Consider the following 72,089-nt stretch of genomic DNA (forward strand, 5'->3'; position numbering starts at 1 on the left):
GCAGTACTCATAGCTTATCGATCGGTCCAAATTTTGGGGTGGGGGTTTTGGCCCCCTAGGCTCGATAGGACTCAACAAACCTAACTGCCTCAACTTGTGGAACAAGGCGGTATAGGTTTATCCCAACTCAGTAAAGGCTCTCTGTCTCTGTAGCCTGTCATTTCTAGAAGCTTGATTTCCTCAAAAGCCTGACCTGGAGGGTTCCTATAGGCCCTCGGTGGAGGATAGGCATTTTGGGGTGGATGGTGTGTGTTCGGTGGAGGTGCATATGCATTTTGGGGAGCCGGCGCGCGCCATTGCGGGCGTACCGGAGGCTAAGTGTATGTTTGGGCTTGGTGCACGGAGAAGTGTGGTACTTGAGGTGGATAGTAGTGTTGTGGAGGGCTGTATGGATAATTTGGACTGTGGAGTCTGGGTTGATTGTAGTATGGTTTGCTGGACCTGGCCCAACTGCCTGCCTCAACCATGGCAACTTCTTCTTTCTTTTTCCTTCCCAGCGCACCTCCCGTGCCGCTCTGAATAGCCTGGGTCGTTGCCTTGAGCGCTGAGTAATTCAGAATTTTATTTGACCTCAGTCCTTCCTCTATCATAACCCCTATCTTTACTACTTCATTGAAGGATTTTCCAACCGTCCTCACCAAGTGACCAAAGTAAGTTGGATCCAGCGTTTGCAGGAAGTAGTCCACCATTTCCCCCTCTCTCATGGGAGGATCAACCCTGGCTGCCTGTTCTCTCCAGCGGAAACCAAACTCACAAAAGTTTTCCCCAGACTTCTTTCCGGTCCTCAGTACTGTGAAACGATCAGGGTCTATCTCGAGATTGTATTGAAAGTGACCCGCGAAAGCCTGCGCTAGATCATCCCAAGTGTACCATCTGCTGGGATCTTGCCTGGTATACCATTCCAATGCCGATCCACTTAAGCTTTGACCAAAGTAAGCTATCAGTAGCTCATCTTTGTCGCCTTCTCCTCTCATTTTGCTACAAAAACCACGCAAATGTGCCATAGGATCATCATGCCCTTCGTATAAGTCAAACTTGGACATTTTGAACCCTGCCGGGAGTTGGACGTCCGGGAAAGGGCATAGATCCTTGTAGGCCACGCTGACCTGGTTGGCCAATCCATGCATGCTCCTGAAGGATTGCTCCAGGCTTTTGAAATTCCTCATTACCTCATCCTATTCTGGAACCTTAACCGGCTTTTCAATCTCCGCCAGGACCTCCAAGTGTGGATTATAGGTATCGAGTTCTGGTGCATTGAATGTGGGTTCAGGGGGATAGTACTATGCATCGTGAGCCTGAAACAACGGCTCACTAGTTGATCTTTGCAGCGTGGCTGGTGTGGGTCCCATAAAAGTGGGAACATTTGGTGGTGGGAAAGGTTGATGGGGTGGTGGAGCTTGGGAATCATATGGGCTTCTCCCCTGATAATAGGGGTGATTTGGGAGGCTTGTTGAAGGGCCGGAGTGAGGGTATTCCGGCATATGCCCTAGTGGTTAAGGGCTCTTTTGTACTTTGCCAAGGCTAACTGCATCGCATTCATCTCCAATCCCATCCTCTCTATTTTCTCCATTGCCTCTTTTAGCAACTAGCTTACTGGCCTTTCTTCCTCGACACTATTTTCTGAAGTAGTCATGATTATTGGTACAGGTCCCTTGGATCTGGTTTGATAAGGATGTGTTGCCAGAATGCTTTAACAACTAACTGTCTGGTATATATGGAAAACAACAAACTTGTTAGCGTTAGAGTTTAACAGATTTGGTAATCGCACGTTGTGGATGCAATGCTCCTAAGCAGTTAACCATTTCTAACATGTTTTTGCTTCAACCGCATGCGTCATCCCGGCTTGCTTTATTTGTGCCTTTAAAGTGTTTTGGGAACCCCCCGCTTTTCTCTCTATTATTCTTTTCTTCTTTCTTTTCCTATCTTTTTTTCTCTTTTTTCTTTCTTTTCCTCTCTTTTTTTCTCTTTTTTTCTTTCTTTATTGGTGGTCGAATCTTATGTGGATTGCCTACGTATCACGTCCCCGCGTGAATCAGATCGGGCGTAGTTATGCCACAAAGTAACGACACAAAATTCTTTTGGAATCATTCAATTCATCACCAAAATGTGCTATTACAAACTACTTATTTTAAACAAAGAACAGCAATAGTACAGATTCCAAAATTCTTAACCTGACTCGATGAAAAGAAAAAAAAACAACATATCGGAAGATAACGGACCCATAAAGTCAACAAACAAGACTCGAACTAGGGATACATTAAGGATTTCAACTTAGGTGCTCGTGAGGCATCGTTCGGCCTTTCCGCGAGCTTTGGTGTGAGACCCCTTTGTAAGCTTTTCAACTCATTCATGATCCGGTGAACGTAGCCCATGACAGAGGCGAGTAGGGTATCACGAGGCATTTGCTCACATGCCAAGCATCTCATGTAAATGTAGTGCCCAATCTCGTCAATCCTACCTCAGATGTTGTCCCTTCCCCTAAATAATTGCTCTATTCGCCGGTTTTTCAGTCCCAGTGCTTGAGCATTGTCGGCGAGTCGATCCTGGAATCTCTCCATTTGTTTTTCCATTCTTCATAACAACGCCTTCTGTCAGCTTGGGCATCTCGGGCTTGTTTAAAGATCCGCTCCTGAAGAGTGGAGTTCGTTTATCTTAATAATCCGATGCTTATTTCAGAATCCCTTATGACTTGTTGCAGATGCTTCCTCCGGGCCATTGTACCTTTTGCCCATCTGACCCGCATTCTCGCTATGCAAGCTTCAGATCTCTCCAAGTCCTCTCAGCTTTTGCTGACCTGACTCCTCAGCTCTGCTATCAACCTCTCATTAGACCGATTTTTCTGTTAGTTACCGACATTCTTTCTGTCTTGGCGGATTCGGGCTCTCAGGGCCTTGTTTTCTTGAGTCAACTTGCTTTTCTCCCCTGTATCAGCATCAATTTGCAAGCTGCTTTGGTATTTAAGCCCCTCAATTTGCTGTTTTAGTTTGCCAATCTCGACCCAATATTCTTTCTCTTTGGCTAGCCAACCCCATTGTGCTTGCGATGATTCTACAAAGTCTTGGACGTGAGCTCTCTTAGTTGGTCTCTGGTGCTCAAGCTCTCTTCTGTACCATGTGAGGTATTTTGGCGACACTTCGCCTTTGGCCCGGTCTTGTACACAAGTATCTGCTTTCAGGGTTTGACATTCATTCCAGATTCTTCGAATGACTGCTTCAGGGAACTGCCCACCAGGCCCGATTTCGACCACCTGGCTACTGAGATATTCTTCCTTTGGGACTATTTGGAATCACCCCAACTGCCTCAATACTCTGTATGGCGCATAGGGCTGGATACTTTGGAGACGCATCAATAACAAATGAGATTTGGCGGCTGACCTGTGTATGATCTCATCTATGGGTAGCCACCCAAATGCCCATTCTATTTGGTTTGCTGAGACGGAACGCAGCAGAGTGACCCATTCAGCGACCTCTTCTGGCAGGCTGGACCCGTCGACCCTTGTGGAAAACTCTTCTATACAAGTCTTTTGTGATGACCCATATTTCATAAACTGAGGGCGATGACATAGGTGTTCTATCATCCACATTTGCAGTAGTATATTGCAACCCTCAAAGAAACCTCCTCCGATTTTGCAAACAGAGAGAGCACGGAAGATGTCTGCTATTATCATCGGTGCTAGAGTGCTGTTATCTTATTTGAGTAAAGTGCTGACGACCCCAGTGACTTGTATGTTAATTTTCCCATCCTTTCTAGGGAATACCAGAAAACCTAGAAAGGCTACCAAAAAAGCAATACACCTATGTCTCTCCCATTTCAGCCGGCTTTCCCCGCTGCAGATCTTACTCTCGGGATTGTTGAACCCTCCAAGATGACCGTACCTGTCGTACAGGAATGTCAAACTACAAAAACCTTCTGATAACTCTGGGTTGTGTACAGTTCTGCAGATCTTCATGGTGTCTAAGAACCTGTGTATGGTCACGGTCCTTGGTGCAATAAGATACTATTCTCTCATAGGGATTTTAGGACATCCGATGTACCCTGCCAGTTCCTCTAGCGTCGATGTGAGCTCAAAGTCTGAGAAATGAAATACATTGTGTGTTGGGTCCCAAAATGAAATTAAAGCCCTTATAATGTCCCCTCGCGGATCGATGTCTAGTAATCCAACCAAGTTTCCTAAGTATATCTTGACTGTATCTCGCCCTGATTATTCCAAGTCGTTCCACCACATGCGTAAGCCCAAAGGGACTCTATTTATAATGGCCCTAGATGAACTCTTACTCGTGCTCATTTTGCATATTTATTAAGGTGATTTAGACAAAAGCAAAATTTTTATTTTGACTCAAAAACTATTTTTCCCATTTTCCTTAATTTTGAGAAAAGAAAGACTGATTTTCCAAATACGGCCTTTCAGCTCTTCAGGGATGAAGATTTTAAGGTTGTGGGGATTTAACCGGCCAAAAGGTAAGAAAAATGGCCAAAGGTGGCTGTTTGTGCAAAGACAGCCTTCCGGCGTCCCTTTTGAGAACATTCGGCTATTTTCGCTAAAAATGGCATCACCTGACTCTTTTATGAAAGTAGCAATATTTTGTCATTTTTCATGATCGTTTTCTTTTTTTGCAAAAATAGGAAGTTGGACCCGATAAGGGTTGCCTACGTATCTCACATCCGGTGAGAATCAAACCGACGTAGTTCGGGTAAGAAAAATTAATTAAATCACGAATCCAATTTTCTTTCTTCAAAAATCAAAATTTTGGCAGAGTTCTCACATTATTTGGACATTGGTTTTTTCTTAAATGAGCAGCTCTCAATTTTTTTCAAAATTCCCCTTTTCACCCACCGGTCAACATGCAAGTTCGAAGCAAATTAAATGCGCCAACAAATAAGATGCAGCATGATGGTCTTTTTGTTCAAGGTTGCTTTTCCTAGACGGGCCCAACCCCTGTGTTGAGCCCCCTAAGTCAAATGCAACGTGATGCAAATAAACGTTTCCTACTAAGGATCCGGCATGAAGTCATGTTTTACTAAGTTTCAAAACTGGGTTTTGTTCTAGACCTGGCTTACCCGAGCGGACAACTCGAGTCGAGGAGGGGGCTATGTACCAGGGACCCGCGGGATCGTCTGGCTTTGTAACTTATCCGAGCCTCTTTCTACTTGGGTATGACACTAACAGAATAGGGTGTCTCAAACCAGTGAGCAGCATCCCCGAAGGTAAGAAGAGAAGGGTTCGACACAGTTTATATATACAGTCAACTAATATCAAAGCGGTAACACATATCATCGGCATACGAAGCACATATATCATGATAATATCAGATAATAAACAAAGCCAAAAATAACAATTATTCTAAGCTCGAATTTCTAACCCTGAACCGGTGGTTCTGGATTTGTCCCCAGTAGAGTCGCCAGAGCTGTCACACCTCCTCTTTCCGCCCCGCGAGGGGTGAAGGAGTTTTTCCAATTAAAGGACAATCGAAACGGGATTTGTTTGTTTATTTCAGAGTCGCCACTTGGGATATTTAGGGTGTCCCAAGTCACCAATTTAATCCCGAATCAAGGAAAAGAATGACTCTGTTTAACAGTCCGCGAACCAGAAATCCGGATAAGGAATTCTGTTAACCCGGGAGAAGGTATTAGGCATTCCTGAGTTCCGTGGTTCTAGTACGGTCGCTCAACTGTCATATTCGGCTTGTTTATCTGATTTTATACAATTATGAGCTCATGTGAAAGTTTTAACTTTTAACCGCTTATGTTATTATGATATTTTTTTTATCAAGAATTGCAACATCATGGAGATACATCTCCAACCATGTCACATCAATGCACCCGTGGTTGTTGGCATATTTCGAATCTGTTGAGATTTGGATTTGGGTCACATAAATATGCACCCGAGTTTTAAGAAAATTAAATTATTAAAGGCGCCCCTAAAGCGACTAGCATATCATTTTCTTTGGGTAGGGCCGTAAAATTTTACTAAACGGTCCATCCCGAAGTCTAAGCAATTTCAAAGCAAATATTTACGGAGGGCCCCGCAATTTTATATTCTTATTCGGCGAGGCTCATCTCATTCTTATTTTTTAAAAGGAATTCGCAATGTCATGGACAAGCATCTCGGACCACGTCACAATCAATCTACCCGTGATTAGAGACACATTTCGACTCCGTTGAGATTTGGATTTGGGTCACATAAATGTGCACCCGAGTTTAAGAAAAAAAGATTTATTAAAATGCACGCCTAAAGCGATTAGCATATTATTATTTTTGGTAAAGCCGTGGAGTTAGCTAAATGGCCTATCCCGAGTTCTAAGTAATCAACACATACGTTTTTGTGAGGGCCCCACAATCTGTGTGTTTTATTTGGCGAGGCTCGTCTCATTTTTATTTAAAAGGTCGTCCTATAGTGGCTATGTTTTCTATTGAGTTTGTCTCTAATAATGAAAGAAGAAGAACGGGCCAACTTGCTTACAAGTTAGTTATAGTCAGGTTCCGAATATGATTTTCAAAATCCGAAACATGAACGCGTATATGGGCAGTCGTTTAGATATTGCGGGCCCAGGCCCAGCACACACTGTATGGACTGGACCTGGGCCATTCCTTTTCCGATAAGGGCCTTTTAGTTCATTCGACTCAGGCCCAACATTTATAAGGCTGAAATGGAAACTGGTGTTATTTTATTCTAATGGTATTGTTGCAAGCTCTAGCGGGGCAGCCTACTAAATGGAGTGAGATTAACTAGCAATGGACAGTTTAACACTTAACATGCGTTAGAAGATATGCTAATCACAAACACAGCTAAAATTCCAGATATTGCTTACTACACTATCACTTCTTTTCTATCTACCAGCATACATACATAAGGTGATACTAAGTTTCCATACGTGATGTCTAGTTATACCTGATGACTACCCTCATTATCCTAATAGAAGATATGAACTATTATACATATAACTTTAATGTTCAATATACAGACTGAAATAGATTCGAAAAAAAAACATCAGCTCCTCATTTTTTGCATTCATGTTTCAAATTTTAGCCTACATTGACCAGTGTATCAGTTGTGTACCTGGTATAGGAAAGCAAAAGAAGAAGAGGAATGATCAGTGCAGCAGTAGCATACACAGCAACAGCAACAACAAGAAAATAGCAATCCGCAGCAACACAACCCACCATTCAGATTTTTTAAAACCAACAGAAAACCCAGTTTGCAGCCCAACAGTACCCCAAAACAAATACAGGCAAGGCAGAGAAGGAAAGAGATGCAAAAGCAGTAGCCTCTGATTGTTATGTTCAAAATCCAGCACACTTTTATCTCTCTATTACTCTGAAAACAGACTGTCCTCTAAAGGTTGAAAGACCAGCCTTGTTTTTGCTTTTCTTTTCTCTATCCAAACTTAAAACTGTCCAGCCCCTTCTTAACTCTAAATCAGCCTATTTATAAGCCAGAAATGGCAAGCCCCCAGACTGCCTTTCCCCTCTGCCCATACCCCCTTAAACTAATCAAAATGCCCATGATATTCCTGACAGACTCCCCATACCGCATGCTTTTCTCTTTTTTAATCAAAGTTATGGGTGTTTAACTTATTTTAATCAACCTCCCCCATGCCATTTAATCTTGTTCCCCACTATCCTCAAATAATATGTTAGTTTTGATAGTATTTTAATACCCTACTGTCAGACCGACTTAAACTAACCATTTCTGATCCTTTCAAAGCCCAAACTACCCCTTTAGCCCCTGTGTATTACTGTCTTACCCTAAGCTGCAACACACTGAAATTTGAACTTATGGAAGTTCAGACTCAAACATTGCCCCAGACTGAGTTCTAGTTATTTTCCTAATTGCACTGCAGCTACAAACCATTCACAAATAAATTCAAGCACTCAACTAAATTACAGTGGTTCGATGTGAGGCTTATCAGAACATTCAAACCTATAAAACTCATCAACGACGTTTATCCAATCGACTATACTAGTTATAACATAGAACAATCAGTCGATAAACAAACAAAATGAACAGGGCATCAACTGACTTCAGCAACTTTGCACGAAACAGGGAATCTATATGAATTATCCATTCGACGATATTAATCAAATCGAATATGTATCCTACTACACGCATTTAACAATGGACAGAAGAATAGTCGACCAAATAAAAAGGTCTTACGAAGATGGAGAAAAATTGAAAGAAAATATCAGAAACATCAACAAACTACTAATCATGTTAACAAACACAAACATCATTCAAACAAAAACAGAAAAGAAAAGGAAAACTTACTTTGGAAGCTCAACAACAAACGACCCAAGTCTAACTGGATTTGACCATTTGAGGTCGAACGGACTTTAATCGAGGTGTTCTCAACCGAGAACACTTCGATTAAGGTCTATTAGACCCCAACCCTCCGTTTAAACTGGTCGGGTTCCCAAAGTTCTTGTGTTCTAGGGTTTATACGGTCTGATTTGGGGCTTGAGGATTTGTGGGTAGATTTGGACCAAACCAAACTTGGTTTGGTCACGAGTGAGGGCAGGGTAGTGGCCCGTGTGAATCTGGGGTGGGTTGGTGTAGATCGGGGTTTTGCTCGAACCTTCAAACGAAGATTCGAGACGATGGGGAATGATTCGAGGCAAAAGGCTAACGGATTCGAGTTCAGGGTGGTTGGATGTATCAAGGGTGTTATTTTGGTGGTCACCGGCATCGTAGTTGCCAGGTTTACGGTGAGAGTGCATGGTGGCGGCTAGGGTTTGGAACGGGGGGTTTGGGTTCGTCTCTGGGACGATGGTGCACAGTAGGCGAGGGGGGTTTGGTTTGGGGCGTGGGTAAAGGGGTGAGGCCTTATATACGAAGGGGAAAAATGGATCCTGGCCGTTGGATCAGGTGAAATTGGTGGCTATGATCCCTTCACTTAAAGGGAACAGTGCCGTTTTGATTGAGTGGGGATTGGGTCGGGCTCAGACGAGGATGGGTCGGGTCAAGTCAATGGATAGGGAGATGAAATCATGTCCATTGGATTGATTTAATCCAACGGCTCCGATTAAAAGGAACCAAAACGACGCCGTTTGAGGCGTCTCGAAGCTTGACCAAATGGACCGGATATGGGGGTTGTTTTGGGCCTAGATTTGGGTCCACCTAGGGTGGCCCAATTCCGATTTCCTTATTTTTGCTTTCTTTTCTTTTACTTTTTCTTAATTAAAATTCTAAATTAAGTTATAAACTAAATTAACTTATCAAAAATACTAACTAATTCCTAGCCACATTTATCATACATAATTAAACACCAATTAAAACAAAATTGCACAATTTGACATTGAATGCTAAAAATGCAAACGATGCATATTTTTGTAATTTTCATTCTTGTAAAACAAACTTAATTATTCCTAATTGTAGAATTAAATCCTAAATGCAAATATGACATATTTTTTGTATTTTTTATTAATTTAACCAACAAACATGCATGGACAGATACGAATAATTATCCTAAAAATGCCACAAAAATTCTCAAAATTGCACACAAGGAAAAATCATTTTATTTTGAATTTTTGGGAGTGAATCTTTCATAGGGCAAAAATCACGTGCTTACAGTAATCAACAATCCTAAGGCCGGAAATAAAGTTCTTCAACCATAACGCCTATGATGTAGCTTCATACCATGCTATATTAGAGGTGGAGTGTGATGACCCAAAAGGGTCATCTTTCGTTTTAGAATCCGCTTTCGTGTTCTGAGGCCTTGAAAACCTGATTTTATCTCTTCTCAATTTGTGTGCGCAGTCCAGGCGTGTATTCGGAAAGCCTTTATATGAAAAATATTTTTTTAGGAAATGATGATTTTTAACTTAAAAAGATGATTTTAGTTGACTTCGGTCAACATTTTGGGTAAACGCACCCGGACCCATATTCCGACCATCTTGGAGGGTCCGTAGTAAAATATGGAACCTGGGCGTATGCCCAAAATCGAATTTCAAGGTCCCTAACCCGAGAAATAAATTTTTGAAGAAAATTGTTAACTGAGAATATAATATTTTTAGAAATTGAATAATGCTTGATCTCGTTGGTATTGGGCCCTTATTTTGGTTCCGGAGCCCGGTTCAAGTCTAATATGATATTTTAAGTCATGTCTATGAAATTTGGTGAGAAATGGGACCGATTTGACGTGATTCAGACGTCCAATTGTGAAAATAGAAATTTCAAGTTTTCTTAAGTATTTCATGAGTTTTGGTGTTAAATTTATTGTTTAAGATGTTATTTTGGTGATTTGATCGCACGAGCAAGTCCGTGTGATGTTTTTAGACTTGTGTGCATGTTTGGTTTGGAGCCCCGAGGGCTCGGGTGAGTTTTGGATAGGCCACAAAATGTTTTGGATTTAAGGAATTTTTCTGGTAAGTTACAGGTCTGTAGACTTCGCATTTGTGAAATCTGGCTCACAAATGCGAGCATCGCATTTGCAAAGACCCTTCGCATTTGCGATCACTAGGCTGGGAGGGGACCTTCGCATTTACGAAGTTCTTTGTCGCAATTGCAACTTGAACAGTGGCCGCATTTGCAAACAATTTTTCGCATTTGCGAAGACAGCAGGCCAGGCCAAGCTTCGCATTTGTGAAGTATTGGCCGCATTTGCGAGTTTGCGTTTGGAAACCTGTGATTGCAAATGCGAAACCTGCAACTGATCAAAAGAGCTTTGGACATGATTTTCAATTCATTTCTCAAAGTTTCAAACCCTAAGCTTCAAGAGGCGATTTTCTAAAGAGTAGTTCTTCCCCAAATTATAGATAAACGATTTTTAACTCATTTCTTTCAATCTATTTCTTCTTTTCACAAGATTTTATCATAAAATCTAGGGATTTTCATGGGGATGTTGGGTGTTTTTGGGTAGAATTTAGGAATTTTGACCTCAAATTAAGGTCGGATTTCAAAACCAATTGCATATCCGGGCTCGGGGGTGAATGAGTAATCGAGTTTTGGTCCGAACTTCGAGTTTTGATCAAGCGGGCCCGGGGTCGATTTTTGACTTTTTGGGGAAAATGTTGGAAAATCTATAATCATGCATCAGAATTGGTTTCTTTGGCGTTAATTGATGTTAATAAGTTAATTATGCATAGAGACGAGCGGATTGGAAGTGGAAACTAAGTAAAAAGCGGTATTTGAGGCTTGAGTTTAGCCGTGGAATCGAGGTAAGTGTTGTGCCTAACCTTGGCTTGAGGGATTAGTTATTGTTGCCTTTTTTGCTACTTGTTTAGTTGTTAAGAACGACATATAGGTGTGGTGACGAGTATCTATACGTTGTTGTCGGGTCATAGCATGCGAGCGAGTCTTATACTTATGACCGTTGTGTTTCGTTATACGTATTGTTCCTGCTTAAACTAGTTATTACTCATGTTAAACAAGTCTTATTATGTTTTTCCTGGTTTTGGATATTGGTTGAGTATTGGCCCAAGTTGAGATTTCTGTTGTGAAATTGATTGTGATGCCCATACCGAGTTGTTATTGTTTCTATTATTTTTTATGGTGAGGAAGAGTGATAAAGCACGAAGGGTGATACCGTGCATATTTATATTATTCATATGGTGAGGAAGAGTGATAAAACATGAAGGGTGATGTCGTGCACATTTATTTTATTCATATGGTGAGGAAGAGTGATAAAGCATGAAGGGTGATGCCGTGCACATTTTTATTATTCATATGGTGAGGAAGAGTGATAAAGCACGAACGGAGATACCATGCACGTTTCTATTATTGATTGCATGATGAGGTTTGAGAGTAAAAGCACGAAGGGCGATGCCGTGCATTTTCTGTTTGTTGTATTTATTTGTTGTTATCGGTTCAAGTGTACTAACTATTTAGATTCCTTTACTGCTGTGATTCTGTATGTTGAAAACCCCATAGCATGTCGCCCCTTCCCGTTCATTTCTGCTTAGCTTTTATTAGTTGTTATTCTGTTAGTATATTGTTTAACTGCACAAGTTTATGTTGTTTGTCGTGTCCTAGCCTTGTCACTATTTTGTCGAGGTTAGGCTCGGCACTTACCAGTACATGGGGTCGATTGTACTGATACTGCACTCTACAATTTCTGGGCAGATCCCGGTACTGGACCATACTGATCAGAGTTTGGGGTTGCTGCCTTCATTCTACAGGAGAGCCAAGGTAGATCCGCCGGCGTTCGCAGACCCTGGAGTCCCCTTCCCTCTATCTTAGTTCCTGTTTTCTTTCATTCAAAAAAAAAACAAATGTATTTTTGTTTAAACCAGTATTTGTAGAAAATCTTAGACGTTCGTAGATTGTGACACGATCATTGGGGTAGTCATGTTTTAGAGTTTTGAACTGTTATAAAATTTTTGCACTTCATATCTGTTTAGCTTTAATTATTATTTATTACTGTTTTGGGTAAAGATTAATGTGTTAAAATTGTATCTGTTCGCTTGCCTAGCATTCAAAAATTAGGCGCCATCATGACCCCAGCAGTGGGAAATCCGAGTCGTGATAAGTTGATATTAGAGGACTAGGTTGCCTAGGTCTCACAATTCACGAACAAGCTAGGTAGAGTTTGAGGGATTGGTATGGAGACGTCTGTGCTTATCCCCTAGAGGCTACAGAGTTTAGGAAAAACTTCACATCTATTCTTCTCTATCGTGCGATTTGATTTTTCAATGCTAATTGGACATCTACTTTATTCTTTCGCAGATGGCGAGAAGACGTACCGTTTCATCAACTGATCAGCAACCAGAGCCCCAGTGATAGCTCCTACGCGGGACAAAGGACGAGGACGAGGACGAGGCCGGGCTAGAGGCCGAGGCAGGGGCAGGGCTCAGCCCAAAGCTCGAGCAGCAGCACCAGCGGCGAAGCCTCAGGTAGAGTTTGAGGATGAGGTTCCGGCCCTGACCGTTCTAGTGATCCCAACTTAGGTTTTAGAGGGGTTCATCGCTACCTCGGTACTCTAGGATGCTCTGGTCCATCGAGTGGGTCTTATGGAGAGTGTTACTCAGTCAGGCATACTTCAAGTAGCACCAGTCGTCTCTCGGCCTGGGGGAGGAGCACAGACTCCCGCTACTTACACTCTGGAGCAGATAGCTCCCCAGTTTTAGACTCTAGATGCTCAGCTAGTTAGGGTAGTTCCGCGGGTTATTGTAACATAGACCGATGCTATGTCTTCTGATGCTTTGTAGAGATTGGACAGGTTCACCAAGCTTTTCACTATTACCTATGGCGGTATATCTTTAGAGGATCCCCAGGATTATTTGGACAGTTGTCACGAGGTTCTACAGAACATGAGGATAGTGGAGACCAATGGGGTCGACTTTGCTGCTTTTCGTCTATCAGGTTCCGCCAAGAAATGGTAGAGAGATTATTATTTGGCCAGACCAGCTGGGTCACTAGCTCTCACTTGGGACCAGTTCTCTCAGCTATTTCTCGAGAAGTTCCTTCCCGTCATTCAGAGAGTGGAGTAGCGCACACGATTTGAGCATCTTCTGTACGGTTCTATGACTGTCACCCAGTACGAGACTAGGTTTATTGATTTGGCTCGTCATGCTCTTCTTATACTCCCCACCGAGAGAGAGAGAGGGTGATGAGGTTTATTGAGGGACTCACTCAGCATATCAGATTGCAGATGGCTAAGGAGCCAGGGAACGAGATTTCTTTTCAGGATACGGCCAATGTGACCAGGCGAGTTGAGATGGTTTTAGCTCAGGGGATTAGTCAGGGGTCTGACAAGAGACCTCATCATTCTGGCAGGTTCAGTGGTGCCTCATCTGGAGGCAGGGATTCTTTTGGTAGAGGCCATCCTCCTAGGCTGTTTCATTCAGCACTTCAGATTTCTCACGATGCTCTAGGTGGACACAACCATCATATGCAGTATTCTGATCAACTACCCTACAGTGCACCATCAGCTCATATCACTGCACCTCCGCTCCATAGTTTTCAGGGTGGTTACTCCGGCTATCAGGGTCAGTTTCAGGGTCAGTAGTCACTTGTGGCGATCCGAGGCACATTGCTGGATTTTGGCCTCGAGCAGTTCTCAGCATTAGGGTTCTCGTGCCATGGTTTCGACATCGAGTGTTCCACCACTCACTCATCCAACTAGAGGTAGGGGTCAGACAGCTAGAGGTAGAGGTCGAGGTGTTAGAGGTAGAGGTCAGGCCGCTAGGGGTGGAGGCCAGCCAACAGGAGGTCGTCCTAGGGAGGTAGTTCAGAGTGGTGAGGCCCAACCCAGATGTTATGCTTTCCTATCCAGGCCTGAGACTGAGTCCTCCGATGCAATTATCACAGGTACTGTTCTGGTTTGTAGTAGAGATGTTTCAGTTCTATTTGATCCAAGGTCTACATACTCCTATGTGTCATCTTATTTTTCTTCATATTCGGTTGTGCCTCGTAATTATTTGAGTGCTCCTGTATATGTGTCCACACCGTTGGCTAATTCTATTGTTGTAGATCATGTCTATCATTTGTGTGTGGTTGTTATTGGGGGTCTTGAGACTAGTGTAAATCTCCTACATCTTGATACAGTGGATTTCGATTTAATTTTGGGGATGGATTTGCTGTCCCCTTATCATGCTATATTGGATTGTCACGCCAAGACCGTGACCTTAGCTTTGTCGGGGTTGCCTCGATTGGAGTGGAGAGGGACTCCTAGTTATTCTACCAGTAGGGTTATCTCGTATATGAAGGCTCGGCGTATGGTCGAGAAGGGGCGTTTGGCTTATTTGGCTTATATTCGTGATTCTAGTGCTGAGATTCCTTCTATGGATTTTGTGCCAGTTGTTCGGTTTCCAGAGGTATTTTCTGCAGACCTGTCAAGGATGCTATCCGATAGAGATATTAACTTTTGCATTGATTTGGCTTCGGGCATTCAACCCATTTCTATTCTGCCATATCGTATGGCCCTGCCAGAGTTGAAAGAAGTGAAAGAACAATTGCAAGACTTGCTTGAAAAGGGCTTTATCAGACCTAGTATCTCGCCCTGGGTGCGCCGGTGTTGTTTGTTAAAAAGAAGGATGGATCGATGAGGATGTGTATAGATTATCGGCAGTTGAACAAGGTCACCATCAAGAACAAGTGTCCATTGCTGATGATTGATGATTTATTTGATCAGCTTTAAGGTGCCAGGGTGTTTTTGAAGATTGATGTGAGGTCTGGCTACCATCATTTGAGGATTAGGGCATCCGATGTCCCTAAGACAGTTTTTCGCACTCAATAAGAGCATTATGAGTTTTTAGTATGTCATTTGGGTTGACAAATGCCCCAACAACATTTATGGATTTGATGAATTGGGTATTCAATCCCTATCTAGATTTCTTTGTGATTGTGTTTATTGATGATATCTTGATCTACTCATGTAGCTGAGAGGATCACGAGCAACATCTTCGGATTGTTTTTCAGACTCTGAGAGATAGCCAGTTATATGCTAAGTTTTCGAAATGTGAGTTTTGGTTGAGTTCAGTGGCATTCTTGGGAAATGTTGTATCAGCAGGGGGTATTCAGGTGGATCCTAAGAAGATTGAGGCAGTTAAGGAATGGCCTAGACCCACATCAGCTATAGAGATCTAGAGTTTCTTGGGTTTGGCAGGTTATTAACGTCGGGTTGTGGGGGATTCTCATCTATAGCAGCCCCGATGACCAGGTTGACCCAGAAGGGGTGCCCCGTTCAGGTGGTCGGACGAGTGTGAGACGAGCTTTCAGAAGCTCAAGACAGCTTTAACTTCGGTGTCGGTGTTAGTATTGCCCATAGGTTCAGGGCCATATACAGTATATTATGATGCATCTCGTATTGGACTTGGTGCGGTATTGATGCGGAATGGCAAGGTTATTGCATATGCTTCGCAGTAGTTGAAGATTCACGAGAAGAATTATTCAGTTAATAATTTGGAACTAGCAGCCATTGTTCACGCGCTGAAAATTTGGAGGCATTATTTATATGGTGTGTCGTGTGAGGTGTTCATGGATCATAAGAGTTTACAGTATTTGTTCAAGTAGAAGGAGCTCAATTTGAGGTAGAGAAAGTGGTTGGAGCTATTGAAAGACTATGATATCACCATTTTGTATCATCCTGGGAAGGACAATGTGGTGGCCGGCGTTTTGAGTAGGAAGTTGGCCAATATGGGCATCCTTGCGTATATTTTGGTTGGTAAGAGACCGCTTACTTTGGATGTTCAGGCTTTAGCCAATCAGTTCATGAGGTTGGATGTCTTTGAGCCCAGTCATTATCTAGCTTGCACAGTCACTCGGTCTTCATTATTTGAGTGTATTAGAGATCGGCAGTATGATGACCCTTATTTGCTTGTCCTTAGGGACACAGTGCAGCACGGTGGTGCCAACCAGGTTATAGTTGGAGATGATGGAGTTTAGAGGATGCAGGGTCGTGTTTGTATGCCTAATGTGGATGGACATCGTGAGTTGATTCTAGAGGAGGCCCATAGTTCCCGGTATTCTATTTATCCGGGTGCCACTAAGATGTATCAGGATTTGTGGAAGCATTATTGAAGGAGGAGGATGAAGAAGGATATTGTTGCATATGTAGCTCAGTGTTTGAATTGTCAGCAGGTAAAATACGAACATCAGAGACCTGGTGGTTTGCTTTAGAAGATTGAGATTCCTGAGTGGAAGTGGGAGAGTATCACTATGGACTTCGTTGATGGACTCCCACAGACTCAGAAGAAGTTCGTTGCAGTGTGGCTTATTGTGGATAGGCTGACTAAGTCAGCGCATTTCATTCCTGTGGTAGTTTCCTATTCTTCAAAGCGGTTGGCAAAGATATATATCCGGGAGGTCGTTCGTCTACATGGTGTGCCCGTGTCTATCATTTTTGATCGAGGTACATAGTTTACCTCGCATTTCTAGAGGGCAGTACAACATGAGTTGGGTACGCGGGTAGAGTTGAACATAACATTTCATCCTCAAACAGACAAACAGTCCGAGCGTACTATTTAGATTTTGGGTACGCGGAGCGTACTATGATCTGCTCCTGTGTTATTGACTTTGGAGGTTCTTGGGATCAGTTCTTGCCGTTAGCAGAGTTTGCCTACAACAACAGCTACCAGCCAAGCATCCAGATAGCCTCATATGAAGCATTATATGGTAGACGATGTCGATCGCCAGTTGGATGGTTTGAGCCGGGGAAGGCTCGGTTGTTGGGTATAGATTTAGCACAAGATGCCTTGGATAAGGTTAAGATCATTCAGGATAGACTAATACATCTTAGTCCATGCAAAAACGTTATGCCGACTGTAAGGTTGTGATATGGCATTCATGGTTAGAGAGCGAGTGTTGCTTCGAGTGTCGCCCATGAAGGGCATGATGAGATTGGGAAGAAGGGCAAGATAAGCCCCAGATTCATCGGTCCTTTTGAGATCCTTGATCGAATGGGGGAGGTGGCTTACAAACTTGCGTTGCCGCCAGGTTTATCAACAGTACATCTAGTGTTCCATGTGTCCATGCTTCGGAAGTATCATGGCGATTCATCCCACGTGTTAGACTTCATCACTATCCAGTTGGACCAGGATTTGACCTACGAGGAGGATCCGATAGCTATTTTAGACCGGCATGTTCGTTAGTTGAGATCAAAGACTTACCCTTTGGTTCGTGTGCAGTGGAGAGGTCAGCCTATGGAGGCAGCTACCTCGGAGTTAGAGTCTGATATGCGGAGCCGATATCCCCATCTTTTCACCGACTCAGGTATTTTTCTATGTTCGTTCGAGGACGAACAGTTGTTTTAGAGGTGGAGTGTGATGACCCAAAAGGGTCATCTTTCGTTTTAGAATCTGCTTTTGTGTTCTGAGGCCTTGAAAACCTCATTTTATCTCTCCTCGATTTGCATGCTAGTCTGGATGTGTATCCGGAAAGCCCTTATGTGGAATGTTTTTTAAGAAATGATGATTTTTGGCTTAAAAAGATGATTTTATTAACTTCGGTCAGTATTTAGGGTAAACGGACCCGGGCCCATGTTCCGACGTTCCCAGAGGGTCCGTAGTAAAATCTAGGACCTGGGCATATGCCCGGAATCGAATTTCGAGGTCCCTAGCTTGAGAAATAAATTTTTTTGAAGAAAATTGTTAACTGAGAATATAATGGTTTTTAGAAATTGAATAATGCTTGATCTTGTTGGTATCCGGCCCGTATTTTGGTTCCGGAGTCTCGTACAGGTTTAATATGGTATTTAAGTCATGTCTGTGAAATTTGGTGAGAAATGGGACCGATTTGACATGATTCGGACGTCCGGTTGTGAAAATAGAAATTTCAAGTGTTCTTAAGGATTTCACGAGTTTTGGTGTTAAATTTGTTGTTTATGATGTTATTTTGGTGATTTGATCATAGGAGCAAGTCAATATGATGTTTTTTGACTTGTGTGCATGTTTAGTTTGGAGCCCCGAGGGCTCAGGTGAGTTTTGGATAGGCCACAAAGTATTTTGGACTTAAGGAAATTTTCTGGTATGTTGCAGGTCTGCAGACTTTGCATCTGCAAAGTCTGGCTCGCAAATGTGAGCATCCATCTGTGAAGACCATTCGCATTTGCGATCATTAGGCTGGGAGGGGACCTTCGTATTTGCGAAGTTCATCATCGCAATTGCGACTTGAACAGTGGCCGCATTTGCGAACAATTGTTCGCTTTTGCGAAGATAGCAAGCCAGGCCAAGCTTCGCATTTGCGAAGTATTGGTCGCATTTGCGAGTTCGCATTTGCAAACCTGTGATCGCAAATGCGATACTTGCAACTATTCAAAAGAGTTTTGGACAGGATTTTCAATTCATTTACATGATTTCATCACAAATTTAGGGATTTTCATGGGGAAATTGGGTGTTTTTGGGTAGAATTTAGGAATTTCAAAATTTAGGGATTTAGACCTCAAATTGAGGTCAGATTCTAAAACCAATAGCATATTCGGGCTCGGGGGGTGAATGGGTAATCGGGTTTTGGTCCGAACTTCGAGTTTTGACCAAGCGGGCTCGAGGTCAATTTTTGACTTTTTGGGGAAAATGTTGGAAAATCTATAATCATGCATTAGAATTGATTTCTTTAGCGTTAATTGATGTTAATAAGTTAATTATGCATAGATACGAGTGGATTGGAAGTGGAAACTAAGGAAAAAGCGGTATTTGAGCCTTGAGTTTGGCTGTGGAATCGAGGTAAGTATTGTGGCTAACCTTGGCTTGAGGGATTAGGTGTTGTTGCCTTATTTGCCACTTGTTTAGTTGTTAAGAACGGCGTATAGGTTTGGTGACGAGTATTTATACGTTGTTGCCGGGTCATAGCATGCGAGTGAGTCTTATACTTGTGACTGTTGTGTTTCTTTGTATGTATTGTTCTTGCTTAAACTAGCTATTACTCATGTTAAACAAGTCTTATTATGTTTTTTCTGGCTTTGGATATTGGTTGAGTATTGTCCCAAGTTGAGATTTCTATTGTGAAATTGATTGTGATGCTCTTGTCGGGTTGTTATTGTTTATGTTATTTCTTATGGTGAGGAAGAGTGATAAAGCACGAAGGGTGATACCGTGCACATTTCTATTATTCATATGGTAAGGAAGAGTGATAAAACACAAAGGGTGACTCCGTGCACATTTATATTATTCATATGGTGAGGAAGAGTGATAAAGAACGAAGGGTGGTGTCGTGCACATTTCTATTATTCATATGGTGAGGAAGATTGATAAAGCACGAAGGGAGATGCCGTGCAAGTTTCTATTATTGATTGCATGGTGATGTTTGAGAGTAAAAGCACGAAGGGTGATGCCGTGCATTTTCTATTTGTTGTGTTTATTTGTTTTCATCAGTTCAAGTGTAGTAACTGTTTAGATTCCTTTACTGTTATGATTCTGTATGTTGGAACCCCTATAGCATGTTGCCCCTTCCCGTTCATTTTTGCTTAGCTTTTATTATTTGTTATTCTATTAGTATATTGCTTAACTGTACAGGTTTATGTTGTTTGTCGTGTCCTAGCCTCGTCACTACTTTTCCGAGGTTAGGCTCGGCACTTACCAGTACATGGGGTCGGTTGTACTGATACTTCACTCTGCACTTTCTGTGCAGATCCCGGTACTGGACCATACTGATCAGAGTTTGGGGTTGTTGCCTTCAGTCCACAGGAGACCCAAGTAGATCTGCCGGCTTTTGCAAATCCTGGAGTCCCCTTCCCTCTATCTTAGTTCCTGTTTTCTTTCATTCCCAAAAACAGATGTATTTTCCTTTAAACCAGTATTTGTAGAAATTCTTAGAAGTTCGTGGATTATGACACCAGATCATTGGGATAGTCATGTTTTAGAGTTTTGAACTGTTATAAAATTTTCGCACTTCATATCTGTTTAGCTTTAATTATTATTTATTACTGTTTTGGTTAAAGATTAATGTGTTAAAACCGTATTTGTTGGCTTGCCTAGCATTCAAAAGTTAGGCGACATCATGACCCCGACGGTGGCAAATCCAAGTCATGACAAGATTCCATTGTGGATGTTGCAACAATGGTCTGCTTGACACTTCTCCAAGACATAGCACCACCAGCAAGAAGGAAAATGTATCCTGAAGTGGATTTACCAGTGTCTTTGCATCCACCCGAATCAGAGTCTGAATATCCAATCACCTCCAATAAGTCAGAGTATTTGTATGTGAGCTTAAAATCCTTGGTTCCTCGCAAATATCTCAAAACACTTTTACCCGCTTTCCAATGGTCAAGACTAGGGTTACTTTGATATCTGCCAAGCATTCCTACCACAAAAGCAATATTAGGTCTAGTACAGACATGTGCATACATAAGGCTCCCAATAAGCGAAGTATATGGAATGTCTTTCATTTGCTCATTTTTCAATACATTTTGTGGACATTGATTCAATGAGAATTTTTCACCTTTAATTATGGGTGTTGCTATAGGTGAACAGTTCTTCATCCCGAATCTTTCCAGAATTCTTTCAATGTAGGCCTTTTGAGACAGTCCAAGTAATCTTTGGGATCTGTCTCTGTGAATCTCTATGCCAATGACATAAGATGTTTCACCCATATCATTCATCTCAAAATTCTGGATAAGGAACTGTTTAGTCTCGTGCAACAATCCCAAATCACATTTTGCTTGAAAGCCTGCTTTAGCCCATAAATGGATTTATTCAACTTGTAAACAAGGTGACTTTTGTCATTATCACAAAATCCTTTGACGCATATATACCTCCTCTTCAAGATTTTCATTCAGGAAAGTTGTTTTCACATCTATTTGATGTAACTCTAAATTAAAATGAGCTAGTAATGCCATGATTATTCTCAATGAATCCTTCTTTGATACTGGAGAGAAGGTTTCATGGTAATCAATACCTTCCCTTTGAGTAAAACCCTTGGCTAAAAGGCTGGCTTTATATCGTTTAGTATTACCAGATGAGTCTCTTTTAGTTTTAAAGACCCACTTGGAACCTATGGTAGAGTATCCCTTTGGTAATTCGACGAGATCCCAGACTTTGTTTTTAGCCATAGATTCTAACTCTTCTTTCATGGAATAATACCAAAGTGTGGAGTTTTCTCCACTCATGGCTTGTGAAAACGAACATGGATCATCTTTTAGTCCTATATCATAATTAGACTCTTGGAGATATACAATATAGTTAATTGTTGGTTTTCGAACTCTTGAGGATTTTCTCACTCCCACTGGTTCTGACACTTCTTCAGTGGGTTCAGATAAAACGGGTTGATCTTCATATGGCTCCTCAAGTGGTGGTGGATCTTGAACTTGTTGTTGTTCAGATAATTCATGAGAATATTTTTGAGCAACATTCAAGTTACTAATAAATTAAGGAAACACAGGTGGTTCCCTTATTTCCTCCAATTCTACCCTTTGAGTCAAACCACTCCCACTCTCTTCATGCTCTTCAAGAAATTTAGCGTTTCTAGCCTCAACAATTTCAAGAGAATGAGAAGGACAATAAAACCTAAACCCCTTAGAGTTAACCGCATAGCCAATAAAATAACTACTTATTGTTCGTTCATCCAACTTCTTTAGTTGTGGGTTATAAACCGTCACTTCAGTTGGACATCCCTAAAAATGTAAATGATTTAAACTAGGTTTCCATCCTTTTCATAACTCAAAAGGTATCTTGGGAACAACCTTGGATGGAACCCTATTTAAAATATACATAGCGGTTTTTAAGGCTTCACTCCATAAGGATAAAGGTAAACTTGATATGCTAATCATGCTTCTTACCATGTCCATTAATGTTTCGTTCCTTCTTTCTGACAACCATTTTGTTGTGATATTCCTAGCATGGTATATTGAGCAATTATACCTGCACTTTCAAGGAACTCAGCAAATGGATCCTTAACTTGTCCCTTATCATCGTACCTACCATAATATTCTTCACCCCTATCAGATCTTACAATTTTGATATGAGCACCAGCTTGTTTCTCTACTTCTGTTTTGTAAACTTTAAATGCATCAAATGTTCCTGATTTGTTAAACAGAAATATATATATATATATATATATATATATATATATATATATATATATATATATATATATATATATATATATATATCTTAAGATGTATCAATAAATGAGATAATCTCTCACCATTCAAGCAAGGGGTAGGAAAAGATCCACATATGTCTGTATGTATGATCTCAAGCAATTGAGAACTCCTTTTGGTATATTTAGTTGATTTGTTGATCTGCTTACCCTTTATGTAGTCCACACAAGTCGCAAAGTCAGAAAAACAAAGCTTTTAGAACTCCATCATTAACCAATCTTTTGACTCTATCAATAGAGATGTGTCTCAATCTCCTGTGCCAAAGACTTGATGAGTTCTTATTGATAATACATTGCTTAGTGCCAATTTCTTTGTAATGCAAAGTTAAAATATTGCATTCAAATGTGGGGTCTAGCTCAAGTTTATATAAATTTCCATTCAAATTTCCAAAACCAATAACTTTATTATCTTTCAAAAGTTTCACGGAAGGATAATGAACATTTAAATCATATCTACTAATCGATAGTCTTGAAAGAGAAATTAAATTTCTAGAATATTGTGGAACATAAAAAGTATTTTCTAAATCTAAGTGAAAACCATCCTTCAAAATGAGCCTATAAGTCCCTACGACTTCCACACGTGAACGCGTCCTATTGCCAGAATAAACGTATTGTTCACTTCATATTAGCTTCCTATCGGCTTCCTATGAGTTAGAAAGATTTTGGCAATGTGAATTATAGCACCAGAATCAATCCATTATGTATTATCAGAAACTTCAGTAAAATTAGATTCATAACATACAAAGGTAAAATTACCTTTTTCTCTCAAGCCATTTATTGTATTTCAGGCAATCTTTCTTCCAGCATCCCTTCTTTTTACAGAAAAGGCAAGCATCTTTGTCAAAGGTGCTTTTCTTCTTCACGGGAACACTTTTGCCTTTCTCTTACCATGAATCACCATATTAATACTTTCAGGTATCTCATGCTTCAACTTCTCTTCTTCTTGAACACACATGGTCAAAAGTTCATTGATTGACCATTTATCCTTATGTGTGTTGTAAGAAATCTTGAACTGACCATATTTCGCAAGAAGTGAGTTGAGAATAAAATGCACAAGAAATGGTTCAGACACATCAACCTCAAAGGACTTGAGTTTAGCAGTAATATCTCTCATCTTCATAATGTGCTCACGCACTGTACAACTTCTGTCAAAAGTCACACTTGAGAGTCTCTTCATAAGGGTGCTGGCTAATGCCTTGTCAGAGCTTACAAATTGTTCATCAATTGCCTTCATGTAAGCTTTGACCTTATCGCTATTAGGGATAGAATCCCTAATACTTTGACTTATGTGGGCTTTTATGAGCATTAAACTTAAGCGATTAGATCGCTCCCACCGCTCATAATTAGCCTTATCCACTGATGTACTTGATTCCGTGGGAATAGATAGTTCTTCCACATGGAGTGCAGGGTTCAGATCCGAGCACCCTAAAGTGAGAAGGACTTTCTCCTTTCATTCAGCATAGTTGTCAGTAGAAAGCATTGGAATTCGAGCATTCTCATTAAAAATAGCGATAGGAAAAGCTGTAAAGACTGCAAAACAAGGATACACAAACATAAGCTATAAAGTACAATCCATCAAAAGGTGAATCGAGTAAAATACAGATTCTTAGTAAATTCTAGACCTTCATGTGGGCAGAGGTTGCAACCCATGCATAAAATTCACTAACTTTATTAGACTACAACAACAATAACAAAAAATCCAGTTTGATCCCAATATATAAGATCTGGGGAGGGGGGTAGTCTGTACGCAGACCTTACCTCTACCTAATGCAGGTAGAGAGACTGTTTCCAATATAGCCTCGGCTCAGGAAGGGCAAGAAGAAGAATAGGGAAGCAAGGAAGGAAGAAAGATGGAAGATAAAAAAAAGGGACATATAAATGACAAATAGTATCAAATAATAGCAACATGGAATACAATGCCTGGGGCGAACAAAACCACATAACGTAATAAAAATCTAAGAATATGAAGGGACATGCATGCTACTAAGCCTATCAGTGAACACTATAAACTACCTACTAACCTTCTACCTTAATCCTCGACCTCCACACCCTCCTATCAAGTGTCATGTCCTCAGTGAGCTGAAGCAGACTAACTTTATTAGACTAGTAAACCAAAAACATAAAAAATTTATCTGTACCTGTGGGCATAAGATAATTTTAACTTAAAAGTTTTTCTCATTCCAATTAATTTCACCAAAATGGTTACCTCCCTATAGGGTCGAGTTACCATTTTAATAAGATAATTGAACTAAATAGATGCCATTATAACTTTTAATTACTAAACTTTATGTGATTAAATAACTCAATTTCTTTTATATTAAGTTCTCAAGATGCTGTGGCCACTCCTAAATATATCACATAAAAAAAACTCAAATGACATCTCAAAATAACTAACCGTAATTAATCAACTTAAACAAGATGATGATTAACTTTTGAATGGGCATACATGATATAGTATTAACGCCATATTACCCAAGGTTAATTCTTATAATTGAACTAACTTCTTTATATAGTGGCAAAGCAAACAGACTTAGTCACATTGTTTTCTATTCAATCATACAAACCGTAGGCTTTATGCTTTTAAACCTTTGCTAGTATTTTAATGGTCAAAGGCATTCAAAATAAATAAAATAAACAATACAAGCAAGCAAGTATATTAACAAGAATTTTACGCCACAAAGAATGTAATTGTGTGAAAATTTCAAATAAATAGACATATTGATAAATTAAATCAAAATGCCTTGATTAACAAATTCGATGAGACCATAAACTTCAATCACAGAATATGTAAGGTAGTTTAAACACTAATATTATAATTAGCAATGCTTAAAACTTCCAATTGCAATAAAATTCTATGATTTATTTCAAAAATTCTAATTAGCGTAACAACAATTAGACACTGAACAACACAACTAAAGGACGACTCTGATACCACATGTTGAAATTCGGATACAAACACAGAGCCAACGCAACGAAAATTAATTAAGAAACGTACCTTCAGCCATAGTTGTTCAAGTGTTGTAGATTCACCTTGTAAAACTTTGACAGAAAACCTAGGGAGTCTTCTAGCCTATGCCTATCGTAGAATGCCAGACTGATGGAGTTAAGGCGTATTTATAGGTAGGTTAGGGACTCTTAGGCAAATACTTTAGCCCTAAGGACTTCTTCATAAATTATGATTACTTTAGAGACTCCTAATAAAAATTGTTTCTTCCATCAAAAAAGCTACCTTATATGCATAACTACAAAATATTATTTGATATATTATTTCTTTTGGGAAACAAAGTAAATAATTTATTACCTTATATGTAGGCCACAGTGGAAGTCTTTAGAAGAAACAATAAATTTCTAACAGGCTATTGTTTACACACTAACGATAGCCACAGGGGACAAAAAAGAGGACATTGAAATGAAAACTATGGATAAAATATTAATTGTAAAAGATTCTACATCCTTTAAGATAATTCACGGAAAAGGAAAAGGAGTAAAAAGACTGCCCGAATGGAAACTAAAAAATAAAAAGAAACAAACAATTTGCAAGTACTATTCCCTTCATTCTAATTTATGTGAAGGTGTATTATTCATGTATACCTATTAAAAAAAGTAAGCATTAAATCTAGCCGGCTATTTTTGTAAAACAATCTTGAACCCATAAGGTTCAAATCTTGGCTCCGCCTCTGACAACAATCAAGATTTAATATCAAATAAGTTAAGGCAGCTATATGAATTTTCATTGTTTTTGTGTGAGCTTGTTCAAATTATCGGTCCCAATCCCCCCTACCCCCCCCCCCCTCTCCCAAAAAATAAACGTAGGCCGACAACCAGCGTAAAACTAGTCAATTTATATGAATTGTCATAATACAATTTACAGTTGATGGACACGTGAAAAATTGGATGATCACATACGTTAAAAATTGAATGCCAAAAACAAACTGTTTCTCGTAAAAAATACTTTTAAAAAAAAATACTTTTCAAAATTATTTTAGAAATTTAGCCAAACACATTATTAAACAAATAAAACAGACGAGATAGACACATACAAAGATGGGTTCTCCTATTTAAGAAGACTTATGTTTAAAATTGACAATTTGTGTAGCCACTAGGTGTAACATAGCAAATCAACCAGTAGACTTGGTATTCCATTTTTTCCCCATTGACTTGGTATTTTATTCATTAACATATGCTCCATTAATTTTAATTTCTATGATAATTTTTTCCTGTTTAAAAAGAATAATAATTTTTAAATTTTTAAAAATAATATAATTTAAACTTTTTATTTTAATTTTAATGAAAATTTTTAAATGACATGTTTAATACAATAAATTTTACACAAAATTATTTTACGTATACAAAATTAAAAATATCAAATTTTTTTTAATGAAATATTTAATACAAATAAATTTTAAAAATCTTGTAACCACAATTTTTTTTTACATGTACAAAATTAAAAATTTCAAAAGTCTTTCATCTCTTTTTAAAACGGAGGAGAGACTTCATTTACTACACTTTAATTACAAATTGGCCATTAAATTATTTTCAATGAACTTAGACCAAAACTCCCCAACAAACAAGAAAGAACAAAGAAAAACAAAAGACTAGGAAAAAAACAAAGAACAACGTAAAGCCTCAGTATTTTTGCTCTTAATAGAGCAAACCTTAAGCTTTTATACCTTTAAATTTTAAACTTCTCCCAATTTTTCAAATTCTTTTGAGAAATAAAACCCAATTAAAATCAATTTCACTTGCTCAAAATTTTTTCTTTTTGTTGATTTATGGAAAATTGAAGAAATAGACCAAAAGTTGAAGTTCGAGCACAGTTTGAAATTTTACAGAAATTCGGTTGAATTTTTGAAGGAAATTAATTGTTTTTATTTTGTTCTGTATTGGGTTGATTTTTTTTTAATGTTATCATTGAGTATTCAGAAGCTGATCAAGAAGCTGCTTCAACAATCTATCTGATTGAAGAATTATTTAGAAAATGGTATTCAATTATCATCTTTTTTATTTTATTTGTTTATTGATATACAGCATTGTTTTTGATTTTCATATCTTTAAATATTGTCTTGTTGAGTTTCATTTTGAGTGTATTTCACATTGTATTTTGGACTGTGTAATGGTATTTTATCTCTAAGCTTTTTGAACTTAACTGATTAAGGTTTGTTAATATATGTTCTTTTGCTAAGTTACTTTTCCAAATTCTAGCTTTGGTTTGAAAAACAGTAATTAGTACAAGTCTATTAATGTTAAAGGCAGTTTCCTTTGAGTTTTACTTCAACTATTCTGTCCATCCAGTTCTATGTGATGGTTTTTTGAGTGGCATTGAGCTTCTGGACATAGAGCTTAAAATGTTAAATTTGACTTCTATATATGTATATATATGTTAATGGTAAAAGAAAATAGTACTACTTGTGATTTGTGAAGTTAGTTTGATAGAAAAAATAGAAGGTCTTGGAGCAACGGTAAAGTTGTGTTAGTGTGACCTATAGGTCATGGGTTCGAGCCGTGGAAGCCTGTCACTAATATTTGCATTAGGTTAGGCTGTCTACGTCACACCCCTTGGGGAACGCGGGATGCCTTGTGCACCGGGCTGTCCTTTAGTTTGATAGAGAAAATAGCATTATCAAAGCTTAAGGTTTGAAGATTTTGTTGAATTGAATTCTTGAAAGTTGTGAGTTAAAGTGTTGTTAAAGGCTCGCTTAAAGTTCGCTTAAGCCCTGAAGCTCGGTGAAGCCCAGGTTATGCGCTTTGCCTCGCTTAATTGCTGCTTTAGTGTAAGCGTCTCAAGGTGCTAAGGCATGTGGACATTCATCGATAGGTTCCGTCTTTACGGGCACGGCAACTCGCCGATAGTTTAGTTATAATTTTCCCATTCTTTTGCACAAAGAATTAATTTTTGTTTATAGTTACATTTCTTGCATTAAATTTCTATTTTTTAATTTTTTTTCTTCATTGGTGCTTTTCTTCGCTAAAGCCCGTGCTTTAATTGCGTTTTGCGCTTAAAGCTCCAACAATGCTTGTCTCTTTTTTACGCTTTTCGCTTTTGACTACGCTCACTTCAAAGCGTTATCGATGCAGAATGGTGTCAAACATTATGGGATGTTGCAAAATGGAAAGAGTGTCATATAAATTGTGTCTGATGAGAGTTTCTTGCTTTATTCTCAGCTAATACCTTCTCTAGCTCTTGTTTGTGTTAAAGTTATGTTGTGAACTAGTCTACTTTTCACAGAAAAATCTCATGCATTTTGCTGCAAGTTGTTAGTGGTTCGCCGTTCTTAATCATGAACAGATTGTCACACAGGTTCTTAATCGTGAACAGATTGTCACAAAGTCTGAGGCAGGATAAAGAGATTAACAAAGTCCATATTTTCAAATACACATTAAAGCTAATTTCTTTTTAAATTAGTTGACACTTTCTGCATTCTTTATGTCTTTCATAAGTTTAGTGAGCGGCGTTGTCTCTATAGTTTAAAAGGCTTTCTTTTATTCTCATTGCTTGGGCTGTTGATATCAGATAGGCCTCAATTAGAAGTTATCTGACAGCATTAAATTGAATTCCCGACCATTTTGCTTATAGCTAAGGCCAGAATAAAGAAATACAAATTATCTTTTCTGGACAACATTGCATATTACTTAATGGAGAATATTATTGCATTGTTGGATTTGTAGGCTGCTTCAGTTGGCTTAGGGGTGGGATCACTTGTTTGGGTGGAGGATCCTGTTGTGGCCTGGATAGATGGGGAAGTTTTAGAAGTCAATGGTGCAAACATCAAGGTTCTTTGTACTTCTGGGAAAACGGTACGTCGCTTACGGCATCGAATTTCTCTAAAGAAGTAAATCATAACTTATTTCTTATTTTAAGTGATGCTCAAAATGAGACCTTACTTGTATTTTTCCCACCTAAGTCTCGGACTCCGGTGCGGGTATCCTAAACAGGTTCGGATCTAGAGGTCAGATCATTCATGATCTAAATTTTAATATTCGGGGGTACGAATCCAAGTAAGGATACAGGTGGAGGGATTCAGCTATATCTGAAAATAGAGCTATAAAAATATGCCTAAATAATGAGACATTATGTGGAAAATGTAGCTTGTAGAGTGCAATTACTCAAATATTTTATTCTCAAGTTGTAGGTATCCATCTAGAAATCAACAGTAGTTTGTCTTGAGAAATAAAAATGTCAATATCTTATCAATAATTTCTCAGTAGTTTGTGGTCAAAGTACCTAATGTTGATTGACTAGTTCCGGTACGTATCCCACACCCATGCTAGTGCTGGTGTCATTTCGACACGGGTGCGGCACCACAAATGAAGAGTCCGTGCAACTTAGGTTCCCACCATACTATTTAGAAAGTTATCAACTAAGCAAATTTTTGAATCTCGTTGCTCCTTTTTGTTAAAATCTACTATTGCGCAGGTGGTTGTCAAGTCTTCTAACCTCTACCCTAAAGATGTTGAAGCTCCATCTTGTGGTGTTGATGATATGACAAAGCTTGCTTATTTGCACGAACCAGGAGTCCTGCACAATCTAAAGACTAGATACGATATTAATGAAATATATGTGAGTTTTTTGGTCTCATTTCATTATGTTCATTTACCTTTTAATATTTGGAGAATGTTAGTGTTTACTGAATTAATGCAGACTTAGCTAAAGATAGGACACAATGGAAAAAAAAAAGATCCATAGAGGTGATGCTTAGTACTTACTAGTTAGGATTAGGCTTTAAATATTATCTATATAAAACTTATTTTCACTACTGCTCTTATTTTATTTTGTCCGATGATGATATGAGTTTAGCTTAAAGAAAGTAGTAAGGATTCATATCGCCGACCCCAACTTTGTTTGGGACTGAGGCGTTGTTGTTGTTAGTGCTTACTGAACTAACCTTGTAAATTGTTGTTTCAGACGTATACAGGGAATATACTAATCGCTGTCAACCCTTTCAGAAGATTACCTCACTTATATGATAGCCATATGATGTCCCAATATAAAGGTGCGGCATTTGGAGAGCTTAGCCCTCACCCTTTCGCTGTTGCTGATGCAGCATACAGGTGTGTGCTGCCCCATGTTTGTTGATCGAGCCCTTGATTTTGAATTTTCAGTAAGAGATTACCCCCAATGGATGCAGACTTATGATCAAAGAAGGAGTAAGTCAATCGATACTGGTTAGCGGAGAGAGTGGGGCTGGTAAAACAGAAAGCACAAAACTACTAATGCGCTATCTTGCTTACATGGGAGGGAGAGCTGTCGCTGAGGGTAGAACAGTCGAGCAGCAAGTCCTGGAGGTAACATGTCTTAGATCTTTTACCACAGTTTTTTGCTGCCCCCCGGAAAAAAAAATTCAACTTTGATATTTGTGTATTTTTGCAGTCTAATCCTGTTTTGGAAGCATTTGGTAATGCAAAAACTGTCAGAAATAATAACTCAAGGTTGGGCAGATATATCTGTTATTAGCTAACTTTCAATGATTCGTCTCGTGAAAATTACTACATGGTTGTAATATGTCTTACGCTGAGATTGCAGTCGCTTTGGTAAGTTTGTGGAGATCCAGTTTGACCAGAGAGGAAAGATTTCAGGAGCTGCTATCAGAACATATTTACTCGAAAGATCTCGTGTTTGCCAAGTTTCTGATCCAGAGAGAAATTATCACTGTTTCTACATGCTATGTGCTGCACCGTCAAAGGTATTTAATTCAATAAGTTGCTTTTGTAGAAGAATGCACATTCTGAAACCATAGGGTTTCGTCTTTTTTCTTTGTCGGGAATAGAATTTCTACGCACAGATATCCCTGCAAATGAAAAAAACATCATGCTACTATCTGATAATACTGAAGAAAGAAAGAAGTGGATTTAATCCTTGTCAAAACCAAACTGTATTTTACTCCCAGCCTTTCGTTGTTTTATATCTTAATTTAAATTTTGGTAATGATCTGTTAATGTGGACTTAGAATTTATTACCAGTCTGATTCTGTTGTCCACTTTCAGGATATTCAAAGGTACAAGTTGGATAACCCTCGGTCATTTCACTACCTAAATCAGTCAAATTGCTATGAGTTAGATGGGGTTGACGATTCCAAAGAATACCTAGATACAAGAAGGGCAATGGATATTGTCGGAATAAGTTCGGAAGAGCAGGTATGTTTGAAAATGCAGAGACAGAAAAACATGCTCAAGGGTGTAATTTCCTTATTTTGATAATGATGATGATATGAGTTGAGCGTACAGAAAGAAATGAGGATTCATATCACCGAATCCAGCTTGTTTGGTACTGAGACATAGTAGTAGTAGTTGTTGTTGTTGGTTTCTTAGTTATCTCTTGTCTTTTCCCAGGATGCAATATTTCGTGTAGTGGCTGCAATTCTCCATCTTGGAAACATCGAATTTACAAAAGGGAAGGAGACAGACTCCTCAGTGCCGAAAGATGAAAGATCTTGGTTTCATCTAAGGGCTGCAGCCGAGCTGTTAATGTAAGTGAGGAGTTCGGCTTATTCTGAAGTCAATTACTCCCCCCATCTCAATTTATGTGGAGGTGTTTGACTCGGCACGGAGTTTAAGAAAGAAAAGAAGACTTTTGAAACTTGTGGTCTAAAACAAACCATATATATTTGTGTGCCTATAAATCATCAAAGATAAAGTAGTAAATTCAAAGTTAAATTATTTCTAAATAAGGAAGCATGACATTCTTTTTGGGGACAGACTAAAAAGAAAAGTATGACATAAATTCGGACCGAGGGAGTACCATTCTGAATTACTAAGCTAGATTATTCTCAAAGAGAAAAAGTGCAGCCTTTTTTGAACTTTAGTATTTTCTAGGTGTGACATGAAGGCTCTTGAGGATTCGCTTTGCAAGCGTGTTATTGTAACTCGGGGTGAAACCATCACGAAATTGCTGGATCCAGAAGCAGCAGCCATCAGTAGAGATGCTTTGGCAAAAATAGTATACTCAAAGTTGTTCGATTGGTAAGCTTTAAGTTTCTGTGCAATTGAATCATTCACTACTTCATTACAAAATTGATGAAACGATAATGACTTGTACTTTTTACATGAGCCCTTCAATTTTTTTATTTCAGGCTGGTGGATAAGATTAATAGTTCAATTGGTCAAGATCCAAAATCAAAATCTTTGATTGGTGTGCTGGATATTTATGGATTTGAGAGTTTTAAGACTAACAGGTGCTTGACCGGTATGCCCTTTTGTTTTGGATTGTATGTGAGATTTAGTCTTCTGGAATGAACTGTATATAAAAATTGCCTTAGCATATCCACAAGCAGTAAAATTCTTTTATGTTGCAGTCGAAATACTTTAAATCTCATTTGCTTCTAAGTCTGATACAAAATCTATTAAACTACTCCCTCCGTCCCAATTTATGTGATGTTGTTTGACTGGGTTCGGAGTTTAAGGAAAAAAGGAAAACTTCTAAAACTTGTGGTCTAAAACAAGCCATATATATTTGTCCGGCTAAAAATCATCTCATTAAGGGTAAAATGGAAAGCTTAAAGTTAAATTGTTTCTAAATGTAGAAAGGTATCATTCTTTTGGGACAGAAGAAAGGGTATCACAATTAAATTGGGACGGAGGGAGTATGTCGTATGGGGACTTAGGGTCACGTTGTTAGGTAATAATTTCTTTTTTGTGGGCAACAAGATTGAAATTTGTGGAAAGCTCCACGGCTTTTTAATTTTGTACTATTTGGTTCGACTGCAGTATCAGTTTTTTATTCTGAAAGCTGACTAGTCATGGACTCGGCTTTGTAGGTTGTTTCATACTGTTGATGCTTTTTACTTCTGCAGATATGAATCGTATTTCTGATGCTCTTAATTTCTGCAGCTTTGAACAATTTTGTATCAATTTGACAAATGAGAAACTTCAACAGCACTTCAATCAGGTTCTGGTTATTTCCTCATCTTTGAGTTTATTGAACGATCATTTACTACTGTACACACATCTTTATCTTACCTGTTTTATGTGTTTTTTCAGCATGTTTTCAAAATGGAACAAGAAGAGTATACAAAAGAGGAAATTGACTGGAGCTACATTGAGTTCATTGATAATCAAGATATTCTGGATCTCATAGAAAAGGTTTACACTTAGATTTCTTTAATGTGTTTACAGTTGTTTACTTGTAAATGACTTCTCAGGATCTATTTTCAGTCGATTTGACCCAGTTAAAAAATAGGGATTTTTTCATTTTTTGCCCCGCGGCCCAAATAATTGAAGGCAGTAGCGCAAATATGCAAAACATATGCACTGATTATATGAATGATATGTATGTTATATGTATATTATATGTATATTTTTACTTAATATACAAAACGTATACATTTGCCGGCTATTATTTTTTTGGGCGGCCCAAAAATGTAATTAGCCCAAAACAAGGTGTTCGTTGTGCACTGTGATGCTATATGTCCATTCAATCCTTTTCTTACTCTCCTCCATTTCCTTTGTAAAATCCCTTTCTTTCCTATCATCAGCTTGTTTCCCTAAAAATATGTTGTCTTCTCTAAGTATATTTTCAGTTATATGTGCATTATCTTGGATATAAGTTGAAAGTTGCAGCTGATAAAGTCTAGGTGAAGTTCTTTTAAGGATGAGTTTTCTGTTGATAACAGTAATAACATTTACCACAAGACTTAGTAATCAATGAAGAAAAACAATAAAAAGAGGTCGCAGAAGGCTAAGATTTGCAAAGAAGATGCAGTTTCAGCAAGAAAAAGCCAGAAACTTTATTCTAGCACCGAAGGCCGAAATCGTGCTTTTATATAAGTTGGCTTGAATCCAGTCTTTGTTTCCTATAAATATCTGCTACAAAAGTCCCATATAAACCTCCTTTTTGTGGTGATGTTGATTTCTTTGTCTAATTTACATGTTTTCTCATTTATGGACCAAGATTGAATTCTGTCTTTTGTTTCTTCTGCAACGTATTTTGACAAATTTTTATTTGCTCAGAAACCAGGAGGTATTATAGCACTTCTTGATGAAGCTTGGTAAGCTGCTTAATGAAAGAGCTATTTATTGTTCTTTTATATAGCCTTATCCATTCTTATCGTTTCCAAGAATCTTTATTGATCCTTATTTGTGCTCAATTCTTATGGCTTATGGTATTCAGACTGCTGTGGTTTCGCTTTTGCAGTATGTTTCCAAGATCAACTCATGAAACATTTGCTCAGAAACTTTATCAGACTTTCAAAGACCACAAACGATTCAGCAAGCCCAAGTTGGCTCGTTCTGACTTCACTATTTGCCATTACGCTGGTGATGTAAGTCTTTTCATTTACCTTAGAAATTTTCGTGCTTAGATCTTCAATTTTTATTGAGCAAAATATAATTTGACCGGTCGGCCGAAACTAATTGCGCTGGCTAGCCAAAAAGTGTATAAAATATGTATATAATACACATATATACAAAAAATATACATTTTGTTGGCTATTATTTTTGGGAGCGGCTAAAAATATGCATTTCTCATTTTTATTTATTCTGAAGCCATGGATAATTATACATGTTCTTTTATTACAGGTCACGTATCAAACTGAATTGTTTCTGGATAAGAACAAAGACTATGTTGTTGCTGAACACCAGGCGCTCTTGAGAGCTTCAAAATGTTCTTTTGTATCTGGTTTGTTTCCAACATCAGTGGAGGAATCCTCAAAACAGTCAAAGTTTTCTTCTATTGGCTCTAGCTTCAAGGCATGTTTGCATCTTTTTTTCTAACATATTTTGCTCTTTTCTTTTCATCCATGCCATTACACAGAGCATACATATTGAATCATCATATGTTCCTTTATACACTTTGCAGCAACAATTGCAGTCTTTGCTTGAAGCTCTGAATACAACCGAACCCCATTATATTCGATGTGTGAAGCCGAATAATCTGCTAAAGCCCTCTATCTTCGAGAATCACAATGTTCTGCAACAGCTGTGCTGTGGGGTAAGGAAATGTCTTGAATTTTTTTCATATTGGTAGCGTACCTGTGAATTGAAATTTTCTGCTCACTGGCTTTTTTTCTGTAGGGAGTGATGGAAGCAATAAGAATAAGCTGTGCCGGATATCCTACTCGAAAACCCTTTTATGAATTTTTAGATCGCTTTGGCGTCCTCTCGCCTGAAATTTTAGATGGAAGGTACCTATTTTACCTTGTAATATTTGGTCAGATTGTCAATGATTTCTGATTTTTTCCTACGAATTTATGACAGTACGGACGAGGTCTCTGCATGCACAAGCCTCTTAGAGAAAGTCGGTCTTCAAGGATATCAGGTAATACATCATGCTATCTTTTCTTTGGTTTAACTATCTGGTATCCGAAACTCACTGCCCTACCTAATCCAAATTCACGTGCAAGATCCATTTAAGGGGGAAGCGCTCCCTACCTGGAAAATCCCGCTTCTACGGCTCGAACCCAAGACTTCTATCTAAGGGTGGAGGGATCTGATCCATCCCACTACATCCCTTGGTGGTATACATCACACTTTTTAGAGATACGGAAGATGCCGTTAAACATGAAACAATTCAATCCTTTCCACTGCACTTTTGTATTTTGGGAGTAGAGGGCTCAAACTAGGTCCTTTGGTCGAGGGTAGAGGGATCTGAGCCATCCCTCTACTCCCTGGATGGTACACATCACTTTTTTAGAAGTTAAAAAAAATCCTTTAAACGTGAAACAATTCAAACCTTTCCGGTGGATTTTTGTATTTTTAGAGTAACTTATTTTCGAACAATAATGTCAATTTACAAAAAGTGTGTTTTATCTCTATGAACATGACATTTATCTAGCACATTCTTCATTCAGTAAAATGTTTTAAGAATTTTAGTGGTTCCCTTTTCGCATTTGTTGCACACTGGAATCCTAAATTGCTCTGACACGACAGTTTAGGTGCCGCACCCGTGTCGACACGACACTAGTATGGGTGTAGGTATGGGATCCGTACTGGATTTGGTCAAATAATGTTGGGTACTTTGACCACGACGGACGAAAAAATTCGAGAGTAGATACAATTTGATTCCCGAAATCAGAACAAAAAATAAGGTAAATTTGAAGAAAATATCATACCTTATCTAGGAATTCAATCCCTTACTTATCTACAACTTGAGAATAAAAAATAAATCCACACTTTACAAGCTATACGTAAGTATTCCACAATTTTTTTAATATTTTAATATTTTTATTTTTTTGAATTATTTTTAGCCGTATCCCCGCACTTGTATCCATACTAGAATCTATATTCCCGAATCTTAGGATTTACATCTCGAAGGATCCGACCTTTATATCCCGTGTCGGTCACCCGCACTTGTGTCCGAGCAACTTATTTGGAATCTCTGTGTTTGCATACAATATTAGCTTGAGATGAGTTTAGTTGGAGTAACATGATCATTGAGGATTCATATAGCCGACCCCAACTTGTTTGGGACTGGGGCATTGTTGTTGTTGTATCTTCTTCCAGAGCTCTTTTGGTTCTTGTTTTATAATCATATGTAGAAGACCGTTGCCTTTAAAGCCACAAGCATTAACTAAATGTCTCGCACATATTTCATGCCTTTCTTTGCCTTTTGACTTAGATCAACTGTAGAATATTTCATTCTTTTATTGATCTAAAAAGAAGGAAAAGCCAGAATCACCTACGGATTTCCTTTGTGAGATGTCTCCCAAGTAGAGGAGGCTTCAGGAAAGCCAATTATTTGTCCATTTTGCCTTTGCAGATTGGTAAAACAAAAGTGTTTTTAAGAGCTGGTCAGATGGCAGAGCTTGATTCTCGCAGGACAGTGGTGTTAGGGAGATCGGCGAGCATCATTCAGAAGAAATTTCGTTCTCACATGGCTCGAAGAAATTTTATGTTGTTACGTCAGTTGGCAATATGGATACAGTCAATGTGCAGAGGTACTTCATTTGCTACATGCTCGGCTTTCAGTTATCTGGTTCTTAGATTAAAAATATATCAATCTTTTCATCTCTCATTGTTACAGGAGAGCTTTCTCGGCGTGTATACGAGAGCTTGCGGAAAGAAGCAGCTTGTCTGAAGATCCAGACAGACGTGCGCATGCATCTTGCTAGGAAGGCTTACAAAGAATCATGCGCTGCTGCCATTTCAATTCAGACAGGAATGCGTGGGATGGCTGCACGAGATGAAGTACGATTCAGAAGACAGACAAAAGCTGCCATTATCATTCAGGTAAACGGTTAGTAGTGGAGGAATAATCCTTTGGAAATTTTGAGGTAATTTCCTAATGGGAAAATTACATTTAGGCCGCTCAGAAAAAATAAAAAATAGCTGGCAAATGTATATGTTTTGTATATTAAGTATAAATATACATAATCAGTGTATGTGTTGTATATTTGGGCTACCGCCTTTAATTATTCTGGACCCCCCGTGTTCCAAAAACAAAAGACCTTTTCTAATTTAGGATCAATAGACTATTGGGAATAGTTCTCCTTGCAGCTATTGCTCTACCTATTTATTAACTCAATGCCTTGGAATCTGTGACTCTCACTTCATAATAATCCTCATGCTATATTCCCAGAGTCATTGTCGCACGTTCTTGGCCTGTATGAAGTATAAGAAGCTCAAGAAAGCTGCTATTACCACTCAATGTGCTTGGAGATCTAGAGTTGCTCGTGGGGAACTACGGAAACTTAAGATGGTGATATTTCATTCTTCAACTCCTCTTTATTCTCTTTGTTGAACCAAAAGCTTTTAGCTGTTACTGCCGTCTGTTACAGTCTCTATTCTGAGTTGATACACAGCTTAAATTTTCTCGGATATGTTATATATCATATTACTGTATGCTTAAATCATATAGAAACTAATTGCAGTTATGCTTCTCAAGCTTACATCAGATTTAGAGGCTCTAAATTTTCTTTCATGCTTCTGCCAATTCGGGCTTGGTGTGAATACTTTGATTGAATATCTATTGTTTGCTCTATTCGGAGTTCCATTGTAACCTATTTCTGCATAGGCTGCGCGGGAGACTGGTGCACTTCAAGCTGCCAAGAACAAACTAGAGAAGCAAGTTGAAGAATTAACTTGGAGACTACAGCTGGAGAAACGCATGAGGGTAAGTAGATCAAGAAGTATTTTGCTTCTGTCAAAGTGGAGTAGGAATATAAGGAAATGCTGGTTCCGTCTATACTGCTTTATGCTTTTAAGTGTCTGCCTTCCAGTTTATACATTTTTATTCCGTTTTTGTAGGCTGATATGGAAGAAGCAAAAACAAAAGAAAATGCAAAACTGCAATCAGCTTTGCAAGAAGTTCAATTTCAGTTCAAAGAAGCAAAAGAAATACTTGTCAAAGAACGTGAAACTGCAAAAAGGGCGGCAGAGAAGATCCCTATTATACAGGAAGTTACCGTTGTTGACCGTGAAATGATGAACAAACTTAGTGCTGAAAATGAGAATCTAAAGGTAGGTTTGTTGAAATTAGGGAGTCAAGTGTATACAAGCTGCTTGTGTTGACTGGAGCCAATTGCATGCAGCTTTTGACGATCATTTGTTTTGATTTTTCATGTTAGGCTTTGGTAAGCTCTCTAGAAAAGAAGATTGATGAGACAGAAAGAAAATTTGAAGAGACAAGCAAACTTAGTGAGGAGAGGTTGAGGCAGGTGATGGATGCAGAGTCTACAATCGTTCAGTTGAAGACTACTATGCAAAGGTTTAATGAACTTGTGTCATAAGTAGCTTGAATGGATAATCTTATGGCAGTTTTATTCTTATACAGACAGGCTCGTGTTTATAACTCAAACGTTATTTTTTTTCTAATTGCGTGTTCTGGTTATAGGTTCCAGGAAAAGAATTTTGACTTGGAATCTGAGAACCAGGTTCTTCAGCAAGCCTTGTTAACCCCTGCCAAACAGGTGTCAGATCATTTACCTAGTTTTGCTTCCAAGGTATTTGCTTGCGAAATATTACATTGACAGTATGTAAGTGCAGGTAGTAGAAAACGGCTACAATCCGAACGAAGAAAACAGAACCAATGTAAGATACTCTTTTCTTGTCATCCAGCAACATCATGTCCACTACAAGTGTCAAATGGGGGGGGGGGGGTTGGTCAAGCAGGTCAAATCTGGTCAAATCAATAAATTGCGGGTCATTGGCCCAACCCACCCAAAGTTTGCTTGGGTCAAGATGGGCCAAATAATTGGTCATAATCCAACCTAGAGGCAGAGGTAGAGTGTTGGGTATGGGTTCGGCCGAACCCAGTAGCTTTTGCTTAGATCCTGTATTTGTATTAGGAAATCCATCAAATAGATATAAGATATCTAATTATGCACCCAGTAACTAAGACGAGCTATGAATTTGGTGGCCAGAACCCATAAACTTCAAATCCTGGCTCCGCCCGATCCAACCTGCCCAATATGACCCAAACTTCCTCATTTTCTAATCAACCTGTTATATCAAGTCAACAAAACCATAATCCAACCCGTTTAAACTCGGGTGCGTTGAGCAGGTTGCCAAAAAATAGGTTGGTTTTTCCACCTCTAATTATTGTCCAGAAAGCTGTCAAACTCGAATTCGTGCTCCATGCTTATACAGTATTGACTTTTGCAGGATCCACCAAGTCCAACACCTGCTAAAAAAGTTGAAACTCCTAATAGCAAGTTAAGGAGACCTATCGACCGACAACATGTATGTACTTCCCCAGAGGACCTTCAGAGTCATATTTTTCTAAAGTTTTGACATAGAAACTTTCTGTTAATTGAAGTCTTGGTTGACCGTACTGCAGGAAGACATTGGTGCGCTCATTGACTGTGTGATGAAGGATATTGGATTCAGTCAAAGCAAACCTGTCGCAGCTTTTACCATCTACAAATGCCTTCTTCGCTGGAAATCTTTTGAAGCAGAAAAGACTAGCGTGTTTGATCGTTTAGTACAGATGATTGGTTCTGCCATTGAGGTAATTTGAGAATTGCGACTATTGATTTTGACATTACATGTCTCCGGAATATTGGAGTAAAACATTGATAGAAACAGTGTGGCGAAAAGTGACTAAATGATTCCTTTGGAACTAAGTCATTAAGTTGCTATAAGCTCCAAAAATTACATTACAGCCTACACATGATTTCAAACGACTGCTTGCCGTCTTTAGCAGCATTTGTTAAGGAAAAAGGAAGTGCAAGTGATCAATCAGTTTCTACCATTGGTTGTTTACTTAACTTTCAATTAAATCCTCATTGACAGTCGACAGATCAATAAGGTCACCACTGTTACATGCATCCAAAAAATGATTATGACTAGTCATGTTATGTTAATATGAATGTATGGTCATACAAGATTTTAGAGTGATCACATCCTAAAAGTTGTTCAAGTAGCAGAGATAGAGCATAAAAATGAGAGAAGGTTATGATCTCCATCCATGATTTCTAAGGGGGATAAGGAAGATCACAAGGGGGTTAATTTTCTTAAATTTTGAGGTGCCTGTTGCATTTGAAACTCTTATTGCAAGCTCAGAACATGTGAAAAGTATAATGATTGCAGAGTCAAGATAGCAATGACCACATGGCATACTGGTTGTCAAATACGTCGACATTGTTATTCCTAATCCAAGAAAGTCTGAAGCCTGGTAGTGCAGTTGGTGCAACTCCTATCCGTAAGCCACAGCCTGCAACATCCCTCTTCGGTAGAATGGCAATGGTATTGGAACTTTTCATTTTGTCTTAATTCCTTCTTTGAAATTGTTTCATTTAGTTAGAGTGCCGAAAGTTTAGCTGCAGTAGTTTTACTCCCGTCTATGTAGTAACTGATCTTGGATTTCCTCTTTGCAGGGCTTCCGCTCGTCCCCTTCTGCTGGCAATAATGCTGCAGCTGCGCAGGTAGTGTGCCAGGTTGAAGCCAAATACCCAGCTATGCTTTTCAAGCAGCAGCTTACAGCATATGTTGAAAAGATTTATGGAATTATTCGTGATAATTTGAAGAAGGAGTTAGGATCACTGCTCTCCTCATGTATCCAGGTATGTTGCATTTTTGTTCAAGTTATTTTCACTCCTTGATCAAAAAGAAATTCAGATGATGATAAATGTGTTTCCGTAAGCAGAATCATGGGTATATAACAACAATCGCGTAATGCCATATATATGCAGATGTCCAAAGAAGAAATTGTTATTTATCCTTTTTGTTTGGTTTCTAGGAGAAACCTCAACCCATACGGAAAACATCAATTTTCTCATATTTTTTTCGGTTCTTTCAAGTAGGCCCCATTTTTGTGTTCTTCGTCATCTGGTTTAAGTTAGAAGCTATGAAAGTAATGCCTCATTTCTTCTATTATTATGTGTGAAATAGGCATGAGATATAATAATATTTTAATCTTCCTTGTGACGTTCAATGGCTTGAATCTGTTGTTCTAGTGAAGTTAGAATATGTGAAACTGATGAATATCCCGCCCGAATATGTCTGCAAGCGAGATAATCGTCTTTTCGACCTAGCTACGTTTTGTTTTGGGAGATGGTGGAGTCTCTGTGACGAAACAAGATTTCAATGATTTCGTCAGTAACACCAAATTTCGTGCCTCAGAAAATCAAGACAAGAAAATAGCAGGAACACAAAATTCATTTATCTTTTTTTTAACGCCTTTTTAGATTTTTTTCTGAAATTTTCTAAATTTATCGCCATATTTCTTTTTCCTTCTCAATTTCTTGTGATACTTTCTTGAACAAGGTGAAATTAATTGTTTTCACATAATATATGATCTATTGCAATTCAGGCACCACGGACCTCCAGAGGAAGTATGCTAAGATCTGGTCGATCCTTTGGCAAAGATTATTCAATAAATCACTGGTGGGGGATAATTGAATGCCTCGACTCTCTTCTCTGTACATTGAAAGAAAACTTTGTACGGCCTCACAAACTTTTACTTTTTTCTCTCTTTTTTATTTGAGTCAGAAGGAAAGCTAATGCTTGTTGCCTTTCATTTTCAGATGCCTCCAATTCTTGTTCAGAAGATATTTAGTCAAGCCTTTTCATACATTAATGTTCAGCTCTTTAACAGGTGGCTGAGTTTTCTTATCTAAGCATCTTTTGTTATTTGTCAATTTACACTAATCTCAGATAAATTATCAAACTGTAGTTTTCTTCTTCGGCGGGAGTGTTGTACATTCAGTAATGCGGAATATGTTAAATCTGGCTTGGCTGAGCTAGAGTTGTGGTGCTGCCAAGCAAAGGAAGAGGTATTTTAACGTTCATTGTATCACCTAAATGAAAAAAAAAAAATCACATCTAATTAACTATTCGCTTAATATATTCTTGGCTTGCAGTATGCTGGCTCATCCTGGGATGAACTCAGACATATAAGACAAGTTGTTGGATTCTTGGTATGTTAATATTTTTCATCTTCCATTTCAACATTTTTTTTTCTAGTATCATTGATTAGAAGTAGCCACCTAACTTACCACAAATCAACTGTTGAAGTCGCAGGGGCGAAGCTTTCAGCCCGGCTATGGGTTCAACCGAACCCAATAGCTTTTACGCAAACAGTGTATTTGTATTAAGAAACATTAAATATGTACAATTATTAAAGTTAAAACCCAATTATTAGCACTTGTCGTTCTAAAATTCAGAACCTATAAAATTGAAATCCTGGCTCTGCCTTGAAGAGTCTGACATGTGCTTATTTTGCATATCTGTCTTGCAAGTAGAATATTAGAGTGTAGGAACCTTCACTTTATTCTTCTATTTTTACGTGTGCCCTCGCTATTATTTGATTCTGGTGATCTTAGTTGTTTTGGTTCCATCAATCTATCTTTATGACATCTGTTTTCCCTTTATTCCTTTTAATATTGTCAAGTACTTCATTAAGCCTCAGACGAAAGTGTTTGAGCAATTAGATATGGTTTATTGTGTAAGGAAAAATTTATGAGACGTCGTGTCTGGCAATGAATTAGTGGTAAAGCTAAACTGCTGAAGTTTCCTTGAGGTTTCTTTGGTTACTCACTAATTTCTTATGCGTTGCAAGATAGTTGTTGCTTTTCCTTTTTGTCTTTTAGAATTTGCTTATGTCTACAATTATGCATATGCAATGCGATCTACCATTGATATGGAGTTTTCTGTTTATCGTTACTCTTTTGCAGGTTATACACCAGAAGTACAGAATTTCGTATGATGATATCACTAATGATTTGTGTCCAGTAAGTCCTTTTTCTCAATCAACATTAGCTCCGCTCCGAGCCCCATGTTATGAAATGCATATGTAGAAGACTTAAAAATTTAATGTTTCCATTTTGCAATTTATATGTAAAAGTTCTTTGTCAAACTTTTTCTCTATCTGTCCAGGTCAGAATTTGGTTTGACGATTCTGTTCCATTTCATCGAGTATAAACCATATCACCTTTCTTTAAAATGTGAAATTCTGGTTTTACAGGTTCTCAGTGTCCAGCAACTTTACAGAGTTTGTACTCTTTACTGGGATGATAAATACAATACACGAAGTGTTTCTCCAGATGTAAGTTATTCGTGGCCGATGGTGTTTATTCGATTGAAGTGCATATTCAATCAGTAATAAATGAATGTTGAGGGAATTTCCTCTTTTTTCCTGACAGGTCATATCTAGCATGAGGGTACTTATGACAGAGGAATCGAACAATGCCGAGACCAACTCCTTTCTATTGGATGATAACTCGAGGTGAGGAACTATTCACAGTTTAAACGCATGGAATTTGTAAGGCTATTTTCTCGCCATTATTCGGGCGAAGTGCACAAGTAGCCACTTTTAAGCCTGCTATTTAAAATATATCCACAACTTATAATGCATTTAAAGATTAGTCAATTCATCCAAATTTCAAGACTAAGTATCCTGACCTTTTGAGCTACTAATTTGAAATTCAGGACTTAGCGTCCTAAATTTTTGAGCTGATAATTTGAAATTCAAGACTAAGTGTCCTGAATTTCTGAACTGCTAATTTAAAATTCAGGACATAAGATTCGAATTTATGGATACAATTTTCGAACTTTAGGACACGATGTCCTGAACTTTGAACTTCAAAGGCTTAAACTTCAGGACGTCGTGTCCTGAAGTTCGAGCGAATTGGCTAATTTTTATTTTTAAGTACATCGTAAACTGTGGATATATTTTAAATAGCATGTTTAAAAGTGGCTACCTGGTGTCATTTCCACCCATTATTCCTTCCACCCACTTAACCGCGTGATCGAAAATTTTAAATGGATTAGAGAAGCTAATTCTAACCAATGCATCATTTCAAGTGCAGCATTCCATTCTCAATTGATGAGGTCTCAAATTCACTTCAAGTCAAGGATTTTGCAGATGTCAAACCTGCTACTGAACTTCTTGAGAATCCAGCCTTCCAATTTTTACATGAGTGAGGCCTAGGACACCAAGATTTTCTTGTGTTTTGCGCGACAGATTATTGTAGCATCCTCGATTTCTTGTAAATCCATCTTTTCTTCCCCCATTTTTTTTTAAAGTATAGATTGATGTAATATAATTTTTTGTTGTTGTTTATAGTTATAGTTCATAGCAAAAGTTGCAGTGTGTGAGCAGTTGAGTTTTGTATTTCTTTTGGTGGGGCAAAGAACAACACCATTTTTCCTTATTTTTTTATTTTTTATTTGGAAAATAGGGAGCAAATCATATTGGTTGTATTGAATGATTGTAAATGTTTTATATCCTATCCAATTTACCTTGTAATGAAAGGGTTGTTTTAAAAGGGGTATAGTTTTTAAGCTTTTTGAATATGATTAAGTTTTAAAAGAAACAAAATATTTGATAAGTTCACACGACCTATACTTCGGCCAGCATGAGATCAAAGTCACTTGCTGTCGGTTCGCTCTCTGTTCAAGAAAGGCTATCGGTTCGCTCTCTGTTCAAGAAAGGCTATCGATATTCCTTACTTCTCTAGTGGATTTTTGAGTCAATAATGTATTACTCCCTCTATTCACTTTTACTTGTCCACTATGAATTTTGCACACCCCTGAAGAAATAATAAATAAAGTGCATAATTTACCATGATACCCGTATTAATTGATACATATTTTTAATGGATTTAAGAAAATGATTTGAAATAAGTAATTAATACTGTGGGTATAAAATGAAAAAAGAAATTATCTTCTCTTGATATGCTAAAAGTGACAAGTACAAGTGAAAATCTATTTTTGAAATACTAGACAAGTAAAAGTGAACGGAGGGAGTAGTTGTTAATGCATAATTAACTACATAAAAGTGTTCCTTTATTTAAGTTTTTTTCTTCCTATTTGGATTATAAGACAACAAAAATGCTTGATAATTGGAAATATGGAAAAAGGGAAATGAATAAATGCTTGATACATATTAATTACTATTTGTAGCTACTGTTTAATTGTTACCAGCTTGTATCACTTGTATTCAGACGCGCAATGAATGCAACCAGGGCGAAATACAGAAAAATAAAATGCTTTCATCGAGAGTCAAACTCAAGACCTCCGCTTGCTAAGGGAGCGCTCTAACCAACTGAGCCACGAGAGCTTGTTGCTCTCTTATTCTAGTTCAAAACAATTAACCTGTTCTTTCGGTACTACAGATGAATTTGCTATAAAATTAACATATAGCTTTGAATGGTAATTGTCTGAAAGTATAACTGTGAATGGTAAATACAATGTATATATTTATTGAGTTGCGTAATTTTTCCTAAAAACAAACGTGTTTTTGGAGCATATAGTAATTAATTCTTACGGCTTCCAATTTTTGGAGCTGGTTAACAGTCCACCGATTTAAATGGCCAAAAAATATTATCTGAGGGCTTACATACTTGCATACTCTTAAGTCATTTACACTTAGATGCTTTAGTGTACGACGTGCTTGGATATTTTATTCTCGATCATCTTTTTTAGTTATTATCAACTTTCATTAATTATCAAGTAGAATATTTACGAATCCAGCTAGACTTTATACTCAATCTGATGTTCATATGACAAATACACCTACAGTAATAGAAACTATCATATACACATTAACTAGGAAATCTGAAATTCTATAAAGCTATCTTAAGATTCTTGCAACACGACCATGACAGGTATAGGCTATTTTTCTAGCTACAACATCACTAGTTTTCGCTTTCTGCATAAAAATTCTGTTGTTTCGTTCAATCCATATTGCATATATAAACTCTGTATATACCAGCTTCGGTATTTTTGCTTGCTTTGTCTTTCCTCTTGTTCTCTGTTCTATCCAGCTCTGCATTTGCCCCATGTCAACATTGATGGTCAATCAGTTTGTATCCATGCCATTAGTTTACTCCACACTCTTATGCTAACTTCACATTCAGTAAATAGATGGTCTTTGCTTTCCTCTGCTAGTTTGCATATTTGACAACTTGTATCTATATGCATACCCCAACTCTTTAGTCTTGTAGTTGTGAGTAATTTGTCTTGAAATTGGAGCCATGATATGAAGATTGCTTTTGGTCTTGCTGCATTCTCACACATTAGGTTTTTCTAGGTGACTTTTGGTAGATCTTCTATCATTTTCAGGTAGATGGTCTTAATCATGCTCCTGCCCCTTGGTGACTTATGTTCCACATTACTCAATTCTTCTCTTGCCTTGAATATTTTCCTAACCATCCAATTTGCTTGCTGGGGTATGGGCATATTTGCTAACTGCTTCCTTTTTATATAGTACTCATGTATCCATTTGGTCCAAAGAGTATCTTTCTTACTATGTAATTCCCAGCAAGTTTTAACTATAACTGCTTTGTTCCCGATCTTCAAGTTTGTAATGTTAAGACCTCCAGCTGACTTTGGCACACACATTCTACTCCATGAAACCAATGCTTTTCTAGTTATTTCATTTGCTCTTGACCAAATATAACTTTGGCCTTTATCACTTTGGTAGGTATTATGAATAACTGGGCCCAGTAAGATTGAACTCCAAACAGAACTGACTTCACCAACTGGACTCGACCAACATATGACAACTTCTTTGCTACCCATAAAGCCACCCTTGCAGTAATCTTGGATATTAATAGTAGCCATTCTACCATCTTCAGCTTCCTTGTAGTCAATGGGATCCCTAAATACCTAAAAGGTATATCCCAGCATTTGTTGAATATCATGTCTAAGATGATTTGGTACTCCACCAAAATATATAACACTCTTTGACATGTTAGCTTGTAAACCTGAAGCATCTGTGAAGTTACCAAATTTTCTATACAGTAGACCTGCATAAGTTGGATATCCTTTGGCAAACATTAGTAGGTCATCCGCAAAACTGAAATGAGTGATATTCATTTTTGAACACTTAGGATGATATTTGAGTTGCTTCTCACAATTCACTAAGATTTCTGCTTAAGTACTCCATGACTATGGAAAATAAGAAGGATGACATTGGATCCCCTTGCATGAGTCCTCTTGCAGCATCAAATGGTTTGGTTGGTTATCCATTGATTACTATGGAGTAATTAACAGTTGACACACATTCCATTACCCATCTAACAAACTTTGGAGAAAACTGCAGCTCTTCCAGCATCCACTTCAAGAACCTTCAATCTATTGTATCATAGATTTTTTGAATATCTACCTTGATCATGCATCTGTGTATTTCCTTGTGTATGCCTTTACCAATTCATTTTCCAAGATCACATTATCCGCAACTCTTCTCCCAGTAATGAATCCATCTTGTGTTTTTGTGATGATACTAGAAATAACCTTTTGTATTCTTCTTGTCAGGGACTTTAGCAATGATTTTATAGAGGACAGTACAACAAGAAATGGGCCTATACTTTTTAATTATTGCAGGATTAGCTACTTTTGGAATGAAAGTTACTGCAGTACAATTGATGCCTCTAAACAAAGTACCTGTTATAAAGAACTTCTTTACTGCTTTTATAACTTCATTCTTGATAATTGGCCATGCTTTTTTTTAATAGAATATTGCATTGTATCCATCCACCCCTGGTGCTTTGTCATCTCCAATAGAGTATAATCCATCATAGATTTCTTGTTTTGTAACTGTTTCACATAGCTGAAGTTGCTGATAATGCTTCAGTTTTTTGCCTCATCTCATGGTCTTCTTATTTACTGCTGCCATACTGGGAATTGTTGTGCCCATGAGTGACTTGTAGAACTGAGTAATCTTTTCCCTTATAGCTATCGGGTCAGTCAGTCTCCTTCCATCTAGAGAATCAATCTGTGTGATTTATTTCCTCCGTTTTCTATCTTTCATGACTACTGAGAAATAGCTAGTGTTAGAGTCTCCAAGTTTTATACACATTGCCCACGCCTTCTGTTGCATTATACTTTCTTCAATCAAGGATCACTTTTTAAGCTGGCATAATATATTCTTCTCTTCTGATGCAAGTGCATACGTATAATGTGCACTTATCTTGGTCTGGACCTCTTTCAGGTCTTCCTTGGCTTGTTCAATCTTCATAGTAATACCATTGAACTCAGTTTCATTTAGAATCTTTAGTTTTCCATGGAGGTCTTTCTACTTCAGCCAAATGTTTCTCATTATATCTACATGCAGGTTCTGTGTCCAACAATCCTCCACCATCTTGGGAAAGTTCTCATGTGTTAACCAAACATTGAAGAATTTGAATGGTGGCTTGATCTTTGGCTCCCACAGGATAGTATTATCATCATAGGTCTATGATTTGATATGTGACGCAGTCTGTACTCAGTAGTGAGATGTCCAAACTGCATTATCTAATCTGTATTTCTCATTGCTCTATCGATTCTACTCCAAATTTTGTCAACACCTTGTTGTTTATTTGTCCAGGCATAGTAATCTCCCTTTCATAGTAGCTCATTAAGCATAAGGTTTTGCACACATTCAACAAAGTTCTTATCTCCATGCTAGTTACTGCATTACCATATAGTCTATCCTGTGGTCACAATATGGAATTGAAATCACCCCAGATAATCTAGGGTTTAGATACCTTCTGTGAGATTCCTGCAAGCTGTTGCCATAGCTCCTTTCTCTTTTCTAGTGTGTTATATCCATACACCACTGTCATATCACAATCAATGACTTGGTTCTGGCTAACAGTATAGTAATTGTGCTTCTTGCCGTATACTATTGATATGATATACTGCACTATCCCAAAGTATCCAAACTCTTCGATTAATTGCACTTGCATAATTAGTTTCAAACTCCCATCCAGGAGCTATTTTTCTACTAATTTTGCCTGCATTATGCTCCTTGATTCTTATTTCCACTAATCTAACTAGCTTTACTTTATTCTCTTTAAGGCATGTAGCAATTTCTTTTTGTTTATACCTTTTATTCAGCCCCCTCACATTCCATGCTAGCCAAGACATTATTGATGGCATATGAATCCCCCTCCTAAATCAGAAGGGAGTAAGACTACCACCACATCATCATCTTGTTGCAATATTTCAAACTCATTTCTCACAGGTATAACAACTTCCACTATTTGATTCATAGGTCGGCCATTTATTTCTTTAGCTGCCTTTCCTTTCAATATCTGTTTCTCTTTGGCTTGTGGATCTATCTCTTCATTTGCCATTGTTTCTGCTGATTGCTATGTTTGTTTGGCTGCCCCTGCATAACTAGTACCTTGCTGATCACCAGTAGAGGTAGCTGGCATACGAGTGTCTACCTTTGGCACCCAAGTTGGAACCAATTTTTGAGGTCTCTTCTTCCTCTCTATTGGCCTAGTTTGTTTTACTTCCTCTGTCTTCAATTTATCCATTCTTTGCCTATCACAGTAATGCCCTATCATTAAGCATTGTTCACAATTCAGGTTTCCATTCAAACATCACTCCCTGCTGGAATGTTTTCCTTGAAGAATCCATCACTATTATTTCAGATGGCAAGGGCTTTAGTGAGATTAACTTCAATGAGCATTCGAGCAAATGATATTCTAGTCTATTTTGTTGTACATTCATCCGCATATTTAGGAACACCAATGACACTGGCTATCCTACTCAATGAATCCCCGCTCCAACAACTCATGGGCAGATTTGGAAACTTAACCCATAAAGGCAATTCTGTGAGGAACTCTGCATTAAAGTCAAAATCTAGAGTCCATTACTTTAAAATCATAGGTCTGTTGTTAATACTATAAGGTCTTGCATACAATATTTCATTCATGTCTGCTATGCTTTGAAATTTAACAATATAGTATCCTTCCTCATGATAATAGATTCCTGGTTCCGATATCGTATTCCAGTTTTGTTGCACATATTTGCTCATGTAATTATACCCAGGTGTATCTCCCACTACGTATATTATTAGTGCCGATTTCTATTTATCAATCTCCTTTCTGTTTCTCCTTTGTCAAGCTTAACAACTACATATCTCTCAACCAATTCCAGAGGAATGTAATCAAGAGACATACCATTAGTTGCAGCATACGATTGAATAGTACAAGTAGGCTCTGGAGCTTGTTGCTTCATTGCTGCTTCAACATTCTCTTTTGTTGAATCATTAGTTCTGGCACTTCCTTATAGTCTTTCATTTTCAGTCAATTGCGTCTTTGGTTCTCCGCTGAGGTTCAATTTCTTAACCCCCAGGGTTCGATTTCATTGCCGACACCAATGGTGAAAGAGCTGGAAAATAAGTTGCTACTGGTGTTGAAATTCTTTGTTCTCCTCCATTTTCTAGAGTTTCAGCTATTACTCTAGCTAAAGGTGACAAGTGGGCCGGTAGGCTCGAGACCGGCCCAGGACCGCGGCCTATGTGGGCTTCTGGGCCTAAATGGTCCTTAACCGGATAAGCCCGTGATCGTGGAGGTGGGCCGATCTTCTGGGCCGATCCTTCACATTGAGCCCGCGAGACCGGGACCGGATTGGTCTCGGCGGGCCTAAACGGTCCCAACGGTCATAATTTTAAAAACAAAAATTGACCGTTGGGATTGCAAAAATCTGGCCGATGGCCTTTAAAATATAGCCATTGGCTATTTATAAAATAGTCAATTAACCTCCCTAACTTTGTTTTAACCCCAAACTTTTTATAATTACACTTTTTCCCTTTTTAACTATAAATACCCCCTCATTCTTTTATTTTCCTCACAAAATCATCAATCTCTCTCAATCTCTCTCTAATTTTCTTCTATAATTGTTACTATTGCTTACTTTATTGTTAAAATTTGTGAAAAAATTGTGAAGTTGGTGAATTGAAGTCTGCAAGTCTTCAACGATAATCAATTTTCAACAAGTTGATCATCAATTCGGTAAACTCGTTCCAACTCATAATTTTTAATATTATAGTTTTGTTTGTTTTATTTATTTTCTATTATTTGATTAATTACGATGGCTTCCTTAAAAAACTTTTTGGTAAAAATAAGAAAAAATCCAAGAGTGACGAATCTAGTGGCCAATTTGTTCCTCCTCCACTGCCCCCGGCTCCGCGACCCAAACCCCATATCCGTCTTACACCTGTAATTCTTGATAGTGATAATAGTTTATTACAATTTACTGAGAGTTAATTTTACCATAATGTTGGGGCTGGTGAACAATTAAACCATGAATTAATGAATACTCTTTATTCTAATCCAACTATTGATGAAGATGATGATGAGGAAATAGATTTTGATGAAACGCAACCAGACGATACACCCACTAGTCCTGCTCCTGAAATTAACCCAACTAATGATAATCCAAATGATGCCCCGTCTGACCCTCCTGTTAGTACCCCTACCTTTTCTAGACAACGTACCGAACAGACAGAAATATCTATTGTTTGGCCTTTTTTACTCAACTAATTCCACAAAATAAGGCTAAGTGTAAAACTTGTAGCAAAGAGTTAACTTTTAAATATTTTGACGGTCGAGAGGGGGGGGGGAGGGACAGGAACTTTGAAAAGACATATATTAATACACCCTCAAGATAAAGCCAAATATCTTTGTATGAAAGCCTTGGCCGAGGGGACAAGTGTACCTACTCCTAGTCAGGCTGATCCTAGTACCGGGTCAAATCAATTTCAACCGAAAATTAACACTGTTATCGATGGTATTTATATTATGATCCAAAAAAAGATCGGGAATAATTGGTAAAAATGGTTACTGTTATGTGCTTACCTTATAGTTTTCCTTCTAACCCTCATTTTGTGCATTTATATTAGAAAAATTTGGAATCCTAATTATAAAGGTTTTCCTCTCACAACCGTAAAGAGCGATATTTATAATAAACATGAATATGAATAATATTTGCGCTATTTATTTACTCATATAAATTATGGTGTTGCTATTACAACTAATATTGGTAGAAGTGGTAATGACTGTGATTACCTAACTGTTACTAGTCATTGGATTGATGAGGATTGAATAATGCAAAAGTGCATTATTGCTTATAGAATAATTAATTTACGTCACACAAGGTAGTTTATTGCTGGCACAGTTACGGATATTTGTAGATATTTTTGCATTATTGATAAAATCATGTCGGTTTCAATGGATAATGCTACTAGTAACACAAATATTGCAGCTTTGCTTACCACTACACTAAGTTCTGCATTTAGTAACATTTTTCATGTTAGATGTATTTGTCATATTTATCATTTAATTGTGGATGATGGTATGAGAATTTTGAATATTGAAATTGAAAAGGTTAAAATGGCTCTTAACTGGCTTTTTTATTCAAACCGTAGAAGTAAACTTAGAGAATATTTTAAAAGATGCGATGAATTTGACCTAGGAGAAAGAAAGGTTCCTAAAGCTTGTCCAACTAGATGGAATTACATGTATGAAAGTTTAGTTGTTGCATATGAATATAGAAACCCCATAAACTTAACGCTTAATGATCATATAAGTGATGATGATGAGCACCTTATAAATGCGGATTGAGCTAATGTTAAAATGCTTGTAGATTTTTTTTAAAATTTCATATTGCTACAAATAAATTTTTTGGGCAATATTATCCTACTGTTTCTAACTGTTTAGTTTATATTGCAGAACTTGCAAATTTGTTTGCTCATTTTTCATAGGGTGGGGAAGTTTATGAACTTGCTATTTATTCTATGAGAAAAAAGTTTTAAAAATATTTTTTCCATATTCCTCCTATTTATAGTGTTGTTGCCTTGTTAAATCCTACTATAAAATTAGGAGATCCTCAATTTTGGTATGAAACTGTTTATAATGGTTTAACTCTTGAAGAAGAGGAGTTGTCTAAACTTCCGGAAGCGATAGCCTCAATTAAAATAAATGCTCAAACTATTTATAATGCTTATCAAGTTGCATTAGATCAGGCTAGACCAAATGTTCCAACTCCTTCTTCTTCTGATTCTCAATAATCTAAAAGAACTACGGGAGTAAGAGCACTTAGTGCTTGGGCGGGGTTCAGGGGTTCTCAAGGTTCTAGTACTAGTGATTTTTCACAACTAAATGAGCTTGAAGTTTATTTGTCACAGGGAATTGAGGAAGTGAATCCCGACGGCTCCTTTAATATTTTGGAATGGTGGAAGGACAAAGAAAAATACTTTTTGATTCTTTCAAGGATGGCCCGAGATATTTTAACTATTCAAGCTTCAGTACTGGCATCGAAGAGCGCTTTCAGTCAAGCAAGACTTCAACTCGGTAATTATAGAGCGTTTATGAGGGAGATCTTGGAAAAATCAGTACTTTTCAGAGATTGGATCCATTCGGAAAGAAGAAATTTTGGACTTGCTGAATCACAACCAGAGGTAGACGAAACTTACGAAGAAATGCTAGCTGAACTTGCGGAGGATTCTGCTTCGCCTAGAAGCGATAATGACCAAGCTTCTTTTCCGCCATCACCAACGGAAATTCCTCCGGACCTTTATGGATTTATCAATTTTTTAAGAGATACCATGTAACTTGTATGAACAAAAATTAGTATGTATTATGTACTGTATTTTAGCACATCTTGATTAGTTTCTTTTTCTTCTCAATGGTGGTATTAGCACCTTGTTGTGCTCATTCCATAGGGGGGAGGAAGACTAAGAAAGATATTGCCATATTTTTTTAATGCTATAATAAAATTATAACGCATTGCTTTGAATATCTCTTTACAATATTTTTGTCTTTAAATTTGAACTAAAAAAATTAGATCACAATTCTATAATATAATTTACAAGGAATTGCCTTAGATATTTTTATTACCATCTTTTTTTCTCTAACTTATATAAAAATTTTAAAAAAATCGTTGGGACCACTTAGGCCCGGGACCGGCCCACTTAGCCCGGGACTATTAGTTCGTGGGTCTGGTCCCAGACTGGTTCCTACAATAAGATCACGAAGCTCGGGACCTCGAAGACTGTTTAATTTGGGACTGACCCACTTAGCCCGTTTAGACCCTGGACCGGCCCACATGCCAGCCTTAACTCTAGCACTTACCGAGCTTTCTACTATAACAATTGGTTGTTTCTTCGGTCGACCTCGCCATCTGGCCATGGCTACCACCGTCGGCGTATGTTATCTTAACGTGCACCGAGAGTCATAAGCTAGAGAGAGAATCTTTTTAGTGATATTAATCTCTTCTCGATTAGCTTATTAGTACTTTACTAGGATACTTGATCAGTGGATCAATTGGAAATCCAATAATTTCCATTAACCTATGATGTGTTTTAATCACTTTATTTAACCTAGAACATGCATCATTCTTGATTTTAACTAGCAAGACACTAGGGCAAACTGACGGGCTTAGTAAATTAAATATTGAGTTTTAATGTGGGAGTCATCGAGTCTAAGTATCGACATCCATCACGCTATAGCACATTTAAAACAAAATATATAGTGCTATAAGATGTATTGCTATATTAAAACATAAGTGTAGCAACAACAACATCTACTCGGTCAAATCACAGTATTGGAGAATATATATATACACACACATACAATTTAGGTAGGATGCTAAATATATGTAGATTGTAATTAATAATAATAATTTAAAGTGGTCGACCATTTTTGACCACTAATACCGACCGAAATCGGTTGGTAACTTCATAGTTATTTTAAAAATAATTTTTGTTATGGAAAATAACAATTGACACCGAGAGGGAAAAAATAAATTAAGATTTCCGACCGATATCGGTCGGTATTCTTAAATTTTTTGAATTAAACTTTTTTGGTAGATAATATGAAAGTCTGATCAAGTTTTGGTCAAAGATTGATTATTTCCGGACCGACATTGGTTGGAATTTTCTAATGTGTCGGACAATGCAGTTTTATTGTGGGACCACATTTTTCGGCCGATGGTGGTTGGTATATTTATGTGAAATTTGTTATATGACTTTTGCGACCAATTTACTTATTTTTCGACCGATTTCGGTCGGTTTCCTCTTTCAACCGATTTCGGTCGATATGTTGTGGACGGTTTTTCGCAGCTTTCTAGTAGTGTAAGTACTCCTTCATCCTTTCTGAGAGGTTTCAGATTCGAGCCTTGGGTTTGGAGTCATCTTTAGGAGGAAGCGTATACTCCTCAATGTAGAACTTTCTTGTGCGAATCCCAATATAATAGGACTCAGATGTGGATAACGGATACTAGGTGAGAAATAAAAAAAGCTACATCGTTGAAAAACAGTAATTGTTGCAGATGCTGCAATTTGGGCCAGGCCATGAGGATTTCACATGCCTTCCTTGGAAAAATGGCTTGATTGAATGTCCAATGAATTTTCCATACCTCTTCCCATGCAATATATAAACCTTGGGACCAATCATTCCTTTTATTTGGTCCATTACTGGACCACAAAAACTAACCTATTTCACTCAAAGACTTTAGGATTATAGGTCCATGTCCAACTCCAAGTATTAATGAAGGGTTCCAAAAATTCTATGTATGACTCACACCACTTGCCAAATTTAATTTTGGTTTGAACCTCCCTTCTTCATATTAGAGTTGACTCTATGCAAAAAATACCATGCCAAAAAAAAAGAGCTAGTAGGGGAAGCTTCATTGGTGCATGGCTATTGTCGACGAAGACAAACGTGCATATGTACGTGCAACAAGTACAATGTATCTACTGCCTTTGACTCGGACCTCTCTATATATATATATATATATATATATATATATATATTTGAATAATTTTAAACATGTAATGAAATGGTAAGTATTAGATTATTGGAATTGGATCAAAGAATTGAAATATGTACATTTCGAGCAAATTTGAATTCTTTTACCCGAGGAAACTCAACTAGAAAGCCCCACTAAAAGCGCTTATTTTAGGGGAACTCATGACCGGAAACAATCCTTATAGAATCAAAAAAGGACGTCTTGAACTAAGGAAACGGACCTTAATGACTCCAAAAGAAGTGCGTGCATTTCCCTACTGACACGAAGGGTTGTTGATACATTAGTACTGTTGTTTACTAACTTAAAATTCTGAATCCGTCTCTGTTTCTGAACAAAAATCACGATAATAGAAGACACGTTATAGGACAATCGCAAGTAAACCAAAAAGTTCATAATTAAGTAGGCTAGTACTCCAGGTAACACGAATTAAGTAAATTAATCTTACTCATATTCACAACATTATAGAAAAGTAGCTTAGTCGGCATGTTGTGGACCTAGCAGCCAATCTAGACTATTAAAAGAGCAGAATAGAAGCTGCCATTTTGACACTTATATTTGGACCCAAAATGAGTTAAAAGCTTGTGATTTTCACCTGACTGAGAGTCATCTAAACACCCTGTAACTGGTCCTGCTCTTCTTCTGTAAAGGTCCCCTCCCATCTCCCAAATACACATTTTCAAGAATAATTAACCTAAATCGTTCACCCAACCGCTTAAATTAAAAATAGCCAGCAGATGTATTATATATGTACACTACTAAAAAAATATAAGAATTAGCGACGGACAAATTCTGTAGCTAAATGATGAAATCCGTCGATGATCCTCTTAGCGACAGATTATCAAGAAATTCTGTTAGCAACAAGCGATAATGACAGACTAGGAATGCAGTTCGTAGCTAATTTCAGTTTTTTTTTGTAGTAGTATAACTCATGGTACATAATATGTGTATAATTGTATATAATTAATGTATAATCTAAAAAGAAAATAGTCAGTAAATATAATCGACTATTTGTAAAGAATTTTTGTATTTCTTGTTTTTACTTGGTGGCAATAGTACAAGATTCTTGTGTCCAAGTTGATAAAACTAAGTTCTACGCACATCATTGACTTTCCAAATGAATATTTGACATCATTGAATAGTACAAAACAATGTGTGTATTATCGCTACACATATTATCTTGCTTTACAATAGATGTTGACTTATTAAGTATACGTTTCAAAAAAAATCTGGCTATACATACATAGTTTTAGTCGAAAATAGTAGGTGCATCTGCTCTCGACATCTGTTCAAATGATACCCCTTTCTCAAAATAATTACCCATTTATACGTTGTATATTAAAGCCTAAAGTAATTAAATGCATGATAAATACAAGAATCGATTCTCATTCAGAGGCGGATCCAAAATTTGACCTTTATGAATTCAGATTTATGGTTATACCAGGGCCGTATCAAGGGGGGTTCCATGGGGCACGTGAACCCATGCTACCCACCCTGAATCGTGTATAGTAATGTTATATTTTTTCAAAAATATATGTGTGTATACCATGCTCAAAGTATTATATGGTGTGATGGTTATTGAGTGTACCTCTCTAGGTGGTGAAGTTGTGAGTTCAAATCTTATGTCAGTCTTGTTTTTTTCTTTTTTTCTTTCTAGAAGTAGACGCCGTCAGGAGATGGGCGTGTCTGGTGGTATTTTTTGCGTATTAGTTAAGTACTTTTTCTTTTTATTTCTTTTTCGTTTGATTTACTTTCAAAATTTTCACACATTGAAATTCCTATTCTTCTTTTGTCGTTGTAAAATCTTACATATGATTAAACAAAATGCGTATATTAAAACTAGTAACAGTATATGATGTAGCATATAGTTAATGGGTTCAACTGATCTCAATATTTTCAACATGAAAAATAGATATAGATGTAAGAAAATTACTATTTAAGAAAAATTGAACTTATAATTCCAAAAGTGCAATGGGTACGCAATCGTAAGAACTAAAGGTTGAACCCGTAAAATTTATATTCTGGATTCACCTCTTTTTAGTAGTGCACCCATCCTGCCAAAATCTTGAATCCGCCTCCGGTGGCGATAAGAGCTGCCATTACCATGTATCTAACAATGGTATTGCAGAAAACAATTTGATATATATAGTACGTCAATATAGTATGAAAACAATACAAAATAAATATTAATAGCAAAGCCTAAAAGCCGTCATTATAGTCTTAGACTAGAATTCATTTTACAAATGGAATTGTAACAACAGGCCAACACCCACTGGCATAAATTCTATCTTTGACCTAGAAGCGGAGGTGGAGGTAGGATTTTGAGTTATGGGTTCTGAATTTAAAAAACGACAGGTTACTGAATTCTTAATAAATTATTTATATATATGAAGTAAATTTTTTAATTAGCACAAACATAAGGTATAGGTCAAAGTACTAGATTTTACCAAACCTGTAAGCCAGGCGGATGCACGCTTATCGAAGCGGTGTTCACGCGACACCGCTTCGTCGGAAAATTTTACTAAAATATATGTATTAATATGGAAACGGATAAGTAGGAAAATGACACCACTTGATATAAATTGTGTCTTGGTGGGTTGCTCTAGGAGGTCAAATCTTCAAATCTCAACTAACATATTTTTCTTTTGCAAATATTTGAGAGTATTTGTGATTAAAAATTGTGATGAAGTAGAATTAAACTCAGGACCTTTTCTAACTTGAGATTCAACAGAACATAGACTAAGGCTAATTCTTATCTAAAAGTATGATAATCAAAGTTATATTCCAGTTCTTCTATAAATTTCGACACCGCTTACAAAAATTTCGGCGTACGCCTGTAAGCAAAACTGTAGCTCCGCCCCAGCTTGAGCCCTTGGTAGCTAATAGATGAAGAAGCCCAAGTTAGTCACTTTCCATGAGTAATGCCACTGCACTGCTGCACAAAATGCCCAAAATGCCCAAAACCTATTTTTAGTCAATCGTATAAATGCAAAGTTTGTGGCCATTACTGGACATTTTCCCTAAGAGATGGACCATTTTAATGCTCAATAATTTTAGGAGAATGATTCACCCTATCCGTTCGATTAAGATTGATCACGACCACAATTAAGGTAGTTTAAGTACAGTGCATACACACACACACACACACACACACACACACACACACACACATATATATATATATATATATATATATATATATATATATATATATATATATATATATATATATATATATATAATCTGCCATAGTATCATGCATGCTCACAATTTTATTTGGGTAAGAAGTTATTGTTAGAAAAAATAAAAGAATATGGGGACGAAATAATTAAGCCTTAATAGTGTAGTCACTGTCCTTAAGGAATTTAAGTCTGCCTATTTCTTTGTTACAGGGATTATTGGAGAATTCCTCCAGGATTTTACAAAGCCTCTGAAAATCGAGTACCAACAATTAACTCGAATTTTCACTTGAACAAACTTTGTGAATTGTAGATAGCAGAAAGAGAAGAAGATGAAAATTGTTGCTTTTCTGATGATTTTCGTTTTGGAGAGGAATGGGGTATTTATAAACCCTTTTATAGGTGTCTGTTAGGATTAGCAGACTCAACCTTTTCCAAAACAGGCACCTTTTTAAAACCAATGGTCACCTTTTCAAAATTAATAAACTATTAAAAAGTTTTATTAATTAAAACGCTTTTATTAAATAACAAAATAAGATTGCCCAAGTCCCCAATCTTGACTATTAATAATATAGTCAAATTCTAGTTTCCCTCCGGAACACCTTCAAAATATTCAAACCATATAAGACAAAGAAGTATTTTTTAACACTTATTCCTTTCTTTCTTTTTCCAACGAGGGACAAAACAACCTCTTCTCAAATACTCACATCAAGCACTAACTAATCTAACAATCCCCCACTTAGTTAGTGATTGATGTTGTTTTTAAAATTCATGCGTATAGTAGTATCTTTCGATTTAAACCTACTACTTGTATAAACTATTCAAGACCTTGTCGAAGTGTTAAAATAGCACGATCTAGCCAGTTTTCGGACTGATCATTCAAAAATAGCCAGCATTTACCAAGTCAATAAAAAATAGTCATTATTTTGCTGCAACAGAGACCGGTCCAGCATAATAAACTGGAGTTCGATGCACCTGTGTATGAACTTCCAGCATATTATGTTGGACCGGTATACTTTGCTGGCTCCAGTATAATATACTGGAGACTGGAGCACAGGTGCTCCAAACTCAAGTATATTATGCTGGACCAGTGTATTATACTGGAACTCCAGTATATTATGCTGGAGTATTTTTTCGGATTTTGAACAGTATTTTTGTTCAGATTTATCTTTATATGAAAAGTGGCTAAATTTCGATTACTTTTGAAACTGTGGCTATTTTTGAATGACCACTTCTAAATCTGACTATTTTTGAATTTCTCCATATCGAAGTTGATAGTTAGATTAAGTTCTATTAAACCATAATCCTTTCTTTCTTTTCCAACGAGGAACAAAACAACCTCTTCTCAAATACTCCCGTCAAACGCTAACTAATCTAACAGTTATGTGCATGTGTGTTGTTAGTTTTGAGGATCTCATGCTTTTTAGTGACTTTTCGCAACTATAAAGGATGTCTTTCATTTTCCTAAATGACCTTTCAGGCTACTCATAATATAATTTTCGCCCATTAGCATTCACGTCTAATTAGCATAGACGTATAAATTTAGAATATTTGTTGATAGTATAAAATTCTTTTACAATTATTTTTTTACGATCATGTTAGTGGAGTTTGATTAACCAAATATAACAAACTATTTACTCTATGTTTTAATTTCTAAAATCATGCTTGCTAGAAGTATTAAATGCTGTTGAATCCATTAACATAGTGGTGTCAAAAAAATATTTATACTATTAGGGGTCGATTTTCGGGGAAAACAAGTTATCACTGAATTATAATGATAATACGAGAATTAAATAGTAACACGAATACTTTAATTGGTAGATTTTTGATTCATTGGATTAAAAATAGAATAAATATAAAATGTAATATAAAACATGCGTTTAAAATAAATGAAGACCTACATATATAGAGGGGAAAAAAAGGAAAAACTGGTTGTTATTTGTGCTACGTACTCGAAATTGCGAAACTCTCCTTGCTAAAAGTAAGAATCTTTTCTCAGAGAAAAAGAGATATTTTCGTATTATCACATGCATGCATTATTTTCCTTGACAAGACATAGTATTGGTAGGGGTGTTCATGGTTCGATTTGGATCGGTTTTTCCCAAAAAAGAAACCAAACCAAATAAGTTGGTTTTTCAAATATTAGAACCAAATCAAACCAATTAAGTCGGTTTTTCTCGATTCGGTTTATGTCGGTTTTTCGATTTTTTCGATTATTTGTCAGTTTTTTCTTAAATATAAGACATATACTGCCAAACGCATATACCGGCGATCACATTTTCAATGTAACACTATCAAATCAATTGCACTTTGAGAAATCTATTATTTACCAAAATATATTGATGATAATTGAATCAAATAGTGATGAATAATTTAAGGGCTCAATTAAAATATGTTATTTTTAACATGAAATGGATTCTTACACAAAACAAAAGAAAACTACCAATCAAACTAGAATGTAAAGGTAAAGAACTATTTTAAAAGTGTAAACTATTAACCTTTACCATAATTTTTTTGAAATTTTGTATAACGATATACATATATATAGGTGTAATAATAAATTTGAAATACTACTCATATAGTCGGTTTGGTTCGATTTTTTTCTGATTAAAACCAAAACCAAACCAAATTTGATCGGTTTTTAAAATTCAAAACCAAAACCAAACCAAACCAAAAAGTAACGATTTTTTTGGTCGGTTTGATTTGGTTTTCGGTTTGGTTCGGTTTTTCGGATTTGTATGAACACCCCTAAGTATTGGGAAGCTAAAATTAATATTAATGCAACGGTTTAAGTGCTAAAACACGGAATGAGTAGAAGGGGCGGCACCTACGTTTTACAAAAATCTAGTTAAATTATTAAACTAAGGTTCAACTGAAAATCATACACTAATAGTGGATTAAAAATAGCATTAATTTATATTATGGAAGATGCACTTCTAACATGGAATCATCATTTGACTAATCATGATTATTTATTCATATTAAGAAAGAAACTAGAATAGAAATAAATAATGTTAGAACTGGATAGACTACATCGTTTAAAAGTTTAAATTGTTATGATTCATATTCTTATTTATTTAATTATTTCTTCATTTTAACTCTTTAATATGTTATCTTACATGAGACTTTAGTCTTTTAATAAAAAATGTGGAAGTGTATCTCAGCCTACTTTGATACCAAATTAATAGCATGATTAGCCAAATTTCGGAATTGTTTCTTTTAGAAATTCTTATTTTTTATAAAGTGCTTATTTTAGAGAGCAAAAGTACTTTCTCAAGTTTTTCTACTCTAAAAATAAAAATAACTTTAAATTGTAGTAGTAATAGTTAATAGCAAATGCAACTTTTTGTGTTGAGGAGAAGAACATGTTGAAATTCGAACACAAACACAGAGCCGACACAGCGGAAATTAATCAAGAAACGTATCTTCAGTCATTATTGTTCAAACATTGTAGGGAATCGCCCTTGAAACATTTAACAGAAAACCTAGAGAGCCTTCTAGCCTGTGCCTATCAAAGTATGCCAGACTGATGGAGTTACAGACGTATTTATAGGTAGGCTAGAGACTCTTGGGCAAAAACTTTAGCCCTAAGGACTTCTATAATTTATGGAGATTGAGAAACTTTTCATTCTCCATAACTTGAATACTTCATTTGGATGATTATGGCGAGAATGAGAAACTTTTCAGGCAATTTAACATGAATAACTACAGAAGTCCTGAAGAGCCCTATTTTACAAAAATGAATATCAAAATGAAGTACTCATGTTAAATTGCCTGAAAAGTTTCTCATTCTCGCCACAATCATCCAAATGAAGTATTCAACTAATGAAATTATCATTAAAAAAATACAATAGAAACATTAATACGGCCGATAAGAAGTAGAAATAATAAAATCATATTCAAATAGAAAGTATTCTCACAGTAACTTAGTAATTTATATTGAAAATATGAGATAATACCTAATGAGTACGGTTTTGAACTTATTATTATTGACATATGGATAATGGACTAAATATAAAGTATAAGAATTTCGGATTTTCGGATATCCAAAAATTCGAAGTACCAAATTCAATATCCAATCCAAAATTCAATCCATAATCTAAAAATCCAAAAATTCGAATTTCGGTTTGGATTTCGGGTTTGCCCAAACTATGCTCACCCCTATTTAAAGCAAAAGTTGAAGAGAATTGTTATTTTTATTTTTTTCAGAACAAAGATACACTTATCAAAAATTTATATTTACAAAATCTATCCCGTAACCCGTATCCTCCTTCGATATAGGCATCTTATATTTTACAAACAACAATTAGTTATTAGCGGAGAAAATATTTTTTTTTTAAAGAAAATAAATCATTAGCTAGATGGATTTAGAATGGGAATCCGATAGATTTAATTTCCTTAAATTAATTAGGAAGAAGCGACGAGGTCGACAGATGATAATAATTTGCCAAAATATTCCATCATACAGTATATGGGGAATCCATTGGTGAATTTAGCGAAGGAAAAAACTTATATAAGATAATGATGTGTATTAATAGTTAAGTGACGATAGATTTCATACGGTAGATTCTGTGAGCGTTACTGTGTTAAAACAAAAAACAGAAAACTATTAGAAGAATAAAGAAATGTATAAAATAGTAAAAAATAAGAAATATTTCGAGTCCACAATTTTCTTGTGCGTCCTTAAGGAATTTTAACCCCTCACACGTTGCCAAGGTAATGGATTAAATCCTCCCAGGATAAAACGGAATAAACCTTCCTGCAACAGTGGCAATACAAACTGCAGGATACCAACGAACTCAAAGAACGAAGCAAAATCACACTTACGAATTTGAGAGAGAGAGACTGCGAATTAGGATGCAGTCTTGTGAGCGTTACTGGGTTAAAAAAAAAAACAGAAAACTGTTAGAAGAATAAAGAAATGTATAAAATAGTAAAGAATAAGAAATATTCCGAGTCCACAATTTTCTTGTGCGTCCTTAAGGAATTTTAACCCCCTCACACGTTGCCAAGGTAATGGATTAAATCTTCCCAGGATAAAACGGAATAAACCTTCCTACAACCGTGGCAATACAAACTACAGGATACCAACGAACTCAAAGAACGAAGCAAAATCACACTTACGAATTTGAGAGAGAGAGACTGCGAATTAGGATGCAGTCTTGTGAGCGTTACTGTGTTAAAACAAAAATCAGAAAACTGTTAGAAGAATAAAGAAATGTATAAAATAGTAAAGAATAAGAAATATTCCGAGTCCACAATTTTCTTGTGCGTCCTTAAGGAATTTTAACCCCCTCACACGTTGCCAAGGTAATGGATTAAATCCTCCCAGGATAAAACGGAATAAACCTTCCTGCAACAGTGGCAATACAAACTGCAGGATACCAACGAACTCAAAGAACGAAGCAAAATCACACTTACGAATTTGAGAGAGAGAGACTGCGAATTAGGATGCAGTCTTGTGAGCGTTACTGTGTTAAAACAAAAATCAGAAAACTGTTAGAAGAATAAAGAAATGTATAAAATAGTAAAGAATAAGAAATATTCCGAGTCCACAATTTTCTTGTGCGTCCTTAAGGAATTTTAACCCCCTCACACGTTGCCAAGGTAATGGATTAAATCCTCCCAGGATAAAACGGAATAAACCTTCCTGCAACAGTGGCAATACAAACTGCAGGATACCAACGAACTCAAAGAACGAAGCAAAATCACACTTACGAATTTGAGAGAGAGAGACTGCGAATTAGGATGCAGTCTTGTGAGCGTTACTGTGTTAAAACAAAAATCAGAAAACTGTTAGAAGAATAAAGAAATGTATAAAATAGTAAAGAATAAGAAATATTCCGAGTCCACAATTTTCTTGTGCGTCCTTAAGGAATTTTAACCCCCTCACACGTTGCCAAGGTAATGGATTAAATCCTCCCAGGATAAAACGGAATAAACCTTCATGCAACAGTGGCAATACAAACTGCAGGATACCAACGAACTCAAAGAACGAAGCAAAATCACACTTACGAATTTGAGAGAGAGAGAAACTGCAAATTAGGATGCAGTATATTCAGAAAGAAAGAAGTTCTAGACTGTTTTTTTCGTAAATCTTGAAGATGCAGCCTTGCCTCAGAATTTATAGGCAAATATCAGAAGAGGTGTCTGGAAAGGTGCCTTTTCAGAAAATACGCGGCCTGTCGCGGTTCTACCGCAATCGTGGCAGAACCGCGGCCAGAGAGGCTCTCTGAATCCGACTGCCGCGATTCTACCGCGGTCACGGCAGAACCGCGGCCAGCGAGGCCCTCTGAACTTTCAGCAGGGTTCTGGCGTATTTTCAGCAGTGATTTGGCATTTAATTAATTATTAAATAATTTAATAAATTTTGTCCAAAAAATAATCTTATCGATCATTTGCCAAATCCGAAGCCGAAGCCGAGCCGAGCGAGCGACAACGACGGCGCGAGGGTTCATTCTCTTCAACTCCTTTTAAGAGCTTTAAGAAGTGAATCTATATATAAGCACACAAATGTGATTGTCCCTCACCAATGAAGGACAAAGTGCAAGACAAAAGTTCACTTCTTCAAATTTTCATTTCCCTCCATTTTATTTCCCTCCATTCCAATTCACACTTCTTCTACTTTAAAGACCAATGGCTTAAAGTCCAACAATCCCCCACATGAATGAGAATGGCTATATCAAGAAAGATCATAGATGAAAGCTATGTGATTTTGCAAGTAAGGATTAATTGCATCTGGACAAGTAGGTTTCCCTTTGAACTTTCCGTAGTGAACATATGTCGGATATACTCGGTCAATCGGTAGATTTGATATCTTTGAACTGTCGAACTTTAGTGTATACCAAGACAACCATATGACACACAACCAACCCTGAACCGTCTTTTGGTTCTCATTGTTGTGTTCGTTTTAGCCATGAACACCGCCTGGTTTCATAAGTGCGTAGAGAATTGACCTTACAAAATTCTCATTGAAGCGGCTTCCACTTCACACTTACATAGGTGATTCCTAAACGTGTAATCCTTTAGATTGACACCATTTGATAAATACCTCATCAAACTTAGGTAATCATTAAAGAACGTGTAAAGTTCTATCCTTGTTACTGAACATTGTCTTCATCACGAGAATGGACCAAAGTTTTTATTTTGACAATGTTGAACCGGTCAATCATAACTTTGTTTGAGCTCCTTGAACCTAGATCTCGGAACAACCAAAATTCTAGGTAGAGTTACCACCATGTTGACTTGTCCTCGGCCATAGTCCCATTCCCTTAGATGATTTCTCAACTCCCTCTCTAGTTAAGCCTTTTGTAAGTGGATCCGCAACATTATCCTTTGATCTTATATAATCAATAGTGATAATTCCACTAGAAAGTAGTTGTCTAACGGTATTATGTCTTCGTCGTATATGACGAGACTTTCTGTTATACATAACGCTCCCTGCCCGTCCTATTGCAGCCTCACTATCGCAATGTATTCAAATAGGAGCCAAAGGTTTTAGCCAGAACAGAATGTCTTCTAAAAAATTCCGAAGCCATTCAACTTCTTCACCGGCTTTATCCAATGCTATAAACTCTGATTCCATTATAGAGCGAGCGTTACATGTCGGTTTGGAAGACTTCCAAGATACTGCTCCTCTACCAACAGTAAACACATATCCACTTGTGGACTTTATTTCTGATGAGCCGGTTATCCAATTAGCATTACTATATCCTTCAATAACTGCAGGATATTTATTGTAGTGCAAAGCGTAGTCTTGGGTATACTCCAAGTATCCCATAACTCGTTTCATTGCAACCCAGTGATGTTTGTTGGGATTACTTGTGAATCGATTAAGTTTACTTATTGCACAAGCTATATCAGGTCGTGTACAGTTCATGATGTACATTAAGCTTCCCAACACACGAGCATACTCCAATTGAGACGTATTTTCGCCTTTATTCTTCATAAGATGATTGTTTAAGTCAATAGGAGTCCTTGCACTTCTAAATTCTAAGTGTTTGAATTTTTCAAGTACCATTTTCACGTAATGTGATTGAGACAAAGCTTGACCTTGAGGAGTCCTCTGGATTTTAATTCCTAGAATTACATTGGCAACTCCTAAGTCTTTCATATCAAACTTACTAGCAAGCATACGCTTAGTAGCTTGAATGTCGGCAATGTCTTTGCTCATTATTAGCATATCATCAATATATAAGCAAACAATGACTACATGATTTTGAATGTTCTTAATGTAAGCACATTTATCACATTCATTAATCTTAAAATTGTTTGGTCAAATTTCGCATGCCATTGCTTGGGTGCTTGTTTTAGTCCATAAGGGACTTGACAAGTCTACACACCTTCTTTTCTTTTTCCGGAACCACAAACCCTTCAGGTTGGTTCATGTAAATTTCTTCCTCAAGATCACCATTTAAGAATGCTGTTTTTACATCCATTTGATGGATTTGAAGACCATACAAGGCGGCTAACGCTATTAGCATCCGAATGGATGTAATTCTTGTTACCGACGAGTATGTGTCAAAATAGTCAAGACCTTCTCGTTGTCTGAATCCTTTGACAACAAGTCTTGCCTTGTATTTGTCAATAGTACCATCATCCTTCATTTTCTTCTTGAAAATCCATTTAGAACCCAACGTCTTGTTACCTGGAGGAAGATCAACCAATTCCCAGGTATGGTTACTCAATATGGATTCTATTTCACTATTGACAGCTTCTTTCCAATATTGTGCTTATGAGGAAGAAATTGCTTCCTTGAAAGTACGAGGCTCATTTTCTAACAGAAACGTCAGAAAATCTGGACCAAATGAAGTAGATATCCTTTGACATTTACTTCTTCTTGGAGTTTCTTCATTAGGCATACCATCTGTTATTTCCTCCCGAGGTCGTTTTGACTTTTGGCAGGTCACTTCACTTTCCTTCTTATACGGATAAATAGTTTCAAAGAATTCAGTATTATCCGATTCTATTATCGTATTAATGTGAATCTTAGGATTTTCTAATTTATGAACCAGAAAACGATATGCCTTGCTATTGGTTACATATCCAATAAACACACAATCAACCGTTTTTGGACCTATCTTATCCCTTTTATGTTTAGGAACTTGTACCTTAGCTAAACACCCCCACACTTTGAAGTATTTCAAGCTAGGCTTCCTTCATTTCCACTTTTCATAGGGAATGGACCGTGTTTTACTATGTGGTACACGGTTGATTATCCGGTTAGCTGTAAGTATAGCTTCCCCCACAAGTTCTGTGGCAAGCCAGAACTTATTAGCAATGCATTCATCAGCTCCCTCAATGTTCGATTCTTCCTCTCCGCAATTCCATTAGATTGTGGAGAGTAAGGGGCAGTTGTTTGGTGAATAATGCCATTTTCCAAACAAATTTTTTCAAAAGGAGATTCATATTTGCCACCCCTATCACTTCTTATCATTTTGATCTTTTTGTTTAGTTGCGTTTCCATTTCACTCTTGTATTGCTTGAAAGCATCAATTGCCTCATCTTTACTATTAAGTAAATAAACATAGCAGTATCTCGTGCTATCGTCAATAAAAGTAATAAAATACTTTTTCCCACCGCGAGATGGTGTTGACTTCATGTCGTAAATATCTGTGTGAATTAAGTCTAAAGGACTTGAATTCCTTTCAACGGACTTATAAGGATGCTTAGCATACTTTGATTCCACACATATTTGACATTTGGAATTAATGCAATCAAATTTTGGCAATACTTCTAGATTTATCATCTTCCGCATCGTTTTGAAGTTTACGTGACCTAAACGCGAATGCCATAAAGTGTTTGACTCAAGTAAGTAATAAGAAACATTCACTTTATTGATAGGAACTGCTATTACATTTAGCTTAAAAAGGCCCTCATTTAGGTAACTTTTTCCTACATATACATCGTTCTTACTAAGTACAACACTATTAGAAACAAAAATACATTTGAATCCATTCTTGACAAAAAGTGAGGTAGACACAAGATTCTTGCGAATTTCTGGAACATTGAGGACTTGATTTAGAGTCACTATTTTTCCCGACATCATCTTCAATGCAATCTTGCCAACTCCTTCAATTTTGGTCGTAGATGAATTTCCCATGAAGATTGTCTCGTTGGGTCCTGCGGGGGCATATGAATAAAATAACTCCTTGTTAGCACAAACATGGTGGGTGGCTCCAGAATCTACCCACCATTCTTTTGGATTTCCTACCAAAAATTGCATTCAGACAACATGGCACAAAAGTCCTCCATTTCATCTTCAACCATGTTAGCTTGATTCTTTTTCTTCTTATCATTCTTGGGCGCACGACAATCCACGGCCTTATGCCCAGATCTTCCATAGTTGTGGCAATTACCCTTGAACTTTATCTTGCTTGGGTAATTCTTTGGTCCGGAAGCCTTCTTCCTCTTCTTATTTTGTGGCACCTCCTCAACAACGTTTGCCCCCATTATTGTCGAGTTTCCACGTGACTTCTTTTCAGCATTTTTGTTGTCTTCTTCTATCCTCAAACGAACAATCAAGTCTTCTAGTGTCATCTCCTTCCGCTTGTGTTTAAGATAGTTCTTAAAATCCTTCCACAACGGAGGTAACTTTTCAATGAAAGCAGCGACTTGAAAGGCCTCATTTATGACCATACCTTCAATAACAAATTCATAATTAATAATAAGATAAATCTTATTAATAAAATTATTGATTCGGGTCATACCTTCAGCAAGGAGGTCATGCACAATGACTTGTAATTCTTGGACTTGAGTTATGACTGACCTAGTGTCAATCATCTTGAAATCCAAAAACCTTGCAGCCATGAACTTCTTAAGTCCGACATCCTCAGTTTTGTACTTCTTCTCAAGCGCATTCCATAACGCTTTTAAAGTTTCCATGATACTATAGACATTGTACAAGCCATCTTCCAAACAACTCAATATGTTGTTTTTGCACAAGAAATCAGAATGTTTCCATGCTTCAGTTACAACAAGTCGATCATCATCCGGAGTATTCTCAGCCATGACCGGAGGATCCTCCTTGATGAAACGTTGCAAACTCAATGTAGTAAGATAGAAGATCATCTTTATTTTCCAGTGTTTGAAGTCAATACCGGAAAACTTTTTGGGTTTTTCTGCCGGTGCCATAGCAGGAGTAGAACGGCTTGATGAGGCAGCAACACTCGTAACAGTAGCACCCGTTCCCGCAATACTTCCATTAGTTTGGTTTTCATTCGTCATATTTCTGTAAAGTTGAAAACAATACAGAACTTGTTAAATCAGTGAAGTTTTGATATCTTCAAATTGAATACCAAACCAAACATAGAACACGTAACAATGGTGAAGTTTTTATATACTTCAAATCCGTACGTTAATTATTCCGACAAAGTTTTTATGTACTTTAAACCGGACAGAAACAATTATAGGAGTAGAAAGCAACAAGGCTTTAGTCTCCAACAAAGTATATAGAAAATAGTTTAATAATCAACATAGAAACGTTAGTAAAATAAAATTCCTTAAGCTTGTGAGCGTTACTGTGTTAAAACAAAAATCAGAAAACTGTTAGAAGAATAAAGAAATGTATAAAATAGTAAAGAATAAGAAATATTCCGAGTCCACAATTTTCTTGTGCGTCCTTAAGGAATTTTAACTCCCTCACACGTTGCCAAGGTAATGGATTAAATCCTTCCAGGATAAAACGGAATAAACCTTCCTGCAACAATGGCAATAGAAACTGCAGGATACCAACGAACTCAAAGAATGGAGCAAAATCACACTTACGAATTTGAGAGAGAGAGACTGCGAATTAAGATGCAGTATATTCAGAAAGAAAGAAGTTCTAGAGTGTTTTTTTTTGTATATCTTGAAGATGCAGACTTGCATCAAAATTTATAGACAAATATCAGAAGAGGTGTCTGGAAAGGTGCCTTTTCAGAAAATACGCGGTCTACCGCAGTTCTACCGCAATCGCGGCAGAACCGCGGCCAGAGAGGCTATCTGAATCCGACTGTCGCGATTCTACCGCGGTCGCGGCAGAACCGCGGCCATCGAGGCCTTCTGAACTTTCAGCAGGGTTCTGGCATATTTTTAGCAGTGATTTGGCATTTAATTAATTATTAAATAATTAAATAAATTTTGTCCAAAAAATAATCTTATCGATTGATCATTTGACAAATCCAAATTCAAATCCAAAGCCGAATCCGAAGCCGAAGCCGAAGCCGAGCCGAGCGAGCGACGACGACGGCACGCGGGTTCATTCTCTTCAACTCCTTTTAAGAGCTTTAAGAAGTGAATCTATATATAAGCACACAAATGTGATTGTCCCTCACCAATGAGGGACAAAGTGCAAGACAAATGTTCACTTCTTCAAATTTTCATTTTCCCTCCATTTTATTTCCGTCCATTTCCAATTCACACTTCTTATACTTTAAAGCCCAATGGCTTAAAGTCCAACAATCCCCCACATGAATGGTAATGGTTGTATCAAGAAAGATCATAGATGAAAGCTATGTGATTTTGCAAGTAAGGATTAATTGCATCTGGACAAGTAGGTTTCCCTTTGA

The 72,089-nt window shown here is 37.3% G+C and overlaps 2 protein-coding genes across 2 annotated transcripts; one reads left to right on the top strand and one right to left on the bottom strand.

Annotated features, from left to right (window-relative positions):
• Positions 1-20,366: 20,366 nt before the first annotated feature.
• LOC142174690 (secreted RxLR effector protein 161-like) lies at positions 20,367-20,960 on the bottom strand. The gene has a single exon (XM_075240764.1). The coding sequence runs from the start codon at positions 20,958-20,960 to the stop codon at positions 20,367-20,369; it is 594 nt and encodes a 197-aa protein (XP_075096865.1).
• Positions 20,961-27,075: 6,115 nt separating this feature from the next.
• On the top strand, positions 27,076-45,105 carry LOC107773099 (myosin-6-like). The gene is made up of 39 exons (XM_075249127.1): positions 27,076-27,449; positions 29,135-29,263; positions 29,883-30,026; positions 30,372-30,517; positions 30,595-30,751; positions 30,837-30,895; positions 30,990-31,149; positions 31,451-31,600; positions 31,796-31,932; positions 32,279-32,425; positions 32,536-32,637; positions 33,293-33,350; positions 33,443-33,544; positions 34,412-34,449; positions 34,596-34,722; positions 34,979-35,149; positions 35,259-35,390; positions 35,474-35,583; positions 35,657-35,717; positions 37,158-37,335; positions 37,422-37,627; positions 37,977-38,096; positions 38,412-38,510; positions 38,645-38,857; positions 38,965-39,104; positions 39,231-39,306; positions 39,383-39,427; positions 40,001-40,078; positions 40,176-40,346; positions 40,928-41,083; positions 41,215-41,400; positions 42,150-42,278; positions 42,364-42,434; positions 42,513-42,612; positions 42,700-42,756; positions 43,513-43,569; positions 43,803-43,883; positions 43,981-44,063; positions 44,647-45,105. Exons 1-39 carry the CDS (start codon positions 27,447-27,449, stop codon positions 44,759-44,761), a joined length of 4,494 nt encoding a protein of 1,497 aa, XP_075105228.1. The 5' UTR covers positions 27,076-27,446; the 3' UTR covers positions 44,762-45,105.
• The last annotated feature ends 26,984 nt before the right edge of the window (positions 45,106-72,089 follow it).

Source organism: Nicotiana tabacum, chromosome 3, assembly GCF_000715075.1.
Source record: "Nicotiana tabacum cultivar K326 chromosome 3, ASM71507v2, whole genome shotgun sequence".
Classification (NCBI taxonomy): Eukaryota; Viridiplantae; Streptophyta; class Magnoliopsida; order Solanales; family Solanaceae; genus Nicotiana; species Nicotiana tabacum.

Excerpts from the sequence above, each read along its gene's own strand:
- LOC142174690 (XM_075240764.1), bottom strand. The coding sequence starts at position 20,960 with ATGGGTGAAACATCTTATGTCATTGGCATAGAGATTCACAGAGACAGA.
- LOC107773099 (XM_075249127.1), top strand. Across the intron at positions 35,584-35,656 it reads CCTGAAATTTTAGATGGAAG|TACGGACGAGGTCTCTGCAT; the intron begins GTACCTATTTTA and ends AATTTATGACAG. Across the intron at positions 42,435-42,512 it reads AATGTTCAGCTCTTTAACAG|TTTTCTTCTTCGGCGGGAGT; the intron begins GTGGCTGAGTTT and ends ATCAAACTGTAG.